The following is a 72,089-nucleotide window of genomic DNA, read 5'->3' as shown; positions in this document are numbered from 1 at the left end:
GAAAAGTGTTGTGTCTCGCCGATCTTTCAAAGTGCCGCCGCAGCAAGGCCACCTAAGCAGCCAGCCAGCCAGCGGCTGCTAGACTCGGACACAGTTCTGATTTGACTGTTAAAGTGTACACAAGTCTTACTTTTTTTACATGATCTGTGAATTACATGTATTGTGTCATCCTTGAAATATATTTGTTCAGCTTGATGTTATAACACTTTCTCCAGGAAAAACTGCCTGTCAATTGTTTTACAAAGATGAAACGCCCAGGAAAAGTGCGAATCGAATGAGACCAGACACTGATTACAAATGAATGCTTCATCATGACAATGCCTCATGTCACACAACCCCTTCCATCATGAAATTTTTGATCTGAAGAGGTATTAATAGTATTCTACAGACCCCCATTCTCCTGATTAGATTCCTTGTGACTTTTCCTTTTAAGACATTTTGCAGTTTCAGGAAAGAGAAATCATTTTGGGACTTTGCAGATCATACAAAAGAACATGACTGATCACATTAAAAGCCTTAACAGTGTAAGCCTTTCAGTGCCACTATCAAGACTGGCAGTGATTACTCCACCAGGGTACAGCTGTCAAAGGGAGCTACTTTGAAAGGGATAGTATTCTTGTTCAAAAAATATAAAAACTTGGTAGATAAATAATCGGTCTCATTACTTTTTTCACACACCTTGTTTGTGCATCTTTCATCATGTACTACTTTATTATGAATAATTGCAACACCTGCAAAAAGACTGTGATTACTGTTAATACTATTTCCCTGTTCATTAATATACCACAGTAACTGCAGGAGCCCCAACATATATCCCTGGATAAGCCTGAAGATACATCTACATCTGGTGATGACTCACTACTTGAAATAATGTGCTGCATGCAGCCTTATGAGAAATCTTCCATCTGCTCACAATCTTCAATGGATACCGTATATCAGTGATAGTCGATCAGAGTACTACAACCCACCAACAGGTAGGTTTTCATAAAATTCTGAAAAAGTATTTGTTAGGTAATTATTACTACACAATTGTTACTTTCTTAGAACTGTATAACTGATGGGTGGGTAAAAAATTTTACTACCAACAGGGGATACAAAATTCAACAGAAGGTAAAAAGAGGTTGACTAGCCTTGCCAAATATTGTCATTGTTTCATTTTTTTGTCAAATGCTTTCACAAGTCAAGAAATATCGCACCAGCCTGACAGCCTTGAGCCATGGCTTTCAGGGTAGTGTGCAAGAAAAGCAAAACTTGCATTCTGTAGGACTGATACTTTTGGAATCCTTAGCTGTTGGTAAGGGGGGGGGGATTCATCGCGTACAAGTTATCTTACAGTGTTTGTGTTTGTGTTTTGCTGATCTCTTCTGCTACCCTTCCTGGAAATGGGTGTAAAATTCGAACACTACTCCTGGATTTTCTTTAGTAAAGGAACAATCTGAAACACACATCATTTCTGCTATTCATGTGCCACACTCCACTCCATTTCCTGTAGCGTCCGTAAGTGCCTGGACTAACTTTTGTGCCACTTACTGCCTTTGCAATTCACTGGAATTTCTTTGTGTTTTGTGAGATATCTTTGAAAAATATACTGTTACAGTAATAAGTGAAGGCATCCCATTACTCTCAACAGCCACCTAGATTAATTTAACAACCCTGTCTATAATACTACACTTCGTTTTATGTGTACTATGTAGAATGTCAGTCTCTTTTGGAGTTTCTTAACGAGACCACAAACTGTGCACAGTACCTCCTGTTATAACATTTAATCACTAATCATTGTGTGGATATTCAAACACTCACTTAGAAACAATAGCTGGTTACATGATAACAACTCAGTATATCTTATTCGACTGTCGTGCCGTGACATGCGTCCGGCGCCGTACATAGGTAGGTGGCGCTCCCGCACTCAGCCGAGTTGCGGAGCGCCTCTATCGCCGTTTGCGCATACTGTCGTGGCGGCACTGTTAAATGTCGTGGCACTGTCACAACACTTTTCCCCCTTGAAAAAAAACACTCAATTCCTTGGAGACATGGACAGTGCGGAGACATCCATGGCCCTTGTGAGGGCCCAAGAAGATCCCGCGGAGAGACACGAGAGTATGTTCGAAAATGTCCAGGATGGAAGCTCATGCGTGGAACGTGCCTCCTGGATGAGATGATGGGTGAAAACTCTGAAGCAGCATCCATAGGTGTCGTGAACCAGGGGGTGTGCTCCAGTGAGATGGGTCCCGGAGAAGGCGGCGTCGCGACTGGGGCCGGTTCCGGCGTACTCTGAAGCGGTAGCAATGTCGGCTGCATCAACACGTACGGCAGATCAGCAGCAGCAACAGGACTGGCTTCTCGGGCTGGTGGAGGTGAAGGAAGGGGCGGTGGCACAGGCGTGGCCACCACTCGTGGGCGCATCTGGTCATAATGGCGAACAACCATGCCATCGTCCATGAGTATTGCACAAAGCCGGCGGCCACGAAGAGCCTTGAGCACCCCTGGAATCCATTTAGGGCGAGATCCATACCCTCGAGCCCACACGTCGGCGCCCACCGAGTATTTTCCCGCACTAGGGGACACAGCACAAGGCCTGACAGGGTGAAGCAGGTGCAGTAGAGTGCGCGGTTGGCGGCCATGCAAGAGTTCAGCAGGGCTGCAATCACCCAGAGTCTTGAAGCGATAAGAACTCAGAAATTGCAGCAGAGCATCATCTGTGGAAAAATCACTAAGGAATTTTTTCATCTGGCTTTTGAAAGTGCGGGCTAAGTGCTTGACCTCCCCATTCGATTGCGGATGGAAGGGCGGTGCTGTAACATCATGAATCCCTTGTCCAGTACAAAAATCACGGAAGGCCTGCGAAGAGAACTGAGGGCCATTGTCTGTGATGATCGTGGATGGAAGACCTTCTAGCGCAAAGATTTAGGACAAATCCAGCATCGTTGCCGCAGTGGTGGGTGACAGACATCGAACAACAAACGGAAATTTCGAGAAGGCGTCAACAACAGTAGCCAATAAGTACCGAGGAAGGGGCCGGCAAAGTCAGTGTGCACCCATTCCCAAGACTGCACCGGATCAGGCCACGGAGAGGGCATTGTACGAGGTGCAGCCAGTTGTTGAGCACACTGACCACACGCAGCAACCACGTGGGTGATGTCCAAATCAATACCGGGCCAATAAACGTGCCTGCGGGCCAGGGACTTTGTCCGAGAAATCCCCCAATAGCCTTCATGCAACAGTTTGAGAACATCTTTGCGAAGAGAGGCTGGCACCATGACCCGTGGAGAGGCGCCATCCATGGCCAGAAGAACAACAACATCATGAACAGACAGACGAAGGCACAAGGTATGGTAATTGCGAAGGGGATCCGACGCCCGGCCCTTGGTCCTGTCCGGCCAACCCCATTGAACAAAACCGATCACCTGATGCAGGACCGGGTCCCGCGCAGTCGACGACGTGACCTGTGAACCTGTAAGTGGAAAACACTCGACTGCATGGACTTCTTCCTCATCAATGTGGAAACAGAGTAGTTCATCACGATCGAAAACCGGGTCGGGGCCCCATTGGCAATCGCGCCAATGCGTCAGCGTTGGTGTGCTGGGCCTTGGTGCGATAGTGAATCTCATAGTGAAAACGGGACAAGTATAAGGCCCAACGTTGCAGGCGGTGAGCTGCCTTATCCGGAAGTGACGCCGATGGGCTGAACAGAGAGACCAGCAGCTTGTGGTCGGTGATGAGGTGAAACTTAGAACCATACAAAAAAATGCTGAACTTTCTGAGAGCATAAATGATAGCGAGCAACTGCTATTTGATTTGAGAGTAACGCCGTTGCGCATCATTGAGGATCTTGGAAGCATAAGAGATGGGTCGTTCCGACCCATCCTCATACCGATGGGCGAGAACAGCCCCTAGGCCATACTGTGACGTGTCTGTTACCAGAACCAAGTGCTGACCCGGACGGAATGTGGCAGGACAAGGTGCCGACTGCAAATGAGCCTTCAGGTGGACAAAAGCCTGCTCACACTCGTCGGACCAACAGAAAGGGACGTTTTTGCCTAACAGATGATGCAGAGGATGAGCTACCGCCACCGCAGATGGAATGAATTTGTGATAATAAGCAATCTTGCCTAGAAATGCATGAAGTTCTTTTACCATAGATGGCCAAGGTAGAGCGTTAATGGCCACAATGTGCTAACGCAGAGGATGTATACCCTCACGGGACAAGTGGAAACCAAGATACACAATGGAGGGTTGGAAGAACTGTGACTTGTCCAGATTGCACTTCAACCCAGCCGAATGCAAAACCCGAAACAGTGAACGCAAATTGCGAAGGTGCTCCTCAGTGGAGGCCCCCGTGACAACAATGTCATCCAGATAGTTGATGCAGCCAGAAATGGAAACCGTGAGCTGTTCCAAAATCCGCCGAAAAATGGCCAGTGCGCTAGCGACGCCAAATGGTAACCGCTGGTACTGATACAACCCACAAGGAGTGTTGATGACAAGAAAATCCTTGGAAGGAGCATCCAACAGCAACTGATGGTATGCCTCCGATAAGTCAAGTTTGGAAAAGAACTGGCCCCCACTGAGCTTGGTAAATAACTCCTCATAATGGGGAAGAGGGTAAGTGTTAATGAGGCTCTGAGCGTTGACAGTGGCTTTAAGATCACCACACAATCGCAGACTCCTGTTTGGTTTAGAAACCACCACTATTGGCGATGCCCATTCTCTGGAGGTAACAGGAAGGACAATCCCTGAAGCTGTTAACCTATCTCAGCCTTGACAGGTGCACATAACGCCACCGGAATAGGGCGTGCCTGGAAAAACTTAGGGCGAGATGTAGGTTTGAGAGTAATGTGGGCTTCAAAATCCTTGGCATGACCCAGACCAGCAGAGAACATGGACAAAAATTCAGAACACAATCCATCCAGCTGTTGATATGGAATATCATCAGATATGAGGTGCACAACATCATTAATGGAGAATCCGAACAACTGGAAAGCATCATAATCGAACAGGTTTTCAGTGCCCGCATGATCCACCACATAAAACTCGAGGGGCCTAACAACAGACTTGCAGGCAGTGGAAGCATCAAACTGGCCAACGATAGGAATTTTCTGTTTATTATAAGTTCTCAGATTTCGGGTAACTGGAGACAAGGGAGGGGAGCCCAACTCCAAATACGTGCGAGAATTAATGAGAGTTACTGCAGAGCCAGCGTCCACTTGCTTGCAAATGTCTTTATCCAGAACACGAACAGTAACAAACAACTTATTTGTTTGAGAAAGCACACAGTTAACATCCATGTCCGATGCCTCGTCCTCGTCGACAGGAACTTTAGGAGACTGACACACAGAAGCAATGTGGCCTTTTTCCCTACATGAATTACATGCAGCCCAATGTGTTGGACATGCGGCCCTGTCATGCTGTACGAAATAACGTGGAAAAGAAGGAAGTGCGGAACGAACCTGCTTCTGAGGTTGCTGTTTACGCTGCGAGTGTTGCGGCCCAACACGACGATGTTTACACAAGTGAACCACTGCCACATCTTCGTTCTCCTGTAAAACAGTCAAATTGTCTATGTCGAAAGTTGACTGTAGAGCACCTACATCACACCAAGCGTCACGAACACAAAATCCACAATGCAGTGAAAATATACGACCTCGTCGCCAAAAAGTGTTATAACCTTTAATCACTAATAATTGCATGGATATTCAAACACTCACTTAGAAAAAATAGCTGGTTACATGACAACAACTCAGTATCTCTTATTCGTCTGCCGTGCCGTGACATGTGGCCGGCGCCATTTGTAGCTAGGTGGTGCTCCTGCACTCAGCCGAGTTGGGGAGCGCCTCTATCGCCGTTTGCACGTACTGTCGTGGCAGCACTGTTAAATGTTGTGGCACTGTCACAACACCTCCCATCACAAACTATTCTATCTATCCAGTACTAGTTCAACTATCCTAAGCTTCAGCTACATTTACAGTTCCACTACACCCTCCTCCCCAGAGTTATATGTTTCCAGGTCCCCATTTAAAATAATAATACTACCTCTATAGGTAGTTTACTGAATATGTAAATTATTTTACTAATTTTTATTGCCCTTATATCTTCAGTAATTATTATTGGTACAAGTGTCTCACTATCAATGACCTGAGTTTCAATGTGAACATTACATGAAGCAACGTCTAATGAGAGACACTTAATCACTATAACAGTACAAATTACGCAATGATTCCCAAACTCATCATTATATTGGTACAACTTACAAACATGAAACTTGCTGGCAGATCAGAACTATGTGCCAGATCAGGAAACAAAGCTGGGAGCTGTACCTTTCACAAGCAAGTGCCACTGACAGGGATCCATGCCCATCTTATGGCTTGCCCTCACAGCTTTATTTCCACTAGTACCTCATCTCCTACGTTCCAAATTTCACAGAAATTATCATTACATCACTGTTAGGTTTCTTCTTCTTCTGCTTCTTCTTCTGCTTCTTCTTCTTCTGCTTCTTCTTCTTCTGCTTCTTCTTCTTCTGCTTCTTCTTCTTCTGCTTCTTCTTCTTCTGCTTCTTCTTCTTCTGCTTCTTCTTCTATTACAACTGCCCTTTTATGGACATCCAACAAGTGAAGGATTCAACAGATTCAGTGTTGCACAAACAGCTTCCATGATTCCAAACTGTCTCATCTGCCATCTTCAGTGTTCCCAAGGCAACAGGGCCTGTATTTGGCAATTTTTCATGTCATAAAAGTCAAACTAACATTTCACATATCAATGTTAGGCCTGTTAACTCCATCTGTCTGTGAAAACTCTAACTTCCTGTAACCAGTAACTCCATAATCAAAGAGAGTTTTGAAACAGCATGGATTTCTCTAATCTGTCAATAACTAGGTCTCTCTTATATATTTACACAGTTAGCAACTTCCTGTATTACTTTATAGTATTCTTTTTGGAAACCATTTTTTCTTAAACTGCAAAATTTAACAAAATGTAGTTATGAGGTTTCAATTGCCTGCCACTGATATTTCACTTTTTCTTTGTAAATTATCTTTGCAGCTCAAGATATTTGTTCTTCAGATCCTAGAAGAACAGCTTGTGATGAGATGGATGCTCCACCATACACAGTCACTGTGCAGTAGCTTTGATGGAAGCAGGGACTACTCCATAGCAGGTACAAAATGAAGTATAGGGTTGTAGATGGAGAGCTACTGAAGGGATCACGTGTCACTCTCAAAAGTTCGGAGCATGAAACCTTTAATGACTGTTTCCATTGTTGTTGTTGTGGTTGTTCCTGTTTGATTTTAAACACATACCCAAATCATACGATAATAGTTGGTGGTGGCTTTAATTTACCCTCGATATGGTGGTGAAAATACATGTTTAATTCCGGAGGTATGCATAAAATATCATCTGAAATTGTGCTAAACACATTCTCTGAAAATGATCTCGAGCAATTAGTTCATGAGCCCACGTGAATAGTAAACAGTTGTGAAAACACGCTTGACCTCTTAGCAACAAATAATCCTGAGTTAATAACGAGCATCAAAACCGATTCAGGGATTAGTGAACACAGGACTGTCTTAACAAGACTGAATATTGTAATCCCCAAACCATCATTCTTGTGAAACACAACTAGCTCTCTATTCACATGAAGTGCTGAGTGCTATTGATAGGGATTTCAGATTGATTCCATATTTCTGGATTTCCATAAGGCTTTTGACACTGTAGGTACCACACAAGCAGCTTGTAGTGAAATTGCGTGATTATGGAATATCATCTCAGTTATGTGACTGGATCTGTGATTTCCGTCAGAGAGGTCACAGTTCATTGTAATTGTAGGAAAGTCATAGAGTAAAACAGAAGTGATTTCTGGCATTCCCCAAGGTAGTGTTGTAGGCCCTTTGCTGTTCCTTATCTATATAAACGATTTGGGAGACAATCTGAGTGGCCGTCTTCAGTTGTTTGCAGATGATGCTGTCATTTATCGACTAATAAAGTCATCAGAAGATCAAAACAAACTGCAAAACGATTTAGAAAAAGAGGATCAGAGTGGTTGGAAAAGTGGCAGTTGGCTCTGAATAATGAAAAGTGTGAGGTTATCCACATGAGTGCTAGAAGGAACTCATTAAACTTCAGTTACACGATAAATCAGTGTAGCTCAGATGGTAGAGCACTTGCCCGCGAAAGGCAAAGGTCCCGAGTTCGAATCTCGGTCGGGCACACAGTTTTAATCTGCCAGGAAGTTTCATATCAGTGCACACTCCGCTGCAGAGTGAAAATCTCATTCTGGAGTGTATGCTTGTCCCCCACTTTTAGAATACTGTTGCACGGTGTGGGATCCTCACCAGATAGCACTGACTGAGTACATCGAAAAACTTTAAAGCAAAGCAGCAAGTTTTGTATTATAGTGAAATATGGGAGAGAGTGTCACAGAAATGATATGAGATTTGGGATGGACATCATTAAAAGATAGGTGTTTTTCGTTGCGATAGAATCTTCTCACGAAATTCCAGTAACCAACTTCCTTCTCCGAATGTGAAAATATTTTGTTGACACCGACTTACATAGGAAGGATTGATCACCAAGATAAAATAAGGGAAATCAGAGCTCGTACGGAAAGATATAGGAGAATGAAGAACCTTCCACAACTAGGAACTGCTTCTATCATTAGCCATAAATTAATGGATTGAGTTAATGATTGATTATCACCCAACAACCATGTATGCAAACAAGATCTACACTAATCAATGTTCATGTACCCAAAATTCTGACACATTAAGTAAGAAATGTGCATAGAGTGGACGTGCACGGATACATGCATCTGATGGAGAAAAATCTGTAGCCAATGGCTAGTGCAATAAAAATAGACAAGAGCCCCAATGAAGATGCACATAACTCAAGGCTTATTATGTTAAAAAAGTCACTTTACAATCAGACAGTATTGCAAAACTAACTTTAGGCACAGAAGTTGCTTACATAACAATGAATGACATCATCACTTATTAAACTAATGCTGTTCAAGTAACTGACCTTCAAGTTAACTCTTACACTGGGCTACTGGAGATTCAGCTGTATATCCAGGAACCCGGTACCAGTTGCAAGTTGCCTAATTAATGCCTTCCAGGAACTACAAAAAATATTTTGGATAATTATTGATAGACTTGAACACAACAAGACATTTTTAACATAAGACTACACACCTTAGCGAGTAGGTATTGGCAAGTAGTACAGTGGGAAACAGTGTGCTTGCCAAGGCAGTGTTACTGATCATGTGTGCAAATACCTACACTTTATTTATTGAGTATTTCAGGATGAGTGCACTTACAGACTTCAGATGAACTTCAAGCATGTAAGGAAGAAAAAGTTTAGCAAATGATTGCACTTATGCTTTACGTGGAACATTTAGCTCATTAACTTATTTGCAAACCAGTCAGAAGTTTAACTCTTGTGTACAACAGGGCATCAGAGTCTGAACAATTAGCAATTTACTGGTACCTGTATAATATCTGGATGGTAAGGTACTAAATTTTCACATATGAATGACAGGAACATGGAAATATCACTATAATTGGTGTACATACCATTGTCACAATGGTGTTGATATTGTGAATACAAAGAAATTATTGCAGTAACTTGTGAACAACAAAAAAGTTTGTTGTAATAGAATAAAGGTGACATGTATACTTTCTTGTTAACAGCACATGCACTCTGAACATATTTATGAACAAACCCTTATACTATTACCTATTGTGTTTCAATCACATTCTTCATCACTGTAATACTGAATTTATAAGGGAAACATGGAAGTCGATAACTGACAACTCCAAACTGGGGTAACATTTCCACAAAAATATCTAAACTGACAATCGTATGGCCATCACAGAATAATGATGTATTTGTATTATTGCATATTTATATCCATTAAGTAAGACTAAAGCAAAGCTTCCTAAGTGCATGCATTTTTTTTTCACTGCCAGGTAATGAACTACTTGCAAAACAAAGTTTCAAGAATTTACAAAACCCTTACAAAAACTTTCTTCACTACATTGGCAACAAAATAAGCTTTACTGCAAACAAGAAGCTTCTAAGGAATCCAATTGACCAATTGGCATCATGACAAGAAACGAACTCACACACAAAATTAATATAAAATTTCTATCTGTGTAGTAATATTTATAACACTTGTATCAAGTGGAATGATGTCCATAATAGATATAAAGGAAACTGACTACTGAGCATCAGTATGTCTACACTCGACACATGCCATCCATCTGCTCACTAAAAATCCAGAGTGTTTCACAATTCCTATTACAGAGAGGTTCCAGAGCAAACTTTATCCACCAGGTTTCATTACTGAACCCATGTCTGGAAATGTACAAAGTCCCTTCTTCAACTCTTACACACCTGTAATAGGAATTCTGAACATGCCCTGGGTACAGCAAGAAAACCCTGTAGCAATTTTACAACAGATTGCATAGTTTACATTAAGTGCATGTAACACAAATGAAAATATCCCAAGAGCATATGGTATTTATGACTACATAAATAAATGACCAAAATAGTGACTTTATCATTTCTTTGATCCATGTAATTCTGAAGTTATGGTAGTATCTGGGAAATTGTTTACTGAGGAGGTACTCTTGTGAGGAAGTACAGCAGTACCTCATATACTTTCAACAATGCTCAACTATAAAGTCCTGTCCTCATTTTCCATTTCAGTCTTCTCCAAACACCTGGCACCTCCAAATTATTTTTGTGTGCATCAGGAATGTCCAGCCTTTTGCACAACTTCACAGAAATTTAATAATGCTCCTCCACAGCGTGGTCATCACTGTTCTGATACAAGCATGGCTAAAGGTTTCTCCAGCCACATTGTGGAGATACAAAGTAGTATCACAACTGCTTCCTCTTCCTCTTCCTCTTCCTCTTGTTCTTGTTCTTCAATACCCGAACAGGTCCTCCCACATCAGAGAGAAGATTAAATAAGGAAAATGAAAGACACCCTCTGGCCTCGTAACCTAATACCATCGGGGTCGAAAAGATCAAGAGTTTGTCAAGAGAGACCGACAGAAAAGAAAACAGAATACGTCTGACACACGTAAGTGGAAGCAATGTCAGACGTTTCTAAAAAGAAGATAGTGAGACACATATGACTGTTCTGTTTATGGCAAGTGGTACCTGACCATATTTAAAACGAAAGTAATGTCAAATTTAATATGTGAAATTCACATGTTTATGCCGAGCTACCAAGTTGACACAATACCATGTTCTCTAACATCACAAGTACATTCTTTGGATATAACACAATTAACAATGGGTAAATATACAAAAGTGAAACATTAAATGATTCAAAAATGTAACAGCACTTTATGCACTGATATATGCTGTTAGATATTCCTTCCAAGTACCTGGTACCTTGCTGATATTAAATTTTTTAAACTGTAATATTTGCAACATAGAAACATTAATGAAATGTAACATCTAACAAGCCTCTGTAGTCACTACAGAGAGATATAATATTAAATACTAAGTGTTAAAAGAAATTTCTTGACATCTATTACACTTGAAGTAGCTATTCAGATTGTTTGAGCTAATCATAATACACAAGTTAGTACATTCCATATTACTAATCTGGAACATTCGATTGTCTAAAATGCCGACTTAATTATATGAGGGGTGTTCAGTAAGTAACGCAATAATTTTTCTGAAAGCAGGTTGGCTTTATTCAGGATCCCATTACACCATATTATTTCCTATGATCTTTGATACAAAACCTGAGTTTTCAGCACAATTTCTGTTCAATTTGATGGCCTTACGCCACCTTACTGGGAGGGCTTGTATGCCTCATGACACCATTCTACTAATTGATGACAGCACCATCTTGTTGCATCAACAACTGCCCCCATCATCCACACACTGCTTTCTGCAGAGTGCAGAATGGACAGTTCTTCCTCATCTACCCAACAGTCTGGACATCGCACCATCTGGATTTTGTCTCTTTGTCCCAATGAAGTATGTGTGCTCCTCTCAGGTGTGCAGATTTGGTGAGGTCTTGCAATGTCACGGAGAAGAAGAGTTCATTTCCATTTTTGTGGTGACGTACATGCTGAAGTTGTTTCTTCAACTTCATGATGGTAGTGCAAAACACTACACCATGATGGAGGTAATCACACAGAATAACAACTTCAAAATTCCAGAAGACCACCACCATGACTTCACTGGTTGAGGATGCAGCTTTGAACTTTTTCTTCAGAGCAGGTGATGTGGTGCCACTCTGTGGATTGCTGTCTGGTTTCTCAGTTCAGAATGTTTCACCGTCTGACAATGTTTGACAAAAATTATCACTTTAACCCTTGTAATGTGCAGACAGTTTGGCACAGGTGGTCATTCATCGGTCTTTACAGTCTCCAGTTTGGCGGGGCACACCTTTGAGTACCCTAACTGATGGATGAGTGTGTCTGCACTAACAACAGAGACGTCCAGCTGAGCAGCAAGGTGTTCCATCCTTCGCGATTGCCAGATCACAATCAGAGTGTTCGCATGTTCCAACATTGCGGAATCACAACTGTGTGAAAATGGCATACTTCTTTTTTCCACTACCAGGTCTCTGTAGATATTCTGCAAGTGCCTATGAATATCTGTGATGGTCTGCTTTTGCACTGAAAACTCAACAGGTCCCTGCTTGCAATACACCTCTGTTATAGACGCCATTTTTAAGGCACAAATAGTGCTGCCACTTATTGCAACTTTGTGGAATATTCCTACTTCAGCCCCTATAGCTTTATCATATCCGAAGATGTTAAATGCAAAATTTTTCGAAGTGACATTGGCCGAGAATAGAAATATGTTGCATTACTTATTGAATGCCCCTCCTACATTGTGTTACATTATTTAGAAAATCATCATATAGAAATATCAAAGTTGATAGATACTACAATTTTGGGTAAACATATTGCTATTGTGGTAATGATATAAATGTGCGCAGGTAACAATTTAACCGTGGCAAAATATGGTAATTCCCTGTACACACAGGTTACTTAACACAAAGTGAATATAACTTGCCATAAATTCCTCTGTGTGTTTCTAAATTATTTATTCATAAAAAACATACTTTAGCATAAAATTTAAAAAGTAATGACAATCACATATTTACAATGTCATTAACAAATTCACATTTGATTATATGCAGATCCACAGCCTCCATATATGATAATCATTTTGTAAAAGAAAATACTGTCCATGAACTGCTTCTTGAAGTTGTAATGCATGTAACAGTGTAACAGACAACTAATATTCAGATTATTAGGACAATGGCAGAATACATTTCAGCAAACACATGTATCCATTACTTATCTGTGAAGTACATTTAGAAGAGTAACCTATAACTGAAATTTTTAATAATACTTTGTAATCATTTAGTGTGTATATTATTGTTACATCTGCATAAGAGAATTTCTAGCATGAGTGATGAGCCACATTATTATAAAAATACGCTCAAATTATGATGCATAATAAATATCTTCCGCATAAATCATATTCAGTATGTTTAAAGACTCAAACTACAAGGTATAAAACAACTTCATACTTCTGACTGCTTTAGAAATGCACAACTACGTTATGACATTAAGCATTTAGGAGAGGTTTGAAATTATGTTTGAAGTTTTTTGGAAATCACATAGTGCTCTCATTATGAAACATGGGATATATGCAGTGGGTAAAATTTGTGCAACTTGAGCTACACTGCTGCAAGACATATATGCACTGTTTCAGACTGTAATACTCATCCTACAGGGTTAAACTTTTGTTATAAGTGCTAATCCCCGTGGGATTAGCCGAGCGGTCTAAGGCGCTGCAGTCATGCACTGTGCGGCTGGTCCCGGCGGAGGTTCGAGTCCTCCCTCAGGTATGGGTGTGTGTTTGTCCTTAGGATAATTTAGGTTAAGTAGTGTGTAAGCTTAGGGACTGATGAGCTTAGCAGTTAAGTCCTACAAGATTTCAAACACATTTGAACATTTTACGTGTACTAAATCATGGCAGGAATTTAAATTCACCCCACATCTGTACGAAATATTGAAAATTAAAGAAAGCACTTACATAGGCTACATGCAACAGGCACTGTTTGTCATGAACCCGATTAGTCACTTAGTAATACAGCCGTAACAGTGTTTGGGTAAAGTAACACCTTCTGTCCTTCTGAGTCCTTCAGTGTCTCTGGTTTATGCTAAGATCTGCCTGCAATAGTCAATGGTGCACAGTGGAAATGTACCATGTTTACAGATGACACCATCATTGTAACAGAATATCTGTCTAACACAATCTCCAATGACATTTCACCAAAATTCTGTAGCAGGTTTGTTAACTCCCTTCCTGCCAAGCTAAACACAATAAATTTTATGCAATTTACATGAAGTCATGAAAAGCCAGACAAACACTCAGTGACACTGAATAACCAGCACATAATCAGGTGATAGAAATATGTCCTGGGGGAACTCTTCCTTAATCAAACTATCATCTCCCTACTGAGCAGTGAAAATAATAATATATAGAATGAGTCCATCAACCTCCCATTGCAAGTAATTTAGCTAGCTGAGATAACTGACTACTGCTTCTCAACACTGATTTTCTCTAATGTATCGTGTTCCTGGAGACTGGATCCTTGGTGACAGAACTCAAAAATTCACACGTGTGGCACTAAACAAAAGAATTACATACACTGTCTCTGCTGCAGAGAGATGCTATGTATGCTGCTGTAAACATTTTTGATCTCCTTGCCACTGAGCTCAAACTCTTATGGAATAGTAAATCTCTTTTAAAAACTAAATGTCCTGGCTTTACCTTGAATCAATATGTTGTACAATATGTTTATAAACAAGTTATCCAACGTAAAATATATTTTTATTAACCTTTTGTCAGTTATAAAATTTGTTACTATTTCAGGGGTCAATGCAGCTTCACAAGCATACATGTCAACCTCAAAGGACCCTACATGTGATCCCTGAGTGGCACTAGAAAAGAAACACAAGTGGCTAATCTCCCAACTACATGAGAAGTACATACCAGTCAGGGAACGAATGACTCATCATCACATCAAGAGCTCTTTACCAGGGCCAAAGATCTACAGAAGTGGGACCAAGTAATAAAACACGTCAACTGAACATTGAAGCATTAGTTGCACCAAAGGTCAAATTCTAGGAAAGATACTGTTTAAGCACGTTATCAACATGGTTGTCCAAAAATGAAGTCATACAAATAACGGAGATCAGCTACGTGCAAGGGTAAAGTGGCTAGGAAGTGGTGTCATCGTTACAAAGTACCACTGTACCTAATGAAGTGAAAAGTACATGTACATCTTCAAACCTAATATCCCTTACAGCATCAATGTGCAAGAGCACGTGGCAAAGGCCAATAGAGGTTGTGGGTGAGTGTTAGTGTGAACTGGAGAGGATGAAATCCACCGGCAATTCACTCACTGCGATGAAGCATCAAATGGAATAAATAAAGAGTTTCTACTGCATGAGAATAATGCAGCATTAACTGAAATACAGATTAATATTGATAATGCACCTCAAATAATTGTAGATAATGGAACTTTCATGACAATCAAAAGAGGGCACAGGATGTATGCCTTGGTTGGGTTCAAACAGTTCAAACATCTATTTCAGAGACATTAAACCAAATAGGGCAAAATATACACATGTGTTAGACACATGAAATGTTAAGCACATATATGGGTCATTTGTGTAATCAAAAATTACTCCAAAGGTGAAGAATTTTAAACCATGTTCTTAAAGTTTGGTTTTGTGCAAAACAACGGGATTAAAAATAAAAAATTCCAACATATGCCAGAGACAGAGTGCAAAAACAATGGCCAGAATTTCCACAGGCACAAGGCATAATGAGAAGTTGTGATTCAGTAAACTAAATGAAGTTTTGGAAACGGGCTGCTCCGAAACTGAAGTTGTCGGAAATGGGTCACAAGTCACAACGAACACTACCAAGTGCAAACCTGTCACTGAAGTGAAAGAAGATTTATAGAGGGAGGTAAAAATAGATTGATAAATACATTTTAATGCCTTTCATGGAAGTCCAAATATGCTGGATTATGGTCGCAACATCTATTTTGGTGAGGAGGACGGGAGCTTTTACAGAAATCTACCTCCATGCATTTTCAATATTTCCTGTTAACAATTTGCGTATTGCCACTGCTTTAAAAAAATTGAAGTGAACACATTAATGATAAAGGGTACTTAAAAAATTTCGATTTTTCCACAATATATACAATATATATAGGGTTTAAAATGAAAAATTACCAATATATAGCAAATTTCAAAGTTACAATCATGTATGAAGTCATGCCTACTTTATTTCTGTTGCAGAAATTATTTCTAAAAGAATAGATAACTTTCTGTTTCCAGTGATGATACATTGTATATGTTGTAACAGTGCAGGTTTCTAGTGTCCATAAATGATTATCTTTGCTAGTATTTACTTTTGTTTTGCTGAAGCAATTTGCTCATGTGTTACTGAATGTTTGTTGCCCAAGTACTACATATATTTGTGGAATTATATATCATTTAGTGTGCAATAAATTCAAACTATGCCATGCATCAAGAAATTCAATAAAAGGAAATTCCCTGGTAACCAGTTCACAAGCAAAGGAAGTCACGCTATTGAAAGTAATGTACATATCATCTCCCGCCAATCCTACTGCTGATTCAAATTTTTGTGTTAACGGTGACACTGTTTGTAGTGGATTTGTTGTTGTTGATGTGGGCACCTTATCTGCTTTGATAAAGGAAGTGGTGAAATGTAAGCAATGTGATGGTATAGGCTGTCTGGAAATAACTGAACAACAAACTAGCAGGAAGGGTTTAGCATCAAAAGTAGTTTTTCTGTGCAGATCCTGCAATAAATCTCGAAATGACTTCAACCATTGTGCGTAATTCAATGTGATTTTGAAGTTGGTGTATGCATGTGTGCAATACGAAAAGGGAAAAAGGCTATCAAGTGTTTTGTAGTTTGATGGACCTTCCCCCTCCTCGCACTAGGAACAACAAGTACATAAAACACTTTTAGGTGCCTTGACTGTTGTGTCTAAAGCATCTATGAAATGTGCAGTAGAAGAAACTTTAAATATTATTGGAACCAGGGACATTGTTGTTGCATTTGATGGAACATGAAAACATCGAGGACAAGTGGTACTTCTCTAGAGAATGGAAAAGTTGTTGATGTTGATTGCTTATGTAAGTACTGCCATACCTGCCATGGTAACACTGGAGGACATATTGAACATCAGTGTTCTAAGAATTATGATGGTTACACAGGAGGTATGGAGGAGTGTGGTGGAGCTCTTAAAATATTTCTGAGGTCGATTCCCATATATAATGTTATATACATGAAGTACCTAGGCAATGGGGACTCTAAAGCTTTCAATAAAATTAATGAGTTCAATGTTTATGGTGATACATTGGTAAGGAAACTTGAGTGTTGTAGACATGTACAAAACAGGATGGGTGCTACAAAGAGAAATGACAGGAAAGTTGTTATCAGATGGATGATCTGTGACTGGCTGAGGCAGATCAACAGAAACTGGAATAGACCTCCTTCAGAGTTACTATGGACTGGCTATTACATGAACTGCACCTTTTTTTTTTTTGTCGTTTTAGGGCGCACAACTACAATGGTCATTAGCGCCCATACTAAGTTGGGAATGCACCGTGAGGCACAAGGTTAAAACAGCAACTAAAAGGGACAACACTATATAAGACGTAGTAACAGCCATAGGATTAAAAGAAACAGCATAATCAAATGTCCTTAGACAGGTTTGTCAAGTTGATAAAACGAAGAATGCGAGCAGCTGCTCCTGGGTCATCTGCTAAAATGGCATCCAGAGTACATGACAGGCCAAGATCAAGACACAGAGGATTAAAATTTGGACAGGACGTTAAAATGTGGTGGACCGTCACCAACTGCCCACATGGGCAGAACGGTGCCGGCACAGCCGTCAGCAGATGGCGATGGCTGAATCAGCAGTGTCCAATTCGTAACCGGGCCAAAACGACCTCCTCCCACCGAGACGGGGTTGGAGGAGGACGTCCAAGCCGCGGGAAGAGGTTTCAAGGCCCGAAGCTTGTTGTCCGTAAGTGCAGCCCAATCGGCATGCCACAGCGATAAAATGCGCCGACAAATGACCCTGCTACAATCTGATGAAGGGACACAACAAGAGGCTGTCCGGGGCTGGAGGACTGCAGCCTTGGCCGCGGCATCTGCAGCTTCATTCCCAGGGATACCGACATGGCCAGGAACCCACATAAAGCTAACCGGAGAACCGTCGTCCACCAGCTGCTGAAGAGAGCATTGGATCCGGTGCACGAAAGGGTGAACCGGATACGGATCACTGAGGCTCTGGATGGCCCTCAGGGAATTGGAGCAGATGACATAAGCAGAATGTCGGTGGCAGCAGATGTAAAGAACAGCTTGGTAGAGGGCAAAGAGTTCAGCTGTGAAGACCAAACAATGGCCATGGAGCCGGTATTTGAAACTTAGTGCCCCAACAATAAAAGAACACCCGACCCCGTCATTGGTCTTAGAGCCATCTGTGTAAATGAAGGTCATATTAATGAACTTCGAACGAAGTTATAGAAAACGGGAGTGGTATACCGAACCGGGAGTAGCCTCCTTTGGGAGCGAGCTGAGGTGAAGGTGAACGTGAACCCAAGCCTGGAGCCACGGTGGCGTGTGGCTGTCCCCGACTCTAAAGGTTGCAGGGAGTGAAAAATCAAGGTGTTGAACGAGGCGACGAAAGCAAACTCCAGGGGGTAGCAGGGCAAGGACATACAACCCATATTGATGGTCGAGAGAGTTGTCAAAAAAGGTACGATAAGACGGGTGGTCGGGCATTGACAGTAGCCGACAGGCATACGACAAAGCAGTGTATCGCACTGGTAGGTGAGTGGCAACACACTACATGCAGTTCAGAGCTTGTAAGGGGTGTCCCACGAGTATATGCCTCACATATGATGCAAGCAGATAGAAGAAGTCGACAGTGTTAAATTGTTGGGATTACAGCTTGATAATGAATTCAACTGGGAAAAGCACACCACAGAACTGTTGAAGTGTCTTAACAAATCTCTATTTGCAATACGAATTGTGTCAGACATTTGGGATATAGAAGTGATAAAGTAGGCATACTAAGCTTACTTTCATTCCATAATGTCATATGGAATTATTTTTTGGGGTAATTCATCAAGCCAAGCTAAAGTTTTCTGGGCACAAAAATGTGCAGTCAGAGTTATATGTGGTGTGAACTCGAGAACATCCTGCAGAAGTATGTTTAGGGAACTAGGGATACTAACTACTGCTTCCCAATATATTTATTCCTTAATGAAATTTGTCATTAAAAAGGTATCACTTTCTCAAACCAACAGCCCAATTCATGGAATAAATACTAGAAGTAAGAATAATCTTCACAACGATTTAAAGTTACGTAGCCTTATACAAAAAGGTGTGTATTATTCAGGAACACATATTTTCAATAACTTGCCAGCAGCCATAAAAAGGTTAACAACCAATGGAATTCAGTTTAAGAGAAGCTTAAAGGATTTATCTGTGGCCAACTCCTTCTATTCCATTGATGAATTTCTCAGTAGACCCAATTGATTTGTGTGTTCATTGAAGAGAGAGAGAGAGAGAGAGAGAGAGAGAGAGAGAGAGAGAGAGTGTGTGTGTGTGTGTGTGTGTGTGTGTGTGTGTGGGCGCGCGCGCGCGCGCGTGCGTGTGTGTGTGTAAGTACAATCTAACTTTGCCATTTAAGTGCAGTAATGAGTTCATTGTAAATATTTTAGTAGTTGTATAACACATTTACTACCTAAGGAAAAATAAAAAAAAATATTTTAAATTCAGTGCATTAGTATTTTTAAAATGATTCTTTCATATAGTGTTCATTAAAAAATGATGATCATTCCACTTGGGACCTGTGGAAGGAACATTAGCTTATTTGTCTGAGTTGTAAATATTTGTCATGTATTGTTGTTTTTCTGACATGTTCTACATTCTGGAGTACCTCTTCACTATGGAACAATTGGAATGAAAGTAAATGTAATTTAATCCAATCTATAGTCATCACAAAGTTAGTTTCTCTCTCTACACATTTACCACTCATCAATGTTAATTTCTCATTAGTGTTACATACTACCTTATTTATCTTTTCATCACAATCTTTAACTGCCACCTCAACCTTCTTATATAATTCAGGAAGGTTAGAGTTGACTATCTTAATTTTTTTAATTTCTTTCTTTAGTTCATCCTTTAAACTAGTCATGTCTTCTTTCATACACATACCACTCAAACTACTCATAATTCACATTAACATCACTTCCACTTTTCCATCTGCCATAAACTTTTGCCCTTGTTGATTTTTGCTACTAGGTTCCTTCTACTTAACCTTAATTATCTCATCCACTTCAGTACTGTTCTTGTCCATTTTGCTCACATCACCATACAATCTATATGACACTTATTGTTCCATCTACAATAGGACTTTAGACCTCATCATTCAAAGTTACATTCATATCTGATTTATAATCACCACCATCTACAGTACCAATCTCCTGTTGTCCCTTGTCCCACATCACACTGTCTCATTCATAAAGAACACGCATTATTTATCACTTAATACAAAACAGATTTTGCTATGAAATTACCTTACTTTTAATCACTCATGTCCTGTTGTTGCTGTTGTCATTTCGACTTGTCATCCAAATGGCTGTTGCAAGTTTTAATTCTCTCAGAAAGGCATATTTTTTATTCTGGTCAGCTGTGTCCACCTGGGAGAAGATTGGCTGCTCCTGTGCTCAGTGGCTGCTTCCACAGAACCAGATCACCGATTGGCTGTTGCACCATAGCACTGTAAACTGCTGTTAAGTTCACTGTTCAAAATTCGGGAGTCCTCCTTTACATAAGCCTCATTAATAGTTTTCAGGCAAACATCCACATACTGCTACAATAGTTTAGTGTTGAATATCTATGAGCAATAAAAATGTAATTCACAGCTCTTCCAGAATAATCATGTACATAAGGAATAGACACTGTCATTGTTTTAACACATGGGTTAATTGTGTTACACTTATTTCACAGTTAAGTTGATACATTTTTGTTGATGTAACCGACACCGGTATCTCATCTGAAACTCTTCCGTGGACTGACTCTCTTGGGACCTGAAATTGGGCCCTTATATATCCTCACAATAATAGGTGCTGAAACTACACATTGTTCAAAGTTAAATTTACGGAAATTACATTTGAAACTGAATACACTGAAAAATTGGTTCTTTTTAACAGTTTCTTCTACTACAAGGGTTAAGCCAAATTATTTGTTTAAATTGTGAAATTGTGAAATTGAGAAATTGAGAAATATTGTTAAACAAGCAATACTTTTGTCAAAACTGTTTATTAATTAGGAATTAATTAAAGGCTGGCTTTACTAACATGTTCTCAAACAGGCCCAAATAAACACTTAATGAATGCTAGTATTTCATCCTCCAAATGTTTATAATTATTATAGAATTTATATTTGTTTATACATCAACAACAGGATTTAAGTTACAAAATAATTACTGATTTTGCCCTACAATGAAAGATAGTAACTAGTAATAGCCAAAATAAATTAACACATCAATTACATACATAAAAGAAAGCACAAAATTAGTTCTGGTACTAAATTCCTTAAAACTGAGGGCTAACCTTTTTCTTATATGAAAAAACAGATTATACTCACATATGCAATTAGTCAAAAGTGAAAAAATAAATTTTAAGGAAGCACATGGCAAAACAAGTGGAGGAGAAAAATTATCCTGGCTTGATTCGTCACAATGGATGAACTGAATCAATTGGTTCAGTGGTTACATTTGGTGGTATGTTTGTAGAGCTTAAGGATACATTCACTTGTTGATACCTGCTCTTAATTGGCATCCTTGTTCATATAACAATCTTTGGGGAATCAATTTACAGAGGGGGGGGGGGGGGGAAGTTCAGAAATGCTGAATAATCAGCAAAATAAGCACATATTATTAGGTTCTATAGAAAGCATATGGTCACACTAGTAGCTTCTTGTCAGCTGATCAGGACTGGACCTGATTGACAAAACTAGATGTGCAATGGGCTCATCCAACTGTTGATATTCGTGTAAAATTGTAAGCTGCAAAGCTTTCAGGCTACAAAAAAACAGTGGAAAGGACAAGGAGACTGATATAACTGAGAAAACAACTATGTGGGGCAAGACACTGATGTCAAATCCATGAGGTACCAACACACTGCTTACATATGTTGCACAATACCACATCTACTCTGCGCAGCTAACTGCTATGATAAAGTCCACTCCACCACCTCCCCAAAACCAGAGTAATGCAGGTCCAGCAACTGAGAAGAGCTGTTGTCTCAATCTCTCACACAGTCTCTTGCACTTCTGATATAGGCTCTCAACACAACACCCGTCCATCACACACTGCCTTTATGACCTTGGCTCTTTCCATCCCAACTTCTATTCCTCATTTCTACTCACATTACACCCCTCCCCCACCTGCCCCCCACCCCTCTGCCACAAGCAAAAAAATTCAGTATCGTAGTTGAGAAATCACTTCCACTTGCATACTGATATGCAAGGACTCAAAGATGGAATGAAAACCTATTGAATTAATGATTTGTTTCCAAGTTGAGAGAACAGTTAGTTTGTCTTTCAGTTATTTTGGAGTTGTTGACTTTGTCAGAGTAATTTGAAATTTTGTTTCCTGTCTGTCTGGATGTTTCACCGTAATATCAAGCACCAACACAAAGATCGAGAACAGAAGGGCGGGGAGGGCTGTAAGATGACATCAGCCAATATTAGGCTCTCTCTAGGATGACACTGAGACAGGAGCGGCATCTAGGCCAAGAGAATATAAGTGCCACTCCAACTGGGTGAGGCCTGAGTTGAAGTCAAGCTGACCTATGAACAGTACAGCAGTGACTCAGATACAGTACTGGTTTGCTAGTATTATGAATTGTATATATTGAACAGCTTGTTTAAACTTGTTACCCCCTCCTATATCTCACAAAGTATTCTAATCATTTCCTTTTGTAATGAACACCATTAGTAAGATTTGCGCAAATTGTTGTCTAGCAATCCAAGTAAGCAGCTTTCCTAGGGCACCCTATATATTAAACGAGTGGGCACAGGACAGCACAGGGGAACTATACTAAGGCACCAGGACACCAGAAATGATTTTCCTCGAGTAAATAATCTGGTGGTGATCGTGCAGCAGCGGCTGTAGCAGTAGCTTTATTATTGATGTGCCATTACAAAATGGTTTGTTTCAGCACTGCATTCCACCCACACTCCCCTCCATCCCCCTTCCTAGGTGCTCACATCCTTCCTGTACACGAAGCTCTGAATCACTACGGTACGTGCTTCTTTCATCATCTTTGTCACCGTGGCCTTCACCTGAGAAGCCCTGCGAGTGTATTCATGCTGACTTCATGGGACCTTTTTTAGGTACTTATTGGCTTCTTGTTATTGACGCCTTCTCTAACTTTCCTTTCATTGTCCATTGCACGTCGCCTACCGCCGCGGCAACCACAAATGCTCTAGTTTGCATTTTCTCTTTGGAAGGCCTTCCCTCTACTCTCGTTGCTGATAATGGTCTGCAATTTGTCTCTTCTGATTTTCTGATTTTTGTGCCCATCACAGTGTCATGCACATCACGGCCCCTCCATTCCATCCACAGTCAAATGGTGAGGCTAAACGTCTGGTCTGCAAATTTAAGGCTCGGATGAGGGAACTCCTGACTTCTTCTGCTGCTGATGATGTGCTTCCCCAATTTCTGGCTTCTTACCATTTCACCCCCATTGGCGACCACAGCCCGGCTGAGCTCTTACATGGCCGACAGCACTGCACGCTACTTCATATTCTGCGGCCTTCCACCTCACGGCCGCAGGTGCCTTCGCTTGGCCAGTTCACCGCCAGCGAACTTGGATGGGTACGGGGATATGGCAGGCAGCCAAAATAGAGTCCTGGCCCCATCTTACGAAACCGTAGCCAACGCCTGTATGAAATCCAGATGGACACCGGTGTTGCAGTGTGTCATTTGGACCAGCTTCGGCCTCGTGTGCCGGCAACATCTGTTCCAGATGCCGCTACACCACCTTCGGCTCTACCTGACACTCGCGATCCTGGAATATCTCATTACTCACAACACAGTTCTCTCTCCATCATCTCGGTGCCACCACAAGAACTGATGCCAACAGGAGATGTGCCCATGCAGGAACCAGATGACCACCATCTGTCGGAACAACTCCACTTGCCTCGTCCTACTATGGACGTGGACACATTGCCCTTGTCTCCTGTTATAACAACTGGACTTGCCATAACGGGCAGATTGGTGCACGGGGCCCCAGCAGATGCAACCCCCACGTCTCCTGTCATTTCAACCTGTTATCATCGGGGACACTTCCGTCCGTACAGGAAGCCTCCTCCTCGAGACTTAACGACCAGTCAAACAACACCTATGGACATTAGCAATCTACAGGCCACATCCATCAAGACCTGTGCAAAATATTGAAAGACGGGAAAAGTGTTGTGTCTCGCCGATCTTTCAAAGTGCCGCCGCAGCAAGGCCACCTAAGCAGCCAGCCAGCCAGCAGCCGCTAGACTCGGACACAGTTCTGATTTGACTGTTAAAGTGTACACAAGTCTTATTTTTTTTACATGATCTGTGAATTACATGTATTGTGTCATCCTTGTAATATATTTGTTCAGCTTGATGTTATAACACTTTCTCCAGGAAAAACTGCCTGTCAATTGTTTTACAAAGATGAAACGCCCAGGAAAAGTGCGAATCGAATGAGACCAGACACTGATTACAAATGAATACTTCATCATGACAATGCCTCATGTCACACAACCCCTTCCATCACGAAATTTTTGATCTGAAGAGGTATTAATAGTATTCTACAGACCCCCATTCTCCTGATTAGATTCCTTGTGACTTTTCTCTTTCCTGAAACTGCAAAATGTCTTAAAAGGAAATCATTTTGGGACTTTGCAGATCATACAAAAGAACATGACTGATCACATTAAAAGCCGTAACAGTGTAAGCCTTTCAGTGCCACTATCAAGACTGGCAGTGATTACTTCACCAGGGTACAGCTGTCAAAGGGAGCTACTTTGAAAGGGATAGTATTCTTGTTCAAAAAATATAAAAACTTGGTAGATAAATAATCAGTCTCATTACTTTTTTCACACACCTTGTTTGTGCATCTTTCATCATGTACTACTTTATTATGAATAATTGCAACACCTGCAAAAAGACTGTGATTACTGTTAATACTATTTCCCTGTTCATTAATATACCACAGTAACAGCAGGAGCCCCAACATATATCCCTGGATAAGCCTGAAGATACATCTACATCTGGTGATGACTCACTACTTGAAATAATGTGCTGCATGCAGCCTTATGAGAAATCTTCCATCTGCTCACAATCTTCAATGGATACCGTATATCAGTGATAGTCGATCAGAGTACTACAACCCACCAACAGGTAGGTTTTCATAAAATTCTGAAAAAGTATTTGTTAGGTAATTATTATTACACAATTGTTACTTTCTTAGAACTGTATAACTGATGGGTGGGTAAAAAATTTTACTACCAACAGGAGATACAAAATTCAACAGAAGGTAAAAAGAGGTTGACTAGCCTTGCCAAATATTGCCATTGTTTCATTTTTTTGTCAAATGCTTTCACAAGTCAAGAAATATTGCACCAACCTGACAGCCTTGAGCCATGGCTTTCAGGGTAGTGTGCAAGAAAAGCAAAACTTGCATTCTGTAGGACTGATACTTTTGGAATCCTTAGCTGTTGGTAAGGGGGGGGGGATTCATCGCGTACAAGTTATCTTACAGTGTTTGTGTTTGTGTTTGTGTTTTGCTGATCTCTTCTGCTACCCTTCCTGGAAATGGGTGTAAAATTCGAACACTACTCCTGGATTTTCTTTAGTAAAGGAACAATCTGAAACACACATCATTTCTGCTATTCATGTGCCACACTCCACTCCATTTCCTGTAGCGTCCGTAAGTGCCTGGACTAACTTTTGTGCCACTTACTGCCTTTGCAATTCACTGGAATTTCTTTGTGTTTTGTGAGATATCTTTGAAAAATATACTGTTACAGTAATAAGTGAAGGCATCCCATTACTCTCAACAGCCACCTAGATTAATTTAACAACCCTGTCTATAATACTACACTTCGTTTTATGTGTACTATGTAGAATGTCAGTCTCTTTTGGAGTTTCTTAAAGAGACCACAAACTGTGCACAGTACCTCCTGTTATAACATTTAATCACTAATTATTGCGTGGATATTCAAACACTCACTTAGAAACAATAGCTGGTTACCTGATGACAACTCAGTATCTCTTATTCGACCGTCATGCCGTGACATGCATCCGGCGCCGTTCATAGGTAGGTGGCGCTCCCGCACTCAGCCGAGTTGCGGAGCGCCTCTATCGCCGTTTGCGCGTACTGTCGTGGCGGCACTGTTAAATGTCGTGGCACTGTCACAACACTTTTCCCCCTTGAAAAAAAACACTCAATTCCTTGGAGACATGGACAGTGCGGAGACATTCATGGCCCTTGTGAGGGCCCAAGAAGATCCCGTGGAGAGACACGAGAGTATGTTCGAAAATGTCCAGGACGGAAGCTCATGCGTGGAACGTGCCTCCTGGATGAGATGATGGGTGAAAACTCTGAAGCAGCATCCATAGGTGTCGTGGACCTGGGGGTGTGCTCCAGTGAGATGGGTCCCGGAGAAGGCGGCGTCGCGACTGGGGCTGGTTCCGGCGTACTCTGAAGCGGTAGCGATGTCGGCTGCATCAACACGTACGGCAGATCAGCAGCAGAGACAGGACTGGCTTCTCGGGCTGGTGGAGGTGAAGGAAGGGGCGGTGGCACAGGCGTGGCCACCACTCGTGGGCGCATCTGGTCATAATGGCGAACAACCATGTCGTCGTCCATGCGTATTGCACAAAGCCGGCAGCCACGTAGAGCCTTGAGCACCCCTGGAATCCATTTAGGGCGAGATCCATACCCTCGTGCCCACACGTCGGCGCCCACCGAGTATTTTCCCGCACTAGGGGACACAGCACAAGGCCTGACAGGGTGAAGCAGGTGCAGTAGAGTGTGCGGTTGGCGGCCATGTAAGAGTTCAGCAGGGCTGCGATCACCCAGAGTCATGAAGCGATAAGAACTCAGAAATTGCAGCAGAGCATCATCTGTGGAAAAATCACTAAGGAATTTTTTCATCTGGCTTTTGAAAGTGCGGGCTAAGTGCTTGACCTCCCCATTCGATTGCGGATGGAAGGGCGGTGCTGTAACATCATGAATCCCTTGTCCAGTACAAAAATCACGGAAGGCCTGCGAAGAGAACTGAGGGCCATTGTCTGTGATGATCGTGGATGGAATACCTTCTAGCGCAAAGATTTTGGACAAAGCCATCATTGTCGCCGCAGTGGTGGGTGACAGACATCGAACAACAAACGGAAACTTTGAGAAGGCGTCAACAACAGTAGCCAATAAGTACCGAGGAAGGGGCCGGCAAAGTCAGTGTGCACCCATTCCCATGACTGTGCTGGATCAGGCCATGGAGAGGGCATTGTACGAGGTGCAGCCAGTTGTTGAGCACACTGACCACACGCAGCAACCACGTGGGCGATGTCCAAATCAATACAGGGCCAATAAACGTGCCTGCGGGCCAGGGACTTTGTCCGAGAAATCCCCCAATAGCCTTCATGCAACAGTTTGAGAACATCTTTGCGAAGAGAGGCTGGCACCATGACCCGTGGAGAGGCGCCATCCATGGCCAGAAGAACAACAACATCATGAACAGACAGACGAAGGCACAAGCCATGGTAATTGCGAAGGGGATCCGACGCCCGGACCTTGGTCCTGTCCGGCCAACCCCATTGAACAAAACCGATCACCTGATGCAGGACCGGGTCCCACGCAGTCGGTGACGTGACCTGTGAACCTGTAAGTGGAAAACACTCGACTGCATGGACTTCTTCCTCATCAATGTGGAAACAGAGTAGTTCATCACGATCGAAAACCGGGTCGGGGCCCCATCGGCAATCGCGCCAATGCGTCAGCGTTGGTGTGCTGGGCCTTGGTGCGATAGTGAATCTCATAGTGAAAACGAGACAAGTATAAGGCCCAACGTTGCAGGCGGTGAGCTGCCTTATCCGGAAGCGACGCCGATGGGCTGAACAGAGAGACCAGCAGCTTGTGGTCGGTGATGAGGTGAAACTTAGAACCATACAAAAAAATGCTGAACTTTCTGAGAGCATAAATTATAGCGAGCGACTCCTATTTGATTTGAGAGTAACACCGTTGCGCATCATTGAGGATCTTGGAAGCATAAGAGATGGGTCGTTCCGACCCATCCTCATACCGATGGGCGAGAACAGCCCCTAGGCCATACTGTGACGCGTCTGTTACCAGAACCAAGTGCTGACCCAGACGGAATGTGGCAGGACAAGGCGCTGACTGCAAATGAGCCTTCAGGTGGACAAAAGCCTGCTCACAATCGTCGGACCAACAGAAAGGGACGTTTTTGCCTAACAGATGATGCAGAGGATGAGCTACCGCCACCGCAGATGGAATGAATTTGTGATAATAAGCAATCTTGCCTAGAAATGCCTGAAGTTCTTTTACCATAGACGGCCGAGGTAGAGTGTTAATGGCCACAATGTGCTGACGCAGAGGATGTATACCCTCACGGGACAAGTGGAAACCAAGATACACAATGGAGGGTTGGAAGAACTGTGACTTGTCCAGATTGCACTTCAACCCAGCCGAATGCAAAACCCGAAACAGTGAACGCAAATTGCGAAGGTGCTCCTCAGTGGAGGCCCCCGTGACAACAATGTCATCCAGATAGTTGATGCAGCCAGGAATGGAAGCCGTGAGCTGTTCCAAAATCCGCCGAAAAATGGCCAGCGCGCTAGCGACGCCAAATGGTAACCACTGGTACTGATACAACCCGCAAGGAGTGTTGATGACAAGAAAATCCTTGGAAGGAGCAACCAACGGCAACTGATGGTACCCCTCCGATAAGTCAAGTTTGGAAAAGAACTGGCCCCCACCGAGCTTGGTAAATAACTCCTCATAATGGGGAAGAGGATAAGTGTCAATGAGGCTCTGAGCGTTGACAGTGGCTTTAAGATCACCACACAATCGCAGACTCCTGTTTGGTTTAGAAACCACCACTATTGGCGATGCCCATTCTCTGGAGGTAACAGGAAGGACAATCCCTGAAGCTGTTAACCTGTCTATCTCAGCCTTGACAGGTGCACGTAACGCCACCGGAATAGGGCGTGCCTGGAAAAACTTAGGGCGAGATATAGGTTTGGGAGTAATGTGGGCTTCAAAATCCTTGGCATGACCCAGACCAGCAGAGAACATGGACAAAAATTCAGAACACAATCCATCCAGCTGTTGATACGGAATATCATCAGATATGAGGTGCACATCATCATTAATGGAGAATCCGAACAACTGGAAAGCATCATAATCGAACAGGTTTTCAGTGCCCGCATGATCCACCACATAAAACTCGAGGGGCCTAACAACAGACTTGCAGGCAGTGGAAGCATCAAACTGGCCAACGATAGGAATTTTCTGTTTATTGTAAGTTCTCAGATTTCGGGTAACTGGAGACAAGGGAGGGGAGCCCAACTCCAAATACGTGCGAGAATTAATGAGAGTTACTGCAGAGCCAGCGTCCACTTGCTTGCGAATGTCTTTATCCAGAACACGAACAGTAACAAACAACTTATTTGTTTGAGAAAGCACACAGTTAACATCCATGTCCGATGCCTCGTCCTCGTCGACAGGAACTTTAGGAGACTGACACACAGAAGCAATGTGGCCTTTTTCCCTACATGAATTACATGTGGCCCAATGTGTTGGACATGCGGCCCTGTCATGCTGTACGAAATAACGTGGAAAAGAAGGAAGTGCGGAACGAACCTGCTTCTGAGGTTGCTGTTTTCACTGCGAGTGTTGCGGCCCAACACGACGATGTTTACACAAGTGAACCACTGCCACATCTTCGTTCTCCTGTAAAACAGTCAAATTGTCTATGTCGAAAGTTGACTGTACAGCACCTACATCACACCAAGCGTCACGAACACAAAATCCACAACGCAGTGAAAATATCCGACCTCGTCGCCAAAAAGTGTTATAACCTTTAATCACTAATAATTGCATGGATATTCAAACACTCACTTAGAAACAATAGCTGGTTACATGACAACAACTCAGTATCTCTTATTCGTCTGCCGTGCCGTGACATGCGGCCGGTGCCATTTGTAGCTAGGTTGTGCTCCTGCACTCAGCCGAGTTGGGGAGCACCTCTATCGCCGTTTGCGCGTACTGTCGTGGCAGCACTGTTAAATGTTGTGGCACTGTCACAACACCTCCCATCACAAACTATTCTATCTATCCAGTACTAGTTCAACTATCCTAAGCTTCAGCTACAGTTCCACTACACCCTCCTCCCCAGAGTTATATGTTTCCAGGTCCCCATTTAAAATAATAATACTACCTCTATAGGTAGTTTACTGAATATGTAAATTATTTTACTAATTTTTATTGCCCTTATATCTTCAGTAATTATTATTGGTACAAGTGTCTCACTATCAATGACCTGAGTTTCAATGTGAACATTACATGAAGCAACGTCTAATGAGAGACACTTAATCACTATAACAGTACAAATTACGCAATGATTCCCAAACTCATCATTATATTGGTACAACTTACAAACATGAAACTTACAAACATGAAACTTGCTGGCAGATCAGAACTATGTGCCAGATCAGGAAACAAAGCTGGGAGCTGTACCTTTCGCAAGCAAGTGCCACTGACATGGATCCATGCCCATCTTATGGCTTGCCCTCACAGCTTTATTTCCACTAGTACCTCATCTCCTACCTTCCAAATTTCACAGAAATTATCATTACATCACTGTTAGGTTTCTTCTTCTTCTGCTTCTTCTTCTGCTTCTTCTTCTTCTGCTTCTTCTTCTTCTGCTTCTTCTTCTTCTGCTTCTTCTTCTTCTGCTTCTTCTTCTTCTGCTTCTTCTTCTTCTGCTTCTTCTTCTTCTGCTTCTTCTTCTTCTGCTTCTTCTTCTTCTGCTTCTTCTTCTTCTGCTTCTTCTTCTTCTGCTTCTTCTTCTTCTGCTTCTTCTTCTTCTGCTTCTTCTTCTTCTGCTTCTTCTTCTTCTGCTTCTTCTTCTTCTGCTTCTTCTTCTTCTGCTTCTTCTTCTTCTGCTTCTTCTTCTTCTGCTTCTTCTTCTTCTGCTTCTTCTTCTTCTGCTTCTTCTTCTTCTGCTTCTTCTTCTTCTGCTTCTTCTTCTTCTGCTTCTTCTTCTTCTGCTTCTTCTTCTTCTGCTTCTTCTTCTTCTGCTTCTTCTTCTTCTGCTTCTTCTTCTTCTGCTTCTTCTTCTTCTGCTTCTTCTTCTTCTGCTTCTTCTTCTTCTGCTTCTTCTTCTTCTGCTTCTTCTTCTTCTGCTTCTTCTTCTTCTGCTTCTTCTTCTTCTGCTTCTTCTTCTTCTGCTTCTTCTTCTTCTGCTTCTTCTTCTTCTGCTTCTTCTTCTTCTGCTTCTTCTTCTTCTGCTTCTTCTTCTTCTGCTTCTTCTTCTTCTGCTTCTTCTTCTTCTGCTTCTTCTTCTTCTGCTTCTTCTTCTTCTGCTTCTTCTTCTTCTGCTTCTTCTTCTTCTGCTTCTTCTTCTTCTGCTTCTTCTTCTTCTGCTTCTTCTTCTTCTGCTTCTTCTTCTTCTGCTTCTTCTTCTTCTGCTTCTTCTTCTTCTGCTTCTTCTTCTTCTGCTTCTTCTTCTTCTGCTTCTTCTTCTTCTGCTTCTTCTTCTTCTGCTTCTTCTTCTTCTGCTTCTTCTTCTTCTGCTTCTTCTTCTTCTGCTTCTTCTTCTTCTGCTTCTTCTTCTTCTGCTTCTTCTTCTTCTGCTTCTTCTTCTTCTGCTTCTTCTTCTTCTGCTTCTTCTTCTTCTGCTTCTTCTTCTTCTGCTTCTTCTTCTGCTTCTTCTTCTGCTTCTTCTTCTGCTTCTTCTTCTGCTTCTTCTTCTGCTTCTTCTTCTGCTTCTTCTTCTGCTTCTTCTTCTGCTTCTTCTTCTGCTTCTTCTTCTGCTTCTTCTTCTGCTTCTTCTTCTGCTTCTTCTGCTTCTTCTGCTTCTTCTGCTTCTTCTGCTTCTTCTGCTTCTTCTGCTTCTTCTGCTTCTTCTGCTTCTTCTGCTTCTTCTGCTTCTTCTGCTTCTTCTGCTTCTTCTGCTTCTTCTGCTTCTTCTGCTTCTTCTGCTTCTTCTGCTTCTTCTGCTTCTTCTGCTTCTTCTGCTTCTTCTGCTTCTTCTGCTTCTTCTGCTTCTTCTATTACAACTGCCCTTTTATGGACATCCAACAAGTGAAGGATTCAACAGATTCAGTGTTGCACAAACAGCTTCCATGATTCCAAACTGTCTCATCTGCCATCTTCAGTGTTCCCAAGGCAACAGGGCCTGTATTTGGCAATTTTTCATGTCATGAAAGTCAAACTAACATTTCACATATCGATGTTAGGCCTGTTAACTCCATCTGTCTGTGAAAACTCTAACTTCCTGTAACCAGTAACTCCATAATCAAAGAGAGTTTTGAAACAGCATGGATTTCTCTAATCTGTCAATAACTAGGTTTCTCTTATATATTTACACAGTTAGCAACTTCCTGTATTACTTTATAGTATTCTTTTCAGAAACCATTTTTTCTTAAACTGCAAAATTTAACAAAATGTAGTTATGAGGTTTCAATTGCCTGCCACTGATATTTCACTTTTTCTTTGTAAGTTATCTTTGCAGCTCAAGATATTTGTTCTTCAAATCCTAGAAGAACAGCTTGTGATGGGATGGATGCTCCACCATACACAGTCACTGTGCAGTAGCTTTGATGGAAGCAGGGACTACTCCATAGCAGGTACAAAATGAAGTATAGGGTTGTAGATAGAGAGCTACTGAAGGGATCACGTGTCACTCTCAAAAGGTCGGAGCATGAAACCTTTAATGACTGTTTCCATTGTTGTTGTTCCTGTCTTGAAGACTAGTTTGATGCAGCTCTCCTTGTAGGTCCAACCTGTGCAAGCCTCTTCATTTCTGCAAAACTACCACATATATGCATCTGAACCCACTTCTTTACCTTAGCCTTAATCTCCCTCTGTCATATTTACACCCCACATTGCCCTGCATTACCAAACTGACAACTCCTTGATACGTTTCATTGGGTCCTTGCAACTGAACCCATCTTTCAATGAAGTTATTCAATAAATTTTCATTTTACCCAGTTCAATTCAGCATCTGCTAATTTGTTATTTTCTCAACCCCATTCTTACATAGTAGCACACTTCAAAAGCTTTTATTCTCTTGTCTTCTGAAATGCTGATCACACACATCATTTACTACAGTAAAATAATTTTAGAAAAGTCCCAGGCATTTAAACTGAAATTGGATGTTAACCTGCCCTCTTTTTCATAAACTGCTATTGCCAGTCCACATTTAATTGCCCTTCTGCTTTGAAAACCATTTCACTACCCAAATAGCAAAATTCACAATACTTGTAGTGTCTCATTTCCTAACATAATTCCCTGATTTAATTTGCCTCTATACCATTACGTTGTTTTGCTTTGTTGATGTTCATCTTCTCAACAAACTGTCCGTTGCACTCAAGTGAAAGCAGTGGGTCAATGACGTCATGTAGATTCGGTACTTCTCTATTTCCAAAATGCATAAGACTCTGTACCACATATGCTTATTATCAAAAGTAGGACCATTGGAAAGTAAGGAAAAATTTATGACTGGGCTGAGGATTCTTTGATAGGATGCACACAGCAAGTGTGCTAACTCTGGCATAGAGTTATTGACAGATGTAGAAGTGAATTCTGGTGTGCACTAGGAAAATGTGTCAGGACTGTCGTCATTTGTATTGTACATTAATGGCCTCGTCGACATTATTAACCTCTGGCTTCTTGTGGATGATACAGTTATCTCTAATGAAGTATTGTCCAAAAGAAGCTTCCCAAATATTCAATCAGATCTTTAGAATATTTAAAAGTGGTATATAGCTTGGCAACTTAATTTTAAATGTTTGCAATGTAAAATTGTGCACTTCACAAAACAAAAACAAGTAATACCCTATAACTATAGTACCAAAGAGTGACAGTCAGAATCTGTGCAGATAAATGGGTGTACAGATACAAAATATGAGGGTGATTGAAAGGGAAACCTTAGAAGTTCAACAAAATTTTGGAAAGTTGTGCTCTGGGGTTGGTAGGTGGCAGTAGTGTTCCTTGCGGTTCAGAGACAGAAGACAGCACCATCCACAACAATATGGCTGCTTCCCTGTCAACATGCACTGCAAATTAGAAAGACTGTGATGCACTGTTTCTGTAGTGTGGTATCCTAATTCATCACAGAAAGACAGTGCAGTAGGATGGTTTGCGTTTGTCATTGCAGCAAGGGTATGAGTGGTGTAGGATGTTTGAAAGTGGTCTAATTTCTGTTAAGGATGCCCCAAGACCAGTGCAGGCTCACTGTGTAGTAACAGATGAGAACACTGGGTTAGAGGAGCAGCTTGCAAAAGATAATGGACACCTGACTCTGAACAAAATAGCTACAAGTATGAAGATTAATATTGGTTTAGCACAGAATTTTGTTCACAGTGTACTGCAGTTCGATAAGATGTTTTTGAGATGGATACCACGTCAGCTGACTGTCAAATCGAAAGAGCATCACGTCAGTGCCTGTGAAGGTGTATTTCTGAGAAAATTTGTTACAAGCAATGAGACTTTAGTCCACTTTCACCAATGAGAAACGAAAGATTCAAGCAACAAATGGCAACACAGCTCATTTCCGAAACCAAAAAAATCCACACTTGGGTGTCTGCTGGAAAAGTCATGCTCATTCTCTACTGGAATGCAAATGGAGTAATTTTGGAGCATTATGTAGGTTGTGGAGTGATGGTAACCAGAACTACTTATTCAGAAATGCTGAGAAATCAGTAGTAAATGATGAGGACTCTGGACTTTAAGAATACTGCTACAGCAAGACAATGCCAAATTGCATACAGTCTTTAAGAGATTGGGATTACTCAGGAAATTAAATTTGAATGTCTGATACATCTTCCTCATTCATCAGACCACACTCCTAGAGAATCACCTGTTAAATGCACACTCACAAGCAATGGTAAATACCGTAAGCATTTCAGAAGTGGTGAAGAGGTGAAAACCACAGCGCACAACTGGCTACACACATGACCAAAATAATTATTTCATCTTGGTATCTATGCACTTCCAAATTTGTGGAATACGTGCATTCAGCATCATGGAGACTACATTGAAAAATGACATGTAAGTGTTTTGTCCACTGTTCCAATTAAAAATATTACTACACTCTTAAGATTTTCTTTGAATCACCCTCTGAGAACAATGAGAGTCTCACTCATATGTAAAGGAGGTTGACAGAATGAGGTTCATTGGCAGATAACAAGGGAAATGCAGTCAGTCTATGAATGACGCTGCATACATTGTGTGGGAACTGTGGCAAATAATTGACATATACAGAAAAGGGAAGCATGATTGGTCACAGATTTGTTTGACCTCTGGGAGACTGCCATGAATATTCAGAAAGTACTTAACTGATACATGCTTTAATATTGACAAAAACTCCCCTGTGAAGACCTAATTATTATGTTGGTAGAATGAGCTTCAAGTGGTAAATCTAGGAATATACTACAACCCACTATGCACCATTTCCACAGCAGTCACAAAGACGAGGTTAGACTAATTCGGTGTGTACACAGGATTCAAACAATCATTCTTCCCACTATGCATATGAGAATGGAATGCATGAAAACTGTAACAATATGCAGTGGAAGATACCTTCTGCCATCAACTGCACAGTGGTTTGCACACCATAAAAGTAAATGTAGAATGAATATAACTGTAGATCAGCTACCTTCCTGTCCCACTCTCTTCTCAACCACAACCACCTTTTATGTCATTCAGCTCTTGTAACTGCAGTCTGATTTCTGAAGTCATAAATAACTTTTCACTCACTGCATGTTACACCCACTACCTTGAAAACTTCAATAAGGGTTGTCAAGACAATACTATTAAAAGCTTTCTCTGAATCTACAAATGTTTGGAACACATGTTTGCCTTTCTTCAAGCCTTCTTCTAGGATAAGTTGTGAGGTTGGTATTGTTTTTGGTCCAGAACTGACACTAATGGTCTCCAAGATATAGTTGTAATGCTTTTTCCATGTAAAAAATTCATTCTTTATTTTGTAGCCACAGCTTATCAGGCTCACAGTTCAGTATTATTCACACCTGTCAGCACCTACCTACTTTGAAACTGGAATTTTTACATGCTTCCTGCACTTGAGGATCAATAATTCTTTCGTGGCTGGATCTCCCACAGATGTCCGTACTTCAGACGTAATGTCACCTACTCCATGGACATTATTTCCTCTTAGGTTTTTCAGTGCTCCATCATATTCCCCTTGTGTTATCATATCTATCTCATCTTCAGCTACTATTTCTATTGCTGTATGTTATCCTCAAGTTTGTTTCCCTTTATACAAATTCTCTATATTTTCTTTCCACCTTTCACCTTCCCCTTCTTTGCTTGGTACTGGCCAGCCATCAGAGCTCTAGATATTCCTTCAGCTGCTTCTCTTTTCTCCAGTGGTCTCTAATTTTCCCCATAGCAGCCACTCATATTTATCCAAATTATGCATGGCTCTAAGGCCTAGGCCTAGCCTTTGCCTTGCAGCCATTTGTGCTTACCCATTTCACAATTTGTCAATTTTATTTTCCGGATATCTGTATTCACTTCTGACTGCCTCATTTGCTTAATATTTTATATTTTCTCCTTTCATCAATCGCATCTCTCATTTTTACATGTGTGACATTCTGCTGCTTTCCCTATTTTATCTCTCAAACCTAGCTCTTCATCATTTACTGTATTAATTTCCCTGGTTTAGTCCAATGTTGCCTAACACTCCCTCAAACTCTCAATGATCTCTGGTTTCTACAATGTACCAAAGTCCCACCTACTGAATTTTGTACTTTCCCCCACATGAGACTGGTGAAACTAGTACCTTTTGTCTGCTTACATAATCCCTGTAACACCAAAGATACATTTGCTAACAGCTTACTCACTTTCTGTGAGGGCTCATGATCCACAAGAGTAAACTGCAGCACTGGGAGTGGGCAGGTACAGTTTGCCTAATGTCTACAGTGGAAGGACAGCAAAACAACATCAAGATGCTTGAAGTGTGCATTTTAGTTCATTTATTCTCATGCTAACTACATTCAGCAGAGGCTATTTTATTGTCAACACAATATTAGCCCCATGTAGCACAAAAATACTCTTTCCACTACTTTGTTGCACAAGTTTCACATGTATGCTATACATTACAGTGGATTTGTAACTTGTAAAAATGTTTATTCAACTGCAAACATTCTGCAGTAATTCTTTATCAGTTTTGGAACATTTTGATATTTTTGACTGTTAATATGTGAATTAGCTATAACAACAACAACAACAACAACAACAACAACAAAGGGATAATGACTTTATTGATGGAAAAATAAGTAAATATTTATCCTTAGTGACAGGAGATAAGATGCCATGAGCTGGAGAAGCCATTTGACTTTGATGGAAATCTACCAAAGCCTGATGAAATGTCAAGCGATGATGAGACTTTTGTCCAACCTCCTGACCCAAGATCTGTAATTTTTGTATTAACTGTGACCGAGACAGGCACAGGGTTCAAATGACGGAAAGTGCAGGGCCATACCCGAAGAGGCCCGCGAACAACCACATAAAGGGAGAGGATGGACACGACCAACGAAGGACAGAACAAACAACAACAAGACGAACAACAGAGTCACAAGGAAACCTAACAAGCACATCCACTCGTAATCATAACAAGAAAGTAAGTAAGCTGTCTAATGCAAGGCGATGTGTCCACAGACGTATTTGAGATTAGACTGGCTGGCTGAGTGAGATGCAGGTGCTTAAGTACTCTACCAGGGGTGCCGCTATTGGCCGCTGGAACCACGTGTTCCACTGTGGCGCCCTCACACTAAAAGCGGACCAGGAGCTACGTGCCGCCACAGCTTATGATGCGATGGTGCAGAGATCTCTAGGGGTTTTCGACGTCCATGACGTCTGGCACGGATTCAAATTCTGCGGCGCGGACTACCAGAATTTTGGCATCTGATGATGACCCAGATGTGATGGATCCACAATTACTTCTGCCAAAATGATGAAATAAATCTCCTTGGTGCCATACAGATATGTTTGACTCCTTGTCATCTGCTCTACCTTTTAATGAAGCAGATGGGAAAAAAATGGACAATTAACCACACCAGTACTTCCTAAAATAGATCAGCACGGACAGGTCTGAACTCATCTCTATCTGTACAAACGAGATGTCATTCATACCTACAGGCAACTCAATAAACACAACAGCTAAAGAATTACATGTACTTTTTTAGAATATCAATTAAGATGTCTTTTCTTCATTATGCTAAAGAGAACACATCATTCAGTATATGAATGAATAACAACTTTTCCACATACCATGCTGTAATTAAATACTATATTAGTCTCCTTTTCACTACTAGATTACAAGATATAAAACCAGTATATTACCCACTTCCATTTTTATCAGGTGCTTGCCTCGAATGCAACTGTCACATACAACATACAGTTTATTTTTATTTTATTTTATTTTTTTTTTTTTTTTTTGAGTAATCTGGCCATTAATTTTTGAAAATAATGTTTTATTAACCTTGTTGGTTGAATGATTCAAAGTAATGGAAATATTGCTAAAGATAGATAAAGGTATTTTTCTACTAGTGTATCTGAAGGGGTTAATCTTATTTCTGGACTATCATTATTTAATTGTGCGCTGATAAACTCTGAACCAACATGACCAAAAGTCAGTCTGATCCTCCTCCACACAGCACTTCACTAGTTCCCATTACTTCTAGCTTTAACATAACCCTGATTTCCATTTTGAAACTCTGTCACCTTGCAACCTGAATGGAGGCCCTATCAATCCAGATGCTGACTCTTAGAATGACAGTTCCCTGATTCCTCAATACAATATCCTCCTGAGCAGTGCCTACCTGGAAATATATTTTTTTATTTTATTTATTTTTTTATTTTTTTTATTTATTTATTTTTTTTTGTGGGCGGGGGGGGGGGGGGGGGGGGGGTACGACTATTTTACCTGCAGAATATTTCATCAATCGGCTGCCCTATCATTAAGTCATGCAGTAGACCTGAATGCTCACAAGAAAAGTGTTGGCTCCAATTTCCCCTTGCTTTCAGAAACGTGCAGTATCAGAATGCCAAGGGCATGCAGGCTGATTTTACAAGACCACATCATTCAATCATGCTGACTGTTGTTCCTGCAACTACTTGAAATGGCACTGTCCTCATTCAGCAACCCACCTAAGTCACACAGCCTAGGCAAGGACCATGGTTAGTGGCATGGGGGACCTTCTGTGACCACTGTAGCAGAACATAATTAATGATTTCTCATGAAGAGACAAATTCTGGTCATATGGTAATGACAACAGTGGCAACATAGTTAGCACACATACATTAACGGATTACACAGAAATGATATTTGAGGGTATAGTCCAGTCACCAAAGAAAAATTAGGGGAAAATTTGTGCACCCACAAAATTTTCTACTATACTAGAAGAGAGTGTTTATAAACAGCATCTATACTAAAAAAAAGTTTACTTTCCTATATTTTTCTTACATAACTCTACTTCTAATGAACATACTTTCCAGAACAAAAAAACTACATAAAATTTGATAAAGACAAAGGTCCTTTTCATTTTTGTCTAGGATTAACAGTTTCCACATAGTGGGGGACGGAAAAGTTCCAGATAATTGATGTTAGTAAGGTATTTTTTTTTATTTTCTGCAGAATCACTTTATGAAACAACTGTAACTGATTTCAGACTTGAAAGGCCATCTTCAGATGCTGCAAAGGATGACAAAAAATCGTAAATTAAGACCTGAAACAGGTGCAATTATCTTCACTTGATTTACTTGTGAACTCAGTACAATGTTCTGATGGTAAAAAATTAATTTTTATCATTTAATGAAGTGGATTTTGGAACAAATATTTAAAATGTGCCATCAAAGTGCAGTGGAGCATATTAACCCCTTCACTGCTAGAGATGTGTCCTCTGCATTCCGTGCCAAGACAACATTTGCTTTGGCTATACTGCTTGCCAGATGCTGGTGCCCTTGCTGAAAGACGGCATTCTGGCTGATATGAAATACTTATCCAATCTTTAAAAAAAAAAAAAAAAAAAAAAAAAAAATTGACTTTTGTACATCTCACAGTCTGACATCTTCACTCCATGAAGACTTGTGTTCCTTTTCATTTTCTATCATACTTACTGTGCTGCAACAAATTCACAGAATTTTAAAGAATTCACAGAATTTTAAAGAATTCACAGAATTTTAAAGAATTCACAGAATTTTAAAGAATTCACAGAATTTTAAAGAATTCACAGAATTTTAAAGAATTCACAGAATTTTAAAGAATTCACAGAATTTTAAAGAATTCACAGAATTTTAAAGAATTCACAGAATTTTAAAGAATTCACAGAAGTAAAAATACATGGCATAAGCTTTTTTGCACAACTGGTTTTAGCTCATACATTGTAGGGAATGAAATGCAGATAAGATAATGAGATTTTATTTAAAACTCAGAGGAGATATCTTTTTGTTATCTAGTTATCGAGTTTTATACCCAGAAGACTGCCGCACGTGACATGCCCACTCGTGTCCTCGTACATTGTGAATCGTGTGGTCCTAAAAGACATATTGTCTCAAATGATTTGAGATATTATTGAAACAAGTTTTCTTGCAAATGGTATCACACAATGAGGCACATATGTTGTACAATCAATAATTTTAACTCTCCTATTTCTGAGGTACAGAAGTAGCTCAACCACAACAGTGAGGCAAGAGCAGCGTAGGAGACATTCAGAGATCCACAGCACTGTAGGAGAACCTGAGTGGTGTACGTACACACATCCATCGAAACTAGGAAATGACATTTCAGGATGTGTATACGTGCCCACAGCAGTGAAAAGGTTAAGGGAAATGTATCGTGTTCCGGGGGTGTAAAAGGGTGGAGGCAGAGAAGTGGGAAGGTGGTAGTGTGAGGAGAAGTATGCTGCCGGAATGTGGGCATGCAGTTCACACATTTGCAGGCCTTCAGATTTAAGGTCAAGCAGGTGATTCTCTAATCTAGCTACCCAACTACATCACAAGAAGCAAGTACAGGTCATCTCACTGAGCTGTATCTACACTCCACAGCTATCGCTACAAATCACCAGCGACACTGTGCAGAGGTGTCCAGGGTTATTTAATTTCCACAAAGTGCATTGGCACTACACAGTACACATGAATGAGTTTGTCAATAGCAGCACAAAAAATGCTACTTGCAGGATCCACATAAATTGCTGCACACTGTTCTGTTGATTCTCCTTCATCCTGTGCAGCAGGTGCTGCTCTTTTAGGTTTACATACTTTCCCAGCATTTCATGTCCTGTTCTCTTAAGCATAATTGCTGGTACTCACAGAATGAGCTGAGAACAGTAATCTGCTGTAATGTGTTGTTTGAATTATGTCAACATACATTAAGTTCTAAATCACCTGGGTGACCTGATGCAGGCAAGAATTTCACCTTCTGGACCTCGTCGTTTGGTCAGAAAGTTAAGGGCGGTGTGATGCATTCGACACCCCTCACACTGCAGAAAGTATTCCAGGCAGTGAAAGGAGCCACAAAATTGACACTGTCTAATAAGTATAGATGGCACATTACACTTTGTGCAGGTTCTTCAGTGTGGTAGACAGCTGTCAGGCATTTATACACGACAACTCACTTAACAATTGCAAATGAGTACTTACTTGATAAACTGAAAATGGCTCCAGTATACAAGCGTAACCTCTGTCAAGTTATTTTGCCTACGCACGAAGGGGAATGGAGAGGAAATTCTGGGGGGTATAGTCTGTCTGTAAACATACAAGAACAACACTTTTAATGTGGGAAGTCGCATTTCCTGGAAGAATATTGCAGCTGCCATACAGGATGACTGATAATCAATTACCCTTTGACAGGACAGAGCAGTGTGCAGAGATTTATATAGATTTTGCCTATATGCGGGCCTACGGAACAGGGAACTGCACAACCCCAATATGGACACCTGCCTCACCTTGCACTGATACATCCTGTTACACCCACAGAACACAATTTTTCTCTGAATATGACTTCACTGCACTGGTACACACATTTAATATTTGTTCCTAAACCACTTCATTTAATAGTTACATCTTTTATACCCCTGAAATGCTATTTTTAATAATTTGCCATTTTTCTAATGCCTGCAATGAAGGCAGTAGTAATCTTAGGGAGTAACTTATTGTAGAATATTTAATGTAATTTAATTGTGTACTGGGAATTGTATCTGCCAGAAATTGTGGTTTTTGATGTGTTTGAGAAAAAACATATAAAGTTACCTTTAAACTACCACCACCACCACCACCACCACCACCACCACCACACTGCACAGCACAGCACCAGTGGGGATTCTTAGTATGTTGTCCATGACGCTCCTTCCTGTCACTGTACAAATATTTGTGACTACCTGATTTTTCCCCTATTATTGGTCTTTGTTAAATGGGTAGAAAAGGAAAGCAGAAATGCACTGGTGCATTTCCCAGTGTTCCTTTTCGAAGGAAGGTGATGAACTGCCAAACTTCTCACACCACTGCAAAAATGAGTGATTCAGTTATTTGTGTCAGTGGCATTTAGAAACAGCTAAAAATCCCTAAACCTGAGAAGTGATTTGGGTCCCAAATGAATCTCCATTATTCTATACACAACATACAGCAGAAATTGCTCCCATGTTAATTCTAATATGGTATATTGTTGATCTCTCAAGGAAAAAAATGTGGCCAGTGGCTGGAAAGAAGTTTACCCACCTAGGAGGAGGCTACCAAAAGTGAACCGCAAACCTAATTTCATGTCACTGATTCCCATCCATTACAGAATACTAGAATATATAGGGTGTATCAAAAAGATTCATCTGCTTTGGCATGCCTATATTTCTGAAACTAATAAACATATACAATGAGTTGCTTTTTGATGAACAGAAAACTCAAAATGTTTTCTCATATCTTATTACAGGTCTTCAATATGCCCCCCTTGAAATTCATGTCATATGTCAATGCAGTATTCAAACCGTTCCCACACTGCAGTGAGCATGTCTTGGGTTACAGCTTCAACAGCTGCTATTACGGGACGTCTCAGTTCACTCATTGTTGTTGGTAAGGGAGGAACATAAACAGAGGTTTTATAACCCCCCCCCCCCCCCCCAAGAAATAATCACATTTGGTCAGGTCCAGTGAACTTGGAGGCCAGTAATATAAGGCCGAATCATTTGGTCCAGTGTAACCAATCCATCATTGAATAATCCTTTGATTGAAAAATTCCCTCAGTTCCAGTTGCCAGCATGGTGAAGCCCCATCCTGTAGGTAAATGAAGCCATTTAAACCAGTCTCCAACTGTGGGAAAAAAAGAAAAAAAAGTTCTGAAGCATATCGAGATATGTGCTACCTGTAACAGTGTTCTCAGCAAAGAAAACTGGACCAGACACCTTTTCATTCCATACCTGATATTCTCCCATAACGATGGTTAACCTTCCCATTTACATTAAATGTTGCTCCGTCACTGAACACTAGACATGGAAGGAAACTGTCATCCTCCATCTTGCCAAGAATGAAATTACAGAATGTTTTTGTTTGCGCCTTCACAAAGAGCTTGCAGTAGCTGAATTTTGTACTGTTTCATGTGTAAGCGTCCTCGCAACACAAGCCAGATGGACATCGAGGGCATGTTGAACTGTCGAGCTACATGGTGAACACATTTTTGCCGACTCTTTGTGAAACTATGGCAGATGCATTCAATGGCTATGTCAGACACTTGGGGCTGGCCCAGGGATTCGCCTTTGCACAAACAACCTGTTTCTCAGAATTGTTCATGCCATCATCTAATGCTTTGTGCTGTAGGAGGATCCACACCATACCTAGTATGAAAGCCATGCTAAACAGTTATTACATACTGCCACTGCACACCATTTTTACTAGAACTTAAGTGGATGCACAGTGCTGCTACCTAGTGGGAGCCATGCAAAACTCAAGAGTTTGATTTTTTCCAACAGTGTGTTATTCATGGACACATCTGAAATAACATAATAGCTATGATTTTTTTTTTTTTGCTCAGTTGGTACTTCTTGAAATACCCTGTATTCTGAAATCAAACACAATGAAGTGTATCAACCAGAATTATGTCCTAGGTTCTAACTGGTATGGACTGCAAAAACAGCAATCACACAAAAATAAAACTTTGCTTTTTTCACACAAAAAGCCACAGTTTGAGGCACTGATGTGGATACAGTATTCCTTGACTCCAGGAAGACACTCGACTCTATACAACACCAATGAATTTTACCAAAATCATGGCTGGTTGAGGTAAGAACAAAATTGTTACTACATTGAGTACTTCTCAGTAAGGATGATGCAGGGAATTACCACTCATGGACAGCGATCGACATACGTAGGAGCAATTCCGTGCTTGCATCCTGGAAGTAGGTTGGGACTCTACATTTTTACATTGTATATGGTGGTTATAATTAAACTTCCGCTACCTGAGGGGATCCCCATGAAAAATGGTTGATTGTACAACAAAAATTTTGTTTAAGAGAAATAACGCACGTCACGATACACAACCAGCAACACAAACCCTGCAGTGCTCAGTCTGAACGTTATTCCTATAATGTTGGGTACCCATACAGTCAATAGTTTCCTGTCTACAGAGGCTCAATTAGTGGAATTTTAATTAGCAGATATCTGAGTCAATGGCATTTCTGGGGGAGGGGGCAGCACTCTGCTGAGATACGGACACCTGTCCAGAGACATTCTCTCCCCCCCCCCCCCCCCCCTGCAACCCTGTGGGGAAAAAAAAAAAAAAAAAAAAAAAAAAAAAAAAAAAAAAAAAAAAAAAAAAAAAAAAAAAAAAAAAAACACCACACAGAGAGAGAGAGAGAGAGAAAGGTACCTGGCTATTACTGATCATCAGATGAGTATGTATTTGCTCACATGGAGCTAAACAGTAATCAAGGCTGTATACTCCACCTGTGGCTGCCTCTAACATAGGTGGCAGTGGTTTGTCACATTGGCTCGTTGTTAAGCCCAGTAGTTCAGATATTCTTCGTACATCCATATTTAAACTGGATGAAGGTGGGGCACAGCAGGTATAATTTTTATTAAAAATGAAATTCCTCCAGCTGTACGTAAGACTTTATATTGGCTACTAGCTTCAGTGTTGCATCAACATCATCTTAAGGCCCTATGTAACAACACCATACATAAAACAAACAATGTGAGGCATCAGTAGTCTCTGAGCTAGTGTACAAAATAAATGTATTATATACTGGATGAATTCATTAAAATTAGTTACATTTAATTCATTTTCACTAAGATGCAATTTACCTTGACATTAACAATTTTTATGGTATAAATGATGTTAAATATGCACAGTTATTTCTGTTACAGATCAATACCAGACATTAGAATAAAAATGGGGGTGTATATAAGCCTGGGTGACGTGCCATTACTCTTAGAGAGAATAATATAGGCATAAAACAGTACTAAAATTGTGTTAAAAGCAAATAAGAATACCCTAAAACTCTTCTTTGTGTGTATAGTTTAACTAACGGAAAGGAAAATATGCATTGCCAATCTGACATATGTAAGGTATGATTCCATTGAAACTTCTTGGCAGATTAAAGCTGTGTGCCAGACCGAGACTTGAAATCGGGACCTTTGCCTTTCGCAGGCAAGTGCTCTTGCACTTGCCCGCAGAAGGCAAATGTCCCGAGTTCGAGTCTTGGTCCGGCACACAGTTTTAATCTGCCAGGAAATTTCATATCAGCGCACACTCCACTGCAGAGTGAAAATCACATTCTGGGTTTGATTCCACTGTTAATAAATAGTGAATTGTGGGAAAGGTGGAAAGGATTTAAGTTTGCATAACAATGTATCATCATCACTATAAAGTAACAAAGTGGAACAGGTTACTGAAACATCATCATTCATAACGATATGAAACACAAGTGAGGAGGAACTGGAAGAATGGTTTGGAACCCAGTTAATATATTAAAAGGTGTTCAATGGTGTAAAATAAACGCATATGAGTCAATTAATTAATCTACTCATTCCAACAAGAGAAACTTAAGCTAACATGCTACCAAAACGTACCGTTTCAATGTCGGTGCCTCACTAAGGCCATGACCCAGGTCTAAGGTAATCTAATGTAAAAGAACAATGAAGTACATAACAATGCTCCAAATAGAAGTAAACAGGGTGTTGTCAATCAAAGCAGCTCGTCACATATCTAAAATACTTTTAGTTCCTCTAATAACTAATTACTGAAGAAGAGTACAGCGTAAGGTACACAAAGTATAACTCTCATATTGTTATACATAATCCAGTCAAGAGTTGACGTAAGTTAACAACAATCATTGAAATGCCTTGTCACCCACTTACTTGGATGACCAAAGTCTAACATTCATATCATCACTACACCATAATACTACCCTTATAAACCCGTTCTTGTATAAAATTACTAGTTTAAGTATATTGACTATTCACTTATTTATGAACAAAATGTAACTACTTTTAATGAATTCATCATATTTATAATATGTTTATAATATATTTATTTTGTACACTAGCTCACACTACTGATGTCTGACAGTGTTAGTTTAATGCATGCTGTTGTTATATAGTGCCTGAAGATAGCGTTGGTGCAATGTCGAAACTAGTAGCCCAATAAATATAAAATCTTAAATACAGCTGGAGGAGTTTCATTTTTAATAAAACTGGATAGATATTGGTAAAGGTTCATGATTATGACTGCTGCCAACCACAGCAATTTAATAGCAGACTGAATTTAAATTCATTTTTGTATGAAATTCTGGTTCTTCCTAATCACAGTGTTAAATGCTTGAACTATGTATGAGGGTCACTCCAAAAGAAAGGCACACTATTTTTTTTTAAAACCCCTCTTATATTCTACATGTTTGAAAGTTTTACAGTGTGTAGATACATCCTTTAGGAACAATATTTTCATTTCTCCACATAATTTCCACCCCTCTCAACTGCCTTACGCCATCTTGGAATCAGCGCCTGTTTACCCACATGGTAAAATTCTGGACCAACCTGTTGGCTCCACTGTTTGGCGGCATGCACAAGGCACAAGGAAATCATCATCGTCATCATCATCATCATCATCATCCATCATCATCATCATCATCATCATCATCATCATCATCATCATCATCATCATCATCATCATCATTCCATGAAGAGAGTCTTTCAGTTTGCCAAAGAGATGACAGTCACATGGAGCCAGGTCAGACTGTAAGGCGGGTGTTCAGTGTTATCAGTCCGAGTTTTGTGATCTTCCATGGTTCTTTGACTAACATGTGGCCGTCCATTGTCATGCAACAGAAAAACAGCCTGCTTTTGCCAATGTGATCAAACACGACTCTGTCGAGCTTGAAGTTTCTTCAGTGTCATTACATATTCATCAGAATTTATGGTGGTTCCACTTGGGATGATGCCCACAAGCAAGAGTCTTTCAGAATCGAAAAACACGGTAGCCATAACTTTTCCAGCAGAAGGTGAGGTTTTGAATTCCCCCCTCCCTCTCCTTTGTTGAATTTGCATGATGCCCCTCCATTAATTGCCTCTTCATCTCTGATGAAAAATGACAGGGCCATGTTTCATCACCCATCACAACTCTTCCAAAAAATTCATCTCCACCATTCTTGTACTATTCCAATAGTTCTCTGCATACCGTTTTTATTGTTTCTTTGTGAGCCACTGTCAGCATCCTGTGAACCCACCTAGCTCAAACCTTTCTTAACGCCAACACTTTCAGTATTCTGCAAACCCTTCCTTCCCCTATCCCAAGGTAGCATGACAATTCGTTCACTGTGATGCATCGGTCAGCAGTCACCATTTCGTTAACTCTCTGCACATTGTCTTGAGAGTGTGCAGTATGAGGCCTGCCACTGCAGGGACAATCCTAAATACTGCCGTGCCTGCTTTCATCATGTAACCTGCTTGCCCATTGACTAACTGTACTGCGATCAACAGCAGCATCTCCATACACCTTTTTCAACCTCTTGTGGATGTTTCCCACTGTCTTGTTTTCACAGCACAGGAATACTGTGACAGCATGTTGCTTCTGACTAACATGAAGTATAGCAGCCATTTTGAAGACATGCTGTGACAGCACCACTCACGGGAACAGGTTGAACTAAGTTTGGAATCAAGTGGGAAGGATGTATCTACACACTGTAAAACTTTCACTCATGCAGAATGAAAATTGTATTTTTACGAAAATAGTGTGCATTTCTTTTGGAGTAACCCTCGTACTTTTCTATTTCGGATACCACTGTACATTTTCATTTCAATGTTTGCAGGTTTTGCTACCACTAATGAAATCGGGAGTCAGCTGAGTTATCAGTGTCTTAACAGGGTTAAGGGTCTCTGGAAAGCACTATCTTTACAATGTTAAAACAGCACTTATTTAACATGGTTACTCAGAAAGTATTTGACCTAACAAGTTGAAATTTTTGCAGGTTACCTATTGGAGTATTGGCTACGGCTTAACAGAGTAATTTTTAAAAGTTTCAGTTCAGTTGTTAGAGATTAATTTCTTCCATTTGAATGAAATTTCTCTACTTTGCCATTTTTTGTATATAAATAAATATAAAGGTTTCTGGAAAGAGACTGTGTTAAGTTATGTGGAAGGGACTGTGTTACATTTCCTGAAAATCTGAAGCAAAATGGCTTGGCAGATCCTGAGAAAACATGGAACGTATATGAAAAAATGAAACTTTTAGGAATTGAGCAACAAAGTTTGGATCACCTTTTTAGTGCATTCCAGATTCATAAGATGGATTACCTTTTCTTCTACAAAGTCCTCTAGCAGCTTTCTCTCTGTTCTCTTGCTTGTTTTTTTTAGGCTATTTCCTGTCAGTAGCCTGAAGATGTAACATACCTAAGGCAAGCATCATTCATACCATGTTGAAACCTACCTTCATTCCTATGTTTTGAAATACTTTGCACCTTACAATGTTGCCATCATTGAAAGTAGCGACAGCATCACACACACCAAAGTGAACTGTTTCCTTTTCTCACAAATACAGTCTTGTGAATTCTTGGCTATGCATTTGTATTTGTATTTCTTTATTGGTCCTGTAAATCATGTTTAGGTACATATTTTGCACGAATGATGTAGGACAAGTCAGGTTGGTACAGTATATACAACATCATACACATTGTTATTTTGAAAGGAAAAATAATTTAAAATTATTCAATAGATGTTGAATATTGATGACAAATTCAATATAATTAAATAAAATTATAGACTTATTAAGACTATTTGAGCAGTTAGACAACACTTTTCAGATACTCTAAAAACTCGGAAACAGAATAGAAGCAGTGGTCAAGCAGTGGTCAAGCAAGTACTCTTTCAGTTTCACTTTAAACTTTTGTAAATTTTGCATCTGTTGCAAATAGGATGACATGTGATTGTACAAGAGTATGCCAGTATGATACACTCCTCTCTCACAAATGTTTGTACTTACTGTATTGACATGGAAGTAATGCTTCCACCTAGTATCACGAGGGTGGTAATCACTGTTATACTTGAAGATATTTCCATCTTTTAAAATACTTCCTTTTGTGAAATTTAATATTTCATACATATATAAGCAAGGAAGAGGCAATATATTGAGATTTTTAAATATTGGTCTACAGGAGCCTCTGTACTTAGCATTGTTTATTATTCTAACGATCTTTTTCTGTAGCCTAAATGTTTTGTTTGTACCCACGGAGTTCCCCCAAAAGATAATGCTGTACATCAGCAGTGACTGAATACTGCCATGGTACATTGTGATCACAGATGCACAGCTTGTATTTTGTGTAAGGATTCTTACTGCGTATGTAAGTGTGTTTTGTTTTTTATTTACATGGTTAAGATGTGTCTCCCATTTTAGGTTTTGCTGAATATGTATACCTAAAAATTTTGTATCACTCACCGATGATACAGTTTTTCCATCAATTTTAAAAATTGGTCTTGCAGGATGTAGTTTCTGAGAATTGTGGAAATTGACTGTCACTGTTTTTTCATTATTTATTATTAGCTTGTTTGTTCTGAACCATTGTGTCAAACTTTGTATTATACCTGTAGCTGTTTTTTGTAGGCTTTCCTCATCACATTATTTGATTAGGATATTTGTGTCATCTGCAAAAAGTACTGTTGTCTCTTTAGTTATATTTCTGACAAATCATTAAAATAAAGAATGAAAAGAATTGGCCCAAGGACTGATCCTTGAGGAACTCCATATGTATAGTTTTGTGCATTACTGTAAAAATTACAATTTTTTGTGTTTTTATGTCTTTGTATTTTATCTGAGTGATCTGTTGACGGTCATGAAGGTAGGAATGTATCCACTTGTTTGGCAGGCCTCATATTCCATAGTTACCTAGCTTCTGCAACAGAGTATTATGATCAATTACATCGAAGGCTTTACTAAGGTCAAGAAATATGCCAGACACATGTTGCCTATTATCTACTGCAATTAGAATTTCATTTAAGAAGGTATAAATAGCTGACTGTGTTGATCTGCCAGTTCTGAATCCGTGTTGTGCATCACTTATTATGTTTTCTTTATTTAGAAAGGCTGTCAGACTTCTAAGAAATAGTTTTTCAAGAATTTTACCAAAGCCTGACAATACTGATACAGGTCTATAGTTTGCAGCTTCATGTTTGTCCCCTTTCTTGTACAGTGGTGTCACTTTTGCCGTTTTCAGATTTTTCGGGAATATACCACTCACAAGGGTAGATGCAAATGAAAAATTCAAAAATTTCATGACATTGTTCAAATTAAATTTTGAAGAAACATTTCCTAAAGTATTATGTCCATTATCAACAGCAGGAAAAAGCAAGTGGGTCACAAAAGGAATCAAAAAATCATCTGAAACACTAAAGTACCTGAGCTCTATTAAACACAGCCAAACTAATCCTGCCTTCTCACTCTTTTGTAAAAGATATAGGAAAACATATAGGAAAATACTGCTTGCAGCAAAGAGAGCTCATAACTCCAAAATAGTGCACTCTGCTGAAAACAAAAATAAGGCAGTATGGAAGATTGTGAAGCAGGAAACTGGTACCAGGAAATTGAATCTGTCAAACTTGAAAATCAAAGAGAAAGGGACTCTAATAAAAGACCCAATATATTTGGCAAACTATATAAATGATTATTTTAGTGGCATAGGAATAAAATTACAGGAAAATTTTCTAACAGCCCCTCAGGTCAAAAAGCCAAATAATGGTGTATCACACTCAATGGTGTTATTCCCTACAACACAGGAAGAAGTCTGTAAAGCAGTCAGCAAACTGAGAAACAAAATCTCGGCTGATCTGGATGAAGTCCCCATTTTTATAATTAAGGACTGTATCAAGAGCCTACTTCCACCTTTAGTTGATATTATAAATCAATCTTTCAAGCAGGGCTACTTTCCAGACTATTTAAAATATGCGAAATTACTACCTCTCTTCAAAAAAGGTGATGCAGGAATAATTGAAAATTATAGGCCAATTTCTCTACTATCATGCTTTGCAAAAATATTAGAAACTATTATGAAAGATAGGCTGATGAATTATTTAAATAAATACAACTTACTGTCTGTCGACCAGTTTGGATTTCGATCAGGGAAAAGCACAGAATCAGCAACAGCACACCTCACAAAACACATTCTAGAAGCATTAGATAAAGGGAACTACACAACTGGTATATTTCTTGATCTAACTAAAGCGTTTTATACAGTAGACCACAACATATTGTTAAATAAGTTACATGAACTTGGAATAAGGGGACTTGTGAACAAATGGTTCCAGTCATACCTAAAAAATAGAAGACAGATAACTGAAATCTCACATATTTCAAGTTGCTCAAACTATATTGTAAAGTATACTTCAGACCCAAATTATGTAAATATAGATGTCCCACAGGGTAGTGTCCTTGGCCCAGTACTATTCCTCATTTACATAAACGACTTCCCACAGAGCATCAAGCATGGACAAACAATATTGTTTGCAGATGACTCAAATGTTCTAATCAGTGACAAATCACCAGATGCACTAAAAGAAAAAGCCAAAGAAACACTAAACAGTGTATGTGAGTGGGCATCCAATAATAAACCAACACTAGATCTTAAAAAAACAAATGCTGTTAACTTCTATGTCTGCAAAAAATCACACTATAACAACTTTAAGTTAAACAATGAAACTATAGAATGTGTAGACTACACAAAATTTCTTGGTATGCATGTTGACAGTCAGTTAAAGTGGGAAGAACGTATTAAAATACTTAGTAATAGAATCGCTACAGCATGCTATGCTCTGAGAATTCTGACTGCAGTTTGTGATACTACATGTGTCAGATCTGTATATTTTTCTTATATCCACTCTGTTATTACCTATGGAATAATATTTTGGGGAGTCAACAGTAAAAATATTCAAATAGTTTTCAAATTACAGAAAAGAGCAATTCGTATAATAACCAAGAGTGGCAGTAGGGCTCACTGCCTTGAACATTTCCAAAAGCTGGAAATCCTAACTGTCCCCTGTGAATACATTTTTCAAAGTGTTATGTATGTAAAAAAAAAATATTGACTGCTATATGAAAAATTCTTTAGTACACAGCTATGAAACTAGAAACCAATAAAATCTGCATCTAGAGAGGAAAAATAAAGTTAAAACTTAGCAGAGCTTGTTGTACAATGCTGTTAAATTATATAATAAATTACCCCAAAAAATAAAAGATATTGACACAATTGGACAGTTCAAAACAAAACTAAATTTTTTTTTATTAAATAAAAGTTATTACGCAGTAATGGACTATCTGAATTAAAACATGTAGTGTAATTAAAGTAGCCTGCATTGTAATACACGAGGAAATAATTATAATATGAAATCAAAATTGTACAGTACTATAAGAAAATTACAAATTACACAAGGACATAAAACTAATTTAAGATACCCCAAAAATGTGTGTAAATACAAATTTTATATGTATAATTGTAGGTGTATTGTATATGATTTTGCTGACGAAATCCACACAATGTAAATTGTTACATGGATTAATAAAGAAATCAATCAATCAATCAATCAAATGATGAATTGAAAATATCCGTTAATGGTTTTATGATAGATGTTACACTTGCTTTGATGATATTACCCGATACTTTATCAGTACCTGCTGAATACTTATTGGGTAACCTTTTTATGATGACAGATAATTCCTCAGGTGTTGTTGGAGACATGAATAGGGTTCTTGTAAGAATTTTTGTATCTGACTGGAGTGTATTGCTGTCTGGTTGTGAGTTGTATTGTTTGGTAATCAGGTGGTGTGCTACATTGTAAAAGTAGTTGTTAAATTTATTAGCCACTACTGTGGGGTTGATTATTTTATTGTTGTTTTCATGGCGTTCTATATTTTTGGGTGCTAATGATGTAGTACCTGTTTCTCTTTTTATGATACTCCAGGTGTCTTTAGTCTTATTCCTGGAATTTTTTATTTGTTTGTCATTTTCAATTTTCTTTGTTTTTGTCATAACTTGTCTAAGTATTTGTTTATATTGTTCAAAGTAATTGATAAATACAGGATTTGTGGTTTGGTTTGAGTATTGATATAAGTTCCTTTTATTCTGGCATGATATTTTTATTCCTGTTGTGATCCCTTTATTTGGTTTGTACACAGAATTTATAAGTGACGTTTGTTTAGGAAAGGCTATTTCAAAAAAATATTTGTATGTGGCCATAAATTTATCAAACTTCTCATTTGTGTTGTTTGAACTGTAAACATCAGTCCATATTTCTCTTCTCAAGAGAGAACAAAAGTAATCTATGTTTTCATTATTAAACTTCCTCACAATAGCACTAGTTTTCTGGGCTTTCATGTTTCCTGGAATAGAGATTGTTAGTATTTGGGCATTGTGATCACTAAAACCAGTGTTTGCAGTCTGTGTGTTGCAGAAATATTTATCTGTATTTACAAACACCTGATCTATGGTTGTTGCAGAAGTAGTGGTTATACGAGTTGGGTTGGTTATAGTTGGTTTTAGGTTAAAGGACTTCAGTACGTCTTTGATTTCTTCTTTAAATTTACAACATTGAAATCTCCAAAAATGATAATACTTTTTAACGGTGTTGAAGTCCTCTAACAGCTCTTCCATATTATTATAAAAAACTTTTTTTATCACCATCTGGTGACCTATATACACAGATGACTACAGAATTGCAGGTTGGCAGTTCTACTATAGAGAGTTCTATGTCTCTTTCTTTAGATAAGCTGTCAAATTTGGTTGTGTTAGTGAAGTCTATATCTTCTCGAACATATATGCAGCTACCACCATGCCTGCGTACTTCTCTACAAAATTTGGCAGCTAATTTAAACTGAGGTAGGTGTGCTAGTTCTATCATGTCTTTATTTAGCCAGTGCTCAGTAAAGCATAAAACAGAAATATCACTCATATCATTTAACAAGATATGTATTTCATTCATTTTATTGGAAACAGACTGAACATTCTGATGGAACAATTTAAAGTATGAAGCAGGGACTATATTGTGTCTTGCTAGACCACTTACCTCTTTTTTACATCTACTATTGTTAGCTGTAAAAAATCCTCCTCGATTTGAGGTGTGGGTGGTGTGTTCTTGCTAGCTAGTTCCCTGGATTCTGGGCCCTGCCTTTCAAGTACTGTGGTGCTTCTAATGGTAATCCACTTGTCAAGTAGCATTTGTTTCATTTTAGGCACTTCTATTGCACTGGTTTTCACATTGTATTTATTTTGGTGAAACATTGATTTCTTTGGGTAGACTGGTTGATTCAGGGATACATGCATCTGGTTTGTACAATTGTTAATTTTAATTAACCTAGACAGTCTATTGCATACTTGCTCCTTCCCCTGTCTGTTCAAGTGGAATCTGCGACGTGTGAATTTATCATGAGACAGTCTTTCCATTTCAAAGTTTATGGATATTCTACTTTTGTTGCAAAATTTTGAGCAGTTCACTGTTTGAACTAAATGATGATTAAACATGTCAATTTTTTTGGTTATATGTTCTTTGTCAAATCTTTTGGGAACTGGATGCAAAATGATGTTTGTCTTGTTACTGAGTTGGAGAACACTTGATAACACATTATCAATGCTTTCCACAATGTTGTTGTAGGAGTCTCCAGTATCGTACGACCCTGCCATTAATGTAAGAGTATCACTTGCGTTCGAGTCTTCTGCTAATTTGTCAATTCGATTAAAAACTTCACGGATAGGAGCATTTGGTTCAATAAAACTTTGAATGTCATATTTTGTGTCTAGTTTTGTCCCCAGAATGTTTCTGCAGTACCTGTCTCGGCTGTCACTCACTAATAAAACTTTCGGATTCCGTAATGCATTCCTCAACTCTTAACTTTGTTTCATATGTTCAGGTGCTTTATCTTCTGGAACACTATTGGAATCGTTCATTACAGTTTCGTTTTCGCTGATTGCCGTGTAAACACTGACTTCAGTTACACTTACACATTGCATTGGCTCTTTACCAGCTGACATCAGAACAGTTTCTTTATCTGAAGCTGCACTTGTTTAGACGCACTTTTTCTGGATACCGTTGGCATTGTAGATACATTATAACACGAGTGCATTTTTAGTTGCGATTTTAAATTGTGTGTGTTCGACGCGCTTTTTACGGTACACCACTTTTCACTGCTTACATATTTGATTAGTTCTTGTTCTAGCTCACTGATTCTCACTAACAGAACGTTTCTATCCTCTTGCAACACTTTAATTATTTCATCTTTTGATGCTGAGTCTGTTACGAGTTTGTGATCACCATGTGGCACCAAAACACAGTTTAATTTATACTTTTATTGGGGTTTTGAGTTTTTCTGTGAGCATACTTTTTCCACAGTTATGGTGCCGCTAAGTCTCTGAAAACAGGTTATATCACCCCTTTACCATATCAGGCAGACTATGTTTATAGGTGTGCACATCACCAGTTAGCAATCCCTGGTTGTAGTTGCACCAGCTGTTTTCTCCTTTGATGGGGACTTTCATTGGTTGAAAAAAACCCACACAGCCATCTCCACTTCAACATTGTGTGTACTTTGCCTAATAGCAAATACATAATAGTTTTGTATTTTGTCAGTTACACTGTCAGTTAACCTTCCCTTCCCATCTGATCCTTTGCCATCACTGAGGTTTTGTTTTTTTGTATGAAGCTTTCAGTCACCAAAGTCTTGATCCCATTCGTTTCTGTATGTGTCCAATACACACAAATTTCCACACTACATCATTGGTGTACCAGTTCAGTCCTTGAAGATGTCTGAAACTTTTAGAATCACTGCCACCAAATTAATTCACATATCACACTTTACCACACGCAACAAAACATTGAAATATGCTAGCAACACATGCCACTTCCATTCCTCCACTACTGCCACTATAGTTAGCTGCAAAATTATTTCATGTGTACCTTTGTTTTTTGAGGACATCTACAATTTTTAGATATTACTGCTAAAGTGCTATTTGGAAGACTCATTGTGCCTCAGGAAACTGCACCGACTATAGCACCCTATGGATTGTATGCAAGGCATAGACACATTAATGTTGTATTCATAGATTTTGCTACCATTTTCGTCATTTTGAGCTATTGAAACACTGTTCCAGAAAGTTGTCATGTATGATCACTTACCTCACTTCAATTCCATTTCACTGGCAAGGCCTACATGATTTTTTTACAATGTGTTCCAGACTAACTTCACTACACTGAGTACATCTTACACAGTTTGCAAAAATTAAGTTGAGAACTGACATATCAAATCTTTCAGTCACATCTGATTTTCCCATAAAATATTCATACTTTTCACTAACTGAACCTAGATTCCTCTTCCAAGTACTTACTTTTCCACTTTCACTGCAATGGGCAGTTGAAGCAAGATAGTTAGGTTCACACACTTCGTTATCATATTTATTGTTTATGGTAATAACATCTACCATTGGCTTTCCTACATTTCTTCTTTTCTTAAAAGCCTTCAGAGGATTTCTAGCCACTTTAGGTTCACCCATGATTATTCTTCAATAAAATAGAGACTTCAATGAACAGAATTCACTATGAATATTTTCAGGGTTACAAAAGAGTAAATAAACATAAAAAAACATGATGATCGAGCGATGGGTCATGCCCATGCAAAAGAAAATTCAAAAATATTTTAAAAATCATTTTAGTCTTCTGAACTGAATAAACTATGTATGAATTGAAAGCGGAAACTATGTAGATTTTTAAAATGCAAAAAAGTAAAAATTCAACATTACATGTTTTGAACTGAGAGCATGATCTAGCTCCCGCATAGGCAGCATTGTATCACTCACGATGCTGAGAAGAGAAGGGTATCGCTTGAGCCACCTCCAAATCGTTTCTGATGGAGGAATGCAGGCTGATATTGAGAGGAGCTCAAAATCTCCACAAAATGGCAGCCCAAGGTGTTGGAGATAGCAGTAGGATCCATGATAACATCGTCTGCTACTGTCAGACCAGGAATTGGTGAATGGATGTTGATCCCAGAGAGCCATTGGAGGTTGTCCCACATTACAGAAGATGGAGTGGAACTATTAAAAGACTTAGTGAATGAATCCAGCTAGCTTCTTTGCTATCCTGAGGAATGCAAGGACACTGACCATGCATCTTTTTATAATATATGCAGTTTACTATCATAGGATGATGGTTAAAAATGTGGAGAGCATGTCCCCGTGCGCAAATTGCATCTGAGCATGACTCAGTTCATCAGGGGATTGGGACATGCCGCGGTAAAGAGAAAGTGCGATGTATGTAACATTCTGCAGGTTGGGATAACATCTTTAAGATATTGCACCTGGTCATCATAAATAGGGGAAATGATGTTTGTCGAAGGTTGCCAGGAAGGAGTAAAGCCTCCAGTCAGTCTTAGTAAGCTATCATTTGGGTGTTCACATAGATGGGGAGGAGTCAGTAAACATGTAGCACATGGGAAATGGTCACTCAAGTATGCGTAAGAGAGAATGGATCACTCGAGAAGATGGGCAAGCTGGGCAGCACAGAAGAGTATATTGAAATGGAAATAGCAGTGTGTGGATTTTGAAAGAAAGATGGGTGCTCCTGTATTAAGTCAGAAGAGATTAAGGTGATTGAGAAGGTCAGCCATCTCTCAGACAAGTTCCGGCAGAACCCAAAAGGAGACGGTGCGCATTAAAGTCACTGAGCAGCAGAAAGGAGAGAGGTAGCTGCCTAATAAGCTAGAGGAAGTCTGCCCTGTTGATATCAAATGGTGGAGGGATGTGAACTGTACAAAGGGAGAACTTGAAGTAAGGAAGGAAAAGGCGAACTGCAGCAGCTTGTAGGCAGAAAGTCAGGGAGATAGGTTGACTATGAATGTCATCCTGTATGAGCAGCATGGCTCCCCCACGAGATGGAATGCCGACCTTGGGGGGGAAGGTCAAAACAGTCTGTGAAGAAACGCCTTGGAGGATACTCATGATGAGAAAAATATGAAGGGGTATCACCTCGGCAGTTGCCAAGTGCCAGCCTTCAGAGACACTCTGCTTCAGGGCATAAGGGCAGGAGGATCCCAATCCATTAGGTCTGCAGGAGCATCGGCATTTTTCTGCTCTTGGCCTGTAGAGTACAGTGCAACAAAATGGCTGGTGTTGTGCACCGGTGACACAGATATCGGACTGACGAGGATATCATGTGGCAACACCGTCAAAGACGATCTTCGAGTCAGTGAAGGAAAGACTGCTTGCCTTTGTTTAACTTCTTTGAATCTTTCTGGTTACCGGACAAAGACGTGGATGTTGGGTAGCTGGAGCAACATAGGAACACATCAAGAGTACTCCTTCTGTCCTTTCCATGCTGCCGGTTGTATAGCTGCGGTATTTGTCCCATGAGGTGAACATTTGATGGTGCATTGCACATTTGAAGGATTAGATGGATACCCTACCATACCACTGGGCGATTTCACAGCCATGGTGCTAAATTTGAATTTGCATGTCTGCTTGACCACTTCTTCTGTGGAGTGAGCTGTAGCTAGAACAGTACTGTAGGTGCCATATGGTAGCATGCAGGGTTTCTGACTTGCCAACAACTTGCGAGCAACCACGTAAGACACTTTTCCTTCACCCAGACCTCTTGGATCGCCTCCTTATTGAGGTACATGGGACAATTCTGGGAGGATGGGACAATTCTGCAAGGAGGCAGCACATACGCCATTGCAGTTAATGCAGCAGGCTGAAGGAGGTGGACAATCACCCTTGTGCACATTAGTATGACAAGTTGAACATTTGGCCGGATGCCAAAAAGAACTGCTAGTGTGGTTGAAACTATGACACTGGTAGCAGCGTATAGAGTTCGGAATGTATGGTTGGACTGTGATAAAGGTGAGAAAAAGTGTGTGTGTGTGGGGGGGGGAGGGGGGGGGGAGCACTATGGAGGCATCTATCTTTTTCATCATCCATTGGATGGCAGTGACACCCTGATCAGGCAGGTATGTTTGGATTTCAGCCTCTGTCACACTGACAAGCAGCCTAGTGTAAATAACACCACGGAAAGAATTCAGAATTCAGAGCAGCTTGAAACTAACAGGATGGCTGAGGAGAAGTGAAGTGGCAAGCAGTTTTTGTGCTTGAGAATCAGAAATAGTCTCCAAGAGGAAAGTGCCACTCCATAAAAGAGAGCAGGACTTCACAGAGCAAGCATTTGCATTGACACCTTTCTAAATAATAAATGGATTTACCAATGCAAAGGACTCACCGTCTACAGTAAGTGAAACCATGAGGAACTGTGGTGCAACTGGGATGGTCTTTGAATCGTTAGATCATTCCACTTAGGCTTTGTAGATGATTGGGAAGATGATTGTCTTATTGCAATAAAATCCTCCATGATTGGCAGCATCTCTGATGATGTACTGCTTCCAACTGGGAGCCCCCTTCTCAAGGCAGCGCACCTGCCTTAGGTGACTGTTTATGCCTCAGGTCACACCTACTGAACACCTGATGGAGGGACCAGTCGGCAATTTGGAAAGGTAGCTGCTCAGGCAATCACCCCTCCCTGGGTCTTGCCTACACACTCAAGGGGTATGTGTGAACCCAACCTGTAGACCCAAGTCTGGGAAATACACGTTACCCTGTTACCTGCTATGCGTCAGATGCATGGGCCAGCCTACAGGAGTACACAGGGAGGAAGAAGAAAAAGAGGAACCTCAAATGCTGAAGTGGAAGGAGGACAGGAGAAGTTGAATGAAGAAAGAAAGAGGAATGAAAACACAGTGGTGAGACTGATCCAATGTGAGCCACCGAAAATGTGGAACATATTCCAAAATATACCCCAAACACGTCCCCCAAGGGAGGGTAAAAATAAGAGCAAGGGGATAGATACGCAGCACAGAAGGGAAAAATATGCTGCAAAGGCTGGGGCCCTGTGGAAGCCAAGCACGAACCCACTAAAGAGCTGTGAGCTCCCTGCAGGTTTAAAAAAAAGTGAAAAATTTATGAAAGGAGCTACAGAAAGCTTCTCACCCACTAGCCACTCTTGGTGCCTGCACCTGCTCGGTGCTGAATATTTCTGGAGTAACTACGACTGCAGGCAAAGCACTGTGCCCTCTCACAGCTGATACAGAACAAATGCTGTCTCTACATAGTTTTTCTGCAGATGTATTACTGCAGAATCAAACTGAATCGTTAAAAGTATTTTCCATCACTAAGGATTTAATCTTGTATTTAGCTTATGGTGAAAGTGATTTGATTAATTAGATTTACCTCAATAGTTCTTTCTTGCATACCCGTTTTTAAAGTTGAGCCAAAATACAATGATCCCTGGTGCTTGTGCTAATTGGCAATGAGTGCCAGCGGTATTTCCATAAAAAGCTAATTTAATTTACAGTGATAATCACGCTAACAGACTATTACAGAGCAGTGAATATATAGCTCTGAAAAGTCTGAAATTATATTAAATGAATCCTAAACTATCATTAAAAGAATAAAACATGAAATATTGCTGTCACACAGTAGTAGCACTTTTATTAATAAGTGAAATAGCTAATGTAAGCTTACTTTGAATAAGTTTCAGGGTTCATTACATAAAAACAATATTTCAAAGTTAATGCTTTAATAAAGTATGCCTAATACTTTCAGTCAAAAAGTATGTAAAAAGTGGGCTTTAATTGAGTGTTACACCCTAAAAATATTTAGGTATTTGAAAATAATCAATACAGTATTGTAGTTATATAGTAATACAGTACTAAACTAGTACTAATATTTAGAAACTAAAAATTTAACATTGTGTATGTATTTAATTCTCTATTTTATAAAGATTTTTAATATTGCTCTAAATGCCATTATTAGGGCTAGAGCGTCTTTATAAAGGTGTAAATGTCAACCATCTGACTGGATTACTGAATACAAAGTTGTTGGTGACTGGTGAAATACCCAATTCATCCATAACATCTTGGTGGGCATGAAGAATAGCCAAATTGTCCAATCGCTTCTGTCCCTTTGTTGATTAGAGATATGACTTCAGACATTTAAGAGTGTTAAATGACCATTCTGATTTTGCTGTCGTGATTGGAACTACTTTGAGAATCTTAATTCACTTCACTACTTCACATAACATTTCTACAACTGCAGGCTCTTGTGTAATGTACTTTCTTACATCAAGCACATTTTTTAAGACCAGTTGTTTTTTATTAGTGATATCAAATAACATATTCAAGAGTAAGTGCTGCCTCTGAATGTCTAGGTCATTTTTGAAAAACTCAGTTGATTTTTCCAAATTTGTTTCACCTCTGTTTACTAAAAGCAAGCACACTTTTCCAACCCATCTGCAATGACCTGTGTGAGTCCAGTTGAAGCAAACCGCTCTGTAATGCAAGATTGCACCATTTCACATACTTCATTGTAACAGCTTTGCAATATTCCTTTTGGGTTTTGAAAGTGTGTGGTGCGCTGGCTTTGTTGTTTTCATACTTCTTGGGTATACTTTGATTCCTAGGAAGTGAAAGATCATAAACTTTTGAAGGTTTTTCTTTTAAACACAATTCCCAGAAGTGTTCAGAACTATCACACCTTCCATTCAGTATACAAATCAAGCCCTCATATTTTTTCCAGATCAGCAACACTTAGATGAAGGCATTGAATTTTTTCATTGACATCCTCTACTGGGTTCATTGCATGGCAATAAAGACGTAAAAAGAAGTAAGTCTTTAATTGTAACGTTGACTCCAGGTAGACTGCACATTTTCAACCTGCCTCTGTTTTGTCCTCTGCAGAAAATTTTTCAAAAAACTCTAAAAGTTCTTCAAAGTTTTTCAATATTCAAGACACTAGAAGCTCGCATAGTCCATTGAGTTGGCCAAAGGGGTCATAGACCAGCTTGGTTGATGGCGCTCTCACATCATATGCTTCTGAAAAGTAACATCATTTTGTTGGATTCCCTATGGTATTTATTACGTCCTTGGCTAAAGCCATAATATCCCTCATAGATGAAAGATGGTGGAGACTGTCTACAACTGCCAGGTCTAACCTGTGAGCAGTGCAGTGCATATACCATGCTTTTGGTTGTATATCCAAAAATAACTTTTTTAGTCCTTTGAACTTACCTCTCGTATTCGAGGCACCATCATAGTACTGTCCTCTGAAGTTATCCACTGACAAATCAAGATGAGCAAAAACATCTTTTAAAATACTAAACAGAGTGCACTAAAGAGAGTCTCATACAAGCCAATAGACTTCATTGATGATTAAGGAATCATTGACAGTTGAACACAAAATGACACTTGTTCATGAACTGAAGAATCTCTTGTTTCAATAACCATAACATAAAAATGTTCAGTCTTCTTGATTGAAGCCAATAAACTTTCTCAACACATACTTTCCTAGTAGATAAATAATCTCTTTTTGAGTATCATGGAACATCCATTTATACCCCGAACGCCCTAAGCAATCTTTAAACTCAGGTACATCATTCTTCCGGAGTTCCAACAACTGAAAACATTTTAGATGATGTCTTTGTGCGATCTAATTGCTAGTCCTTATTGGTATAGGAATTGCACAGTACTAAAAATTTGTCTCAAGAGCTTTCTTCATATTATTGTCTAACTGTTCACTGAATTGGGAGGTCATACTTTGGTTAGTGATAGAATTTAGTTTCAGAACACCTTATTTGTCCATAAAATGTATTTTCATGAAGATGGGACTTTTCCAAAGCCTTTTTCCAGCTAGAAAATCCTATCGAAGTAAATGCCTTTTTTTTTTTTTTTTAAGAAAATTGTAACAAATTTTTAGCATCTGCCTATTTGAAGGTTTTGCAAAAGACTTTTTGGTAGATACTTCATATTCTAGCCATGTATAATTGATCAACTAAGACTTCTGAAATGACCTTCCCTTACCAGATTGTCCAGGTTGCGGGTGTGAATAGTTCTTACCCGAAGACAATGAAGCAATTGATGACACAATAATTGTTGGAGGTTGACTTGCAGTATCAACAACTTCCAAGCGTGCCTTTTTGGTATCACATTTATCCATTGCAAATTTAATTCACAATACACTAAGAGATTAAAGTAAATGAATAAAATATAGGCATACAAAATAGACCACTAGACACTAAAGTCAGAATACTAAACATGTCTGCACCATGCACTGAATCAAACTACCCACACTGAATGACTGTGACAGCAAGGTGGGCTATATATCGCTGCAGTGTCATAATGTCTGAAAGCGTCAAGGTGATGCAAGGCGGAGAGTTCCAGGCACTTATGCTCCAGTCCTTTTGATGTCACCACAGCCTCAGTGCTGGCCTACTGGCACCGGCCTTTCCCCAAAATTTCACACACTGGGTCAAATACTAAGTGTGGCTGCAGCACCGTAACACTATCATGATTCACACCCCTCATTTTCAGTTAACCTGCTTACTACCATAATAATTACTTGTTTTAACTCATTACTGAATGTATCTTAAAAGGGAACTATTGCAAACAAGGAAAATAATAAATTCCAACATAACTTTGGGATTTTAAAAAGCATAATGTAACTAATAATTTTCTAAAATTATTGGGATAGCTCCCTGCTCCTGCTCCTCCCCGCCCAAACGATTCTTGAGGGGGCTCAGGCCCCCTCGGGCCCATGGAGTCAGCGCCTGTGCCAGGTACTCAGCTTTGTTGGAACACATGCCTGAATAGCTGTGCTTGTCCACCTGAACAAAACAGCAGTCACCAAGTTGATACTCAATAATTTACTTGGTTTTATTTTCACACCATGGAATTTGATTCCATGAGACACATAAGGTAGTGCAGGTGGGAAATATTATTGACAGTTTTCAAATTATTTTGTCTCTTTTATATATATCGCGTGCAAGAAGTGTTATTACTGCACGATATTTATCTATAAAGTGAGTTGCTACCTTGATAGAATTCAAGATTCGAGGGATATTATTTATTCTTAATAGTTTTAATGTTAATTAATGATACTTGTGCAATTGCACAGTTCCATTCATCAGTTCAACTTAAGTTGTTAAAACTGCTGCATTTTGATAGGTTTAATAAACCTTATAAACAAGTTCAACAACATACATGTTTATGTGTGTTTTAAATAAAGCAATAGCAGAGAGAAAATAGTTAGGGAAACATATTAATAACCTTTTGCTAAAATTATCCCTGATCACTCTTGTAACACATATTACACCATGGAATCAATTTCAAACTGTGGTTGTTAAGTGTCAAAGAATATTACGAAGTTGTATCATTCATTAAAATCTTACCCTAAAAGAACTTAACAAATACTCGTGTTATATGCCGAAATAAGTTTCCTGAAATTCTTAATTGACATAAGAAGGCAGTTCATGTTTCTGCATGTGAATGTTAAGAAAGAATAACTGAATTGTGTACTCACCATGCACTGCATTAATCCAATAAATGAGACAGCCAATATTCTTGTAGTTGGACCAGGCACTGGGAATTTCATGATCATCTGAAATCTTGTCCTCAGAGCTGCTGCTGGCACTCTTACCACCATCTGCTTCACCAAGATTAACAATGTTTTTCATGTGGGTCTCCATAATTCACCCTCTCTTGCAAGCACCTTCAATATTTTTTTTTCACATGTAGAATCTCCACATATCTACTGAACTTCAGTCAAAGCCTGACGAAAGTTTCGAAATTTGTGGTAAGTACCTATGTTACCAATCTTCTTAGGTCATTGGTCCCTAGGGTTATACACTATTTAATCTAACTTAAATTAACTTACACTAAGGACAAAACATCTTGCAAACCATGGCAAGGAGTCTCAGGCCGCACAGCTCCCCTGTGCAGCTCGAAGCTCGATGAAGCAATTTTAACTCCTTACTTTGTGAAAAAGGTGCACGCTTATTATTTCTTGCTAGATTTCCTTTTGCTTGAGCCCAAAGACACTCAAACACATTGTACATGCAATGGTACAGTGGCAAACAAATAACCTTGTGACCAGCAGTTCTAGCTGATTTCATCATCAATCGTGTATACAAGAGTTTGTGGCTTTCTGAATTCCTAAGGGAGCAAACTGCTGATGTCATTGGCTCCTAGGCTTACACACAACTTAAACTAACTTATGCTAAGGACAACACACACACGCACACTGATGCACAAGTGAAGACTCGAACCTCCAGCAGGAAGGGCCGCACAATCCACGACATGGTGCCCCTAACAGTGGGACCACTCCATATGGCAGTTACGGGCTTAACAAGCTGAAGCAGCTCTGCCTTTTTTGGTTCATCAGTGCAATTAACATTATGTCACTGCAACCAACTTAACAAATCACCTTTTCTGTTTGACATGGTCGGCACTTTGTTCACCTGGGTAGAAAAATAAGGTGCTTTATCTATCATTATAATAGACTCTGGAGGAATGTTCCAAAGAAGTTTATCCTGAAACTGTGAGATGTAGATCACAGCATTCATTTCTTTGTGGAAATCTCCTGACTACTTTGAAGCAAAAGCCCACAAAGCATTGTTTATGACTGCTGAACTTGTTCCAGCATGGCAAACAATTAATCTGCCACCTTTCCCAGTTGTTTTTCGTAGAACTGAAGAACTTGTGTCATCAGTCCAAATGTGTGAAACACTGTGGTTTGTATTAATTCAAGTCGATCTGTAAATATGACTTTGTCAAAGTGAATAGTGCACATTTTTTCTGAGGAAACTGCAGTGCAAATTTATGATTGTTGAATGTTTTATACCTGAAGTCTAAGGAATTCAGAACCTAAGAAGGTGACGTCATACCCCCGGAAAACAGACCTGCTTCATGAAGTGAAACAAAAAGTTTTTTCCTAGTTGGTAATTCACCTTTACAGTAATAATTGTAAATATGGGCCCAAATAGCACACTGATTAAAATTGTCAATGGCTTTCACTCGCTTCATACCCTTCCTGCAATTACCTGGCTTGCTAAGCATGAAGTCTTTCTCACCACTATCAAGGCCTATGCATTTTCTCTGAGTCACACGTTTCACTATAGCAGTTCCAATAACAAGCTCATCGGCTGTTCGTTGCACTACATTTGACACAGGGAGAATAGGTCCTTCATTATACCTCTCACTTTCAAAGTAATCCTGCACATGAATATCAAATTCCCTCACTGCCATCCAGCACTAGCTGTTGCAACAGTTAGCTATACTGTCCGGAAGCAACAGGGTTGCTTTCAGTTTCTGCGACTGGAGTGGTCTCTCGGCACAGTAGGTGGGTCCATGGATCATCGTGTTTTCAGCCAACACTAGGATCTGCATTTCTCTATTGGTTCCTAACTGTACTAACTCAAGACTGAATAAAAATAAGCCATATATTACAGATAACCGTACGCTGTTTTCGTTGTTCAAAATGCCATATTATGTTGTTAATAGCAGAAAATGACATACACATTGGAATGTACCGTAAGCAGTGGTAAGAACATTTATACTTCACTTTGGTAAGTTTGTTTTGTGATGTGTGTGGAAATTTCACATGGTCTACTATTTGTTTCTGAGAATACAAAAATCTGAGTGCTTTGTCATCTGCCATCAGATTCTTTACCTGTAATAGGTACACTGTGTGAAGTGTTCTATCCAGGCACACATGCAGCTGTCCTTTGCAGATGGTAATCAGTGGTAGTGTAACTTTGAATCGCCGGATATGACTGTCTGCCTAACAATTTTTTTTTGTGCTGCACTTTTAATTGTTGCACGTAAGTAATCAATAGATTTTCCAACATTTTAAAGCTGTGAAACCTCTGTCTTTTCGTTGGCACATAAAATTCACTTATATAGCAGGTTCAGAATCATAAACAGTAAATTTAGCACTTTCTTTTATACTTCGTGAATATATTTTCCATCCTTCTTTTTGATCTGGGCTTTGGACCAGCACTGGCGAAGTTAAAAATATATCTTTATGTTGTCTTTTGCTTTTTTATATTTTTTTCATTTTCTAAGTTTTTGTCTGATAGCATTGTTGTATTTGTTCTGTGCTGCAATTGGCAATTTGTTTCTGTGTGGTAATTTTCAAAACTGGGAATGACACACACCTTGCAAGTTTTATATTCGTACTTGCTTTTTTATGCACTTTCTGTTTGCAGCAAACAATGCATCTAGACATTAGCCTACTTTACTAAGAATGCTCACTTGTTATACTGTTTCGAAAATGCCTTCCCAAAAACCTTTGAGGATTATCATCAGAATACCTTCCCCTGCCAGCTTTTCTGCACTCTGATGCATACATTTCTGGAAATTCCCTTACCAGCGACAGATGAACTCTATCAGTAGCGTACTACCTGTTAATGACCTGTGAAGGACATGAGCATTTAAAACACACAGATCAAGAATGTGCAAAACGAACTCCTTATACCAGTTCATTGTTTTTCGTATACATCCGTCTGAGCTAAGCAGCCTATCAGAATGGTCAACTGATACCAAATTCAAGTTATATTCTACAATGATTTGTGGTTTCTTAATTTTCTCTCTAATATTCCTGTCAGTCTTTCCCTTGTCAACAATTTCTGTGGTGTTACATGTGGTCAATGTCCACACTTCCCTTTTGTCACACCACTTTATTTGTTAGTGCAAATAAATTTAATGTCTTTCCATTTCAGATTCTGCAGAACTTTCAGCATGTTGCATCTGTTCTTATGGATAGCGCCACATGCATTTGTCCCATGAGTGTGAAGCCAGGAAAATTTCTGCGTTTAAGTACCAATTATTGAGGTAGTGGGTATTGTCCAAGTTCTAAAAACAGTTTTATTAGTGTAGCCACTACATCACTACTTTTCCTCAAATTGTGGAACTTAGTTTCTGTTGATGTCCCTGTAGAAAAATGAAATCTAAGACAGACAGTCTTACAATCACATAACACAAATGTTTTTCGTCTGAATATACTCTTGTTTCAATGGAATGAATTGTGTGAAAGATAAGCGTCCTTTAAATAATAACAAACTTTCATCATTGCAGAGTTTCTTACGTGGATTAATTGCACAATGGAAAGCTGTACAAACTCTGTCATCAGTGTTCCTCATTTTAAATAATTAATCTCCTCCAGTATTGGCAGAGTTGTCACTGAAATTTAACATTCTCGTAAGTAACAAAAAACTGTCCCATGACATCATTTTCATTGAAGTCAAATTCATCATTAAGACACGATTTCTTCATAGGTATTTCAACATCACTTTCTGAGTCTTCAGATTCAGAAATACTAACATGTCTTGTTGAAATACCAGACTGCATTGAAACACTTGTTGACGTGGAAGGTTTATCACTACAGCTTTCCAATTCTGTGGAAGAGCTGAAACTTTCATCAAAATCATATAGTTCATCCTCACTGTTGCTCCTTGTAAGAATCTCCATGATTTCTTCCTCAGTGCACCAACCACGTCTGCCACTTTCTTTGTAAAACACGATAGGCAAAAAAGACTAAAGAAAATTCTGATGAACACAAACCTGTAGTTTGAAGCCTAGGCCCACAACAGACAGAGGTTCTGATGACAAGCTAGCAGCCAGAACTGTGAGAGGCTACTGAGGCAGGGGGCGGGAAGTCCACTGTGCAAGTTACCTCATCATTAGCACTCAGGTAGCGGTGCATCTGTACTCATCGTAAGTGCTCAGGGGCCAGCAAACTGGTGCGACTGAACTCATCAACAGCACTAAGGGGTAAACCAGCACCCGCAACTATACTCTGTAGCACCCATGGAGCGGCAGGCAGCATGTCGAGTAAACTCATCAACAGCAGTCCAAGGGTTAACACCAAGTGAAATATTTATGAATGAGCTGCAGAAAGCTTCTCACCAGATAGCCACTTTCTGTAAAAACACTTACTACAATGCTTTGTTTCCCTTGCATCAAAAAACTAAGGGTAAAATTTATGAAAGAAACTGCTGACTGCTTCTCACCAATAGCCACTCTCGGTAGATAGAGTTACTCAAGCATCTGGCCCTGGGTGGAGGATCAGGATGAAGAGCGAGCATGATCCAGCTCCATCACAGTAAAGGCAGCATAGTAACACCATTCTGAGAAGGGAAGAATATCATCTGAGCTGCCTCCGTTTGCTTCTGGTGGAGGAAGTCAGGGTGATAGTGAGAGGAGCTCGAAATTTTCACAGAAAGTGGTGGTGATAGCAATAGGGTCCACACTGACATGGTCTGCCACAGTTCAGCCAGAAAGTGGGGAATGGATCCAGGCCAGTGATTAGGGAATGGATCTTGGTCCCAGAGAGCCGTCACAGATTGGCCCACATGATGGTAGACGGGTGCAAACTGAGGAAGAAGAAGAAGAAGAAGTAAGAGGTGCATCAAACATTGAAGTGGAGGAAGGCTGTGAGAAGTTGAACAAAGAAAGGAAAAAGGAATGAGAAACAGTGGTGAAACTGTTCTTATGTCAGCTACAGACACGCCACCCATGATCCCCAATAGACGGGGGGGGGGGATTTATATATATATATATATATATATATATATATATATATATATATATATATATATATATATATATTTTAAGAGGGTAGACATGTAGTACAGAAGGGAAAAGGGTTCTGCAAAGGCTAGGGCCCTGTGGTAGCCAAGCACAAACCTTCCAAAGATGGGCAAGCACCCTGTGGAACAAGGGGGAACCTATGAGACAAGCTGCAGAAGGCTTCACACAGACTAGCCACTGTTGGTAGATACTGGCTACTATAATGCACAACTCATCTCCCTTGCATCTAGAAACTAATGAAAAATTTATGAAAGAATTCTCAGAAAGGTGCTCACCCACTAGACACACTTGGTTCATACAGTTACTACAACCTCTCACTTGTTTCCATTACCTCTTAACACAACGTGAAAGCAGCAGCAGAAAACATCACACCCTGTAGATGCTTTTTGTAGCTGTAGTTACTACAATACCTTGCCTCTTATTACTAACTGGAAAATTTATGAAAGAAGCTTCAGAAAGTTTCTCACACACTAGCCTGTCATTGTAGATATACTTCACTGACCAATTCAATCATCTCCCTTGCATCTTAAAAATAAGTAAAAAAATTATTAATGAAGTTGTAACAAGCTAACCGCACACTAACCACTCTTCGTAAATATAGTTACAGCACTACTTTTCTAATTCCCCTAGCCAATATTTGTAAGTAAAATATTTATGAATGAATCTGCAGGAAGCTTCCTTGCCATCAGTCACTATCTGTAGATGATGTTACTGTGCAACAGTACAGATCATCCTAGATTCATAACCCTAGGTGAGAAATTTATGGAAGAAGCTGCAAAAAGCTTCTCTACCAACATTCACTGTCTGTAGATATAGTTACTGAACACCTGTACATGTTGGACTTGTTTCATCACTCTAGATGAAAAATTTATGAAATGAGCTCCAGAATGCTTCATATCCATTTGCAACTCCCTGTAGATATAGTTATTGCACAGCCGTACACATCTCCCTTGATTCTTTCCCTTAAGTGCAAAATTTATGAAAGAGTCTGCAGGAAGCTTCTCTACCACCAGTCACTATATGTAGATAGAGTTACAGCACAGCTGAACACATCACAACTGATTCTTAAACAGACGAAAAATTTTTGGAAAAAGGTGCAGAAGTGTTCCTTATGATCATTCATTATCTGAAAGTATAGTTATGGCAGAGCTGTACATGTCGAATATGATTCTTAACCAGAGTAAAAAATTTATGAAAGAAGGTACAGAAACATTCCACACAACCATTCACAATCTGTAGATATAATTACCACACAGTTCTACACGTTGAACTTGGTTCTTAATCCTGGGTGAAAATTTATGAAAGAAGCTGGAAAAAGCTTCTTACCCACTTGCAACTCCCTGTAGATATAGTAACTGTTTACTTGTACACATCGCCCTGTATTCTTAACCCTAGGTGAAAAACTTATAAAACAAAAAAACTGGAGAATGCTTCTCTACCATAAGTCACTATCTGAAGATATAGATGCGACACAGCTGTAGTGTCACCAATGATTCTTAACCAGAGGAAAATATTTATGAAAAAAGCTGCAGAAAGCTTTCTTACCACCAGTCATTATCTGTAGATAGAGTTAATGCACAGATGTACACATCGCCTTGAAACTCTACCCTACGCAAAAGACTTATAGAAATAGCTGAAGAAAGCTTCCAACCAGCATTTGCAAGATGAATATATATGTACTGCTTAGCTGTACATATCACCTAGATTTTCACCTCTAAATGACGAAGTTATGGAAGAAGGAGCGGAAAGCTTCCTT

General features: G+C 39.8%; 1 protein-coding gene across 1 annotated transcript; it reads right to left on the bottom strand.

The window, feature by feature from the left end:
* Positions 1 to 31,037: 31,037 nt before the first annotated feature.
* Positions 31,038 to 65,430, bottom strand: LOC126109500 (uncharacterized abhydrolase domain-containing protein DDB_G0269086-like). The gene is made up of 3 exons (XM_049914523.1): positions 65,265 to 65,430; positions 54,943 to 55,174; positions 31,038 to 32,460 (listed from the first exon to the last, which is right to left on the bottom strand). Exons 1-3 carry the CDS (start codon positions 65,428 to 65,430, stop codon positions 31,038 to 31,040), a joined length of 1,821 nt encoding a protein of 606 aa, XP_049770480.1.
* Positions 65,431 to 72,089: the final 6,659 nt, after the last annotated feature.

Source organism: Schistocerca cancellata, chromosome 12 (assembly GCF_023864275.1).
Source record: "Schistocerca cancellata isolate TAMUIC-IGC-003103 chromosome 12, iqSchCanc2.1, whole genome shotgun sequence".
Lineage (NCBI taxonomy): Eukaryota > Metazoa > Arthropoda > Insecta > Orthoptera > Acrididae > Schistocerca > Schistocerca cancellata.
Note: the sequence above shows the minus strand (reverse complement) of the source record. Positions and strands in the feature narration are given on the sequence as shown.

Coding starts and splice junctions, on each gene's coding strand:
- LOC126109500 (XM_049914523.1), bottom strand. CDS start 65,430: ATGGAGACCCACATGAAAAACATTGTTAATCTTGGTGAAGCAGATGGT. Junction 55,175..65,264: donor TTGGATTAATGCAGTGCATG/GTGAGTACACAA, acceptor TGAATCAACCAG/TCTACCCAAAGAAATCAATG. Junction 32,461..54,942: donor ATAGTAGATGTAAAAAAGAG/GTAAGTGGTCTA, acceptor TGTCCATAAAAG/GGCAGTTGTAATAGAAGAAG.